The sequence below is a fragment of the Sturnus vulgaris genome, chromosome 12 (genome assembly GCF_052056855.1).
Source record: "Sturnus vulgaris isolate bStuVul1 chromosome 12, bStuVul1.hap1, whole genome shotgun sequence".
Lineage (NCBI taxonomy): Eukaryota > Metazoa > Chordata > Aves > Passeriformes > Sturnidae > Sturnus > Sturnus vulgaris.
Genome location: NC_142254.1, coordinates 18301076 through 18362023, shown reverse-complemented (window position 1 = coordinate 18362023; position 60948 = coordinate 18301076). Strand labels below are relative to the sequence as shown.

Below are 60948 nucleotides of genomic sequence, written 5' to 3'. Positions count from 1 at the left end.
CACATCTGGAGAGCCAAACTCCTCCTCAAAACACTTATCTGTGATTTATGTCACCTCGAGCTTTTAATCCTCCTCATAAATCAAAACACAGAGTTTTCTCTTTTTTTTTCAGAGTGCCCTAGGTAGTCACACAAAGTTCAGGACAAACGCTCAGACTCCCTGAATCCCAGCTGCTCTGAGATTGTCACTGTAAACTCAAAGCCAGGCTTGCTTCGTGCAAGTGTAAATCTCAAAGTTGTGGAGTCTTAGAAATCAGGGCTCAAACTTTCTTAAGCAATTTGCCATTCGAGGATGAATACAAAGAGAAGTGCTCATTTCGAGTGAGGTCTTATTTTGTTTGGAAATTAAATCTATTTACACAAGCTCTTTACAGCTTAACAGCAGTGGGTAAACCTCCTGTAACCCCACATGGCATTATCAGTTCTGTTTGAGAAGGTACTGAAAGCTGAAAATTCACATTTTCTAATTTCAGAGACTTGTTTGCTTTCTTATTTGATAGCATCCTATCTCTTCTGACGCTCCATTTCTTCCATTTCCAGTTTCAAATGGCTCTTCCATTACTCCAGCACTATCAAATATTGCAAAAGATGAATTACATAGAAATAGATGTTTGGTACTCTGTTAATGCTACTCAGCAGCGACAATCCAAAAAGCATTATAAAATCTCTAAAAGCCACTCAGAAAAAGAGATAACATTCATTTAATTTATTTTAGTGATGCTGTTAGTGTCATCCTCAAATGTCACACAGCATTTTCTCTTCTTTTAAAGGCAATTGAGGATCTGACTGCAATTCTGGTACCCATTCTGCCACAACTGTTGATTTAACTTGAAAGTGTGAGTGTTTTTATGGCACAGAAAATGTCACAGCAGAAACATCCAGAGTAGAAGGATCTGAAATCACAGCATGGCACTGCAAACTGGAACTGGGGTGGGGGTCAGATCTGCTCCAGAATTACACTGGGAGATGCCTTTGCTGAGACACTGAAGGGGTTTTGACATTTTTAAATAATTCAGCTGTCCCAGTTGAAGTAAAGAGCTTTTTTGAGCTAAGATACTGTGATGTTCATACATATGATGATTTTTTAATAGGAGGAAGAGGATGGAGAGTTTTTGCTGGCTGAATACACTTGGCCATGGAATGAGCTGTGAAATATCTGTGTGAACAAACTGAGATCAGGGAGAGCCTCTGCCTTGAAAGGTTAATTGACAATAAAGTGGAGACGGCAGCACTGGGTGCACGGCCACAACTCGGCTCTCCAGGTTGTTTTCCTGCCATTCTTGCTGGTGCAGCCACGCTGAGGTACCTGGGGCAGCATCTCTTTTCCTGATTAATGCCAGCTCAGGGCTTTGCCCTGCCTTTCCCTTTCCACTGACAGCCCCTGATTGAGATTTGTCCCTGCAGACAGAAACTGCATCTTCCACAGCAGAGAATGGCACAGACGAAAGGCAAAGGGCTAATTTATATTTTTTTATGGCATTCTCTCTAAATGTACACCCTGCTATTGATGTATGGCCATTTTTACCACTGAGTATCCACCTGGGAACAGAAGACACTGCACAGAGTCCTGTTGACTTCAGCTGGATGTGTGAACAGCTTAGGATAAAGGACTTTCTCCCAGAAATCTCCCCTATGTCAAAAGAAACATCTTTCAGTGGTAACCTGAAGAAGGACAGCCACTGTGTTAACACAACATCATTAAAAACTGCTTAGGATAAATTTCCACAGCAGCCCTTTCCCACAGAGCAGTCCCAGCTGAAATGAAAGGATTTGGTGCTTTGGCTGTGCACTGATGTTCCACAGCTGAGTGCTTCAAGCCCCTTCACCTTAAAACCTTTCTTCAGAGACACAAAGTCAGTACAAATGTAAAAGGAATTACTGGATGGGTTTGTAATTAGCCAAACGAAGCACTACAGGATTAGGGCACACACCCCCCTTCAGCTGCCGATGTAAACAAGCACTACATGATATTTAAAGCATTGTCAGAAAAAAAATCATGGTTTGCACAAAACAAGGGAAGAGCTCTTCAGAAAGAAAATAAAGTATTTATTTACTAATTCTCAGACACCTGCAGGTGGGAGGTGTCTGATTTACAGCATCCCAAGGAAGCAAACACACTGTGATGCCATGACAGAGACTTAATTATGTCCTTTTTCATCCACAATTAACCTTACAGATTAAGCAGGAAGGTATCTAGCACGCAAGTGCTGCTGAAAGACAAGGGTAAAACACAGCCAGAAAAGTCTCCTTTCATTGCAGTGCTCCTGTGAGCAAAGAGGGAAATCAGGAAACCAAATTTGAGCCTCTCTGTCTGCCTGACACATCAGGTGAGTGGGAAATGGGAAATTCAGTTTATACCAACAGGCAGGGATTTGGGCACACACTTATTAACACACACTGCAGTTTTAAAGCAAAGTTTTAGCAGCTTAGAGGAGAGGGGAATAAAAATAAGTGGAAAATATGTTGCTGTAGAAGCAGAGCATTTAGAGAACTTCTGTCGGAGGCAAAGAGTGGAAATAAACAAATTCTTGTAGACACTGCCCTCATGCTGCCTTTTAATTGAACTACATAGATCAAGGAGTGCCACGGGGAAGGGAAAAACAAACCAGTGAGGAATTTAAATGAGCTTTAGGAAGGAATTAGGAAAGTTCCCCATCAAGGCAGGCCCCAGCTGTAAATACCAGGGATCCATGATACTCTGGATTTTCACATCCCAGAGGCACTGGGGAGCCTCCAGTCCTTTCTGCTGTGCTGGGGGTGTTGTTGTGGGTCCCTCCTGCACAAGCCCCCACTGCTGTGTGTGTGGATACCCCTCCCATGGAGCTGCAGCCAGCCTTCCCCAGGATGCCTGGCTCCTGCAGCCACCCCTGAGTGCTTCTTGTTTGGGGCTGATAATCCTTCCAGACCCAAACACTCTGGCTTCAAAGGGGGCTGTGGGCCCCCAGGAAAAAAAAAAAAAAAAAAAAAAATCATTTGGTTATAGGCAGGCACTTGTCAGGATTTTATTCATGATGAATGACCTAAAACCCAAATAAACCTCTTTACTTGCCCAGTGCCATGAGGCCTGAGATTTAATTGGAGATCCCAGATGTTACCAGATAATATATAATTACAATGATCATCTTCTGATTAGACCAAAACCCAAAAAGCAACACTTGAGTGCCACTGAAGTCAGTGGGAGCTTTGCCAGCAGCTCCAAGCTGGCAGGATTTCACCCAACATTTCTTTCACAGTAGATTTAATTAGTGGTTGGTAATGAGGCACTCTTAAAATTCTCCACATCTGGGGAAAGAGAAACATGATTAGATTAGAGTGTACAGTTATAATTCACAAATAGGATTGTTAGAACTAGTTTTCCTCTGCTTTTTTTCTCCTTCTTTGCCAGGAATAACACAATTAAACTCGGCGTCCCCACACATAAGTGGGTGAGGAATGACTGAAGTGGTGAGGAAAGCTCCTGACATGGGGGCCTGATTTAGGGGTCCCATTTCAGATTTGAGGGAATCCTGATAAATTCACATATGGCATTTCAGAGAAGGTTGCAAATTAGTCACAAATCACCCCAGAACACGACATCAGATGGAAAACAAAGCAAGAGGAAATTAGGCAGAAGTGAAGCTCCTCTTGCAGCAGGTTAATGGACACAGACTCCTGGCCAGCAGTGTCCTCAGTGCCGTGTCCCTGGTGTGAATATTGGAGCTGTATATTCATTTATCACAGCTCTGAGTTCCCACTGGATTCCCTGGGCCAGCCAGAGCTCTCCTCTCTGAGCTCCTCCAGGCATTACAAACTGGGCAGGGAGCAGCATCACCCTTGTTTTCTGTCCCTGAGCTGCACTGAAAATGTGCAAACACACCCAGAGGAGCTGTCCCATGGCAGACACAGCAGGGGTTGTTCCAGGAAAAGGATTCTGGTGAGAATCCAGGAATGTCCAAGGGCTGGGGGATGGATAAATAACAGCAGAGTGAGGAGGCATGGCTGGTATGAAAATTGCTCGTGAGGGAAGCTCAACAAAAACGTTGCACACAAGGGATGATGAAAAGAGGTTCGGAGATCTGGCATGTAATTTTTATATTTCTTGGGGAAAAAAACCCCAGACAAACAGAATAAGTTTGGTCATATTTGAGAATTCCATAGGAAGGTGTTTCTTTGATTTCCTAAGCAAAACTTTTCTTGGACATCTCAAACTCCTCCAATATTCCATTCTCAGAAAAGAACAAAGGCTGGAAGCTGAGCTCAAGAAAATGCTGTGACATAAACCCAAAGTCAGACCCGAGCTGCAATAGTGGCTGTAAATATGGATTTTATTTCCATTTGCTTCCCTGAGTAAGTGCTCCCTGGTTTTCATTAACATTTGGAAGAAATCATGCTGACTCCAAACTGGTTAGGAGGGGAAGGCAGTGAATGTAACATGGATTATGGGATCACTGTCTGGATTTAGCTGGCCAGAGAACCTTCACTTTCACAAAGCACAAGGGTTTCCATTTGTGGATGCAGATGACTGGACAGCATGGTTACAGATATATTATTATCTCCAGGATGTTTTTTTTTCCTTTTCCCTTCCCAGAGGATTACTCCTTTTGCTTGGAATAACAAGCAATAAAAATGAGCAGGCTGTAAAACCCAATGATCTGGATGGAATTACCTCCAGCCTGCTCCAAACAGCAGATGTCCATGATCCTGGTCAGACCATGGCCAGAAGTTTGCTGCAGTCCCAGGAAGGACAGACACAGATTTCCACACTCACAGAGTGAAGAAGGGTGATTGCAGATCAGATTAGTTCAAATCCACATTTTAATGTTGTTCCTGCCCTTCAAACCTCCTTTGAGTGGAAAGGTGGAGTTTGTTTCACTACACAGCCTGGAAGTATTGAGTTTCTGACCTGCCTGTGCTCACTTAGCACCAAAATGAGCTATTACATTCAGCAGAACTGTAAGATCAAATGTCATAAATAGTCTGGTGCCTTCCTACTGCCCTGGAGAGATCCCATTTTCATCCTCATCAAGGTATAATTGTGCATACCTACCAATGTCACCTCCACAGAGAAAAAGTCAACCTTGCACTTTACACACGAGCTGAGATGCTGAAGAAAACTCTTGTCACTGTTGGCTGTTTAACACAACCAGGCTCCCACAAAATTTACTTGAATCTGTTATTGGCATCAGCTGCAATCTCATAAAACCTCAGACCAGTGATTGACTTTGCATAAGCCTTTCCCTGCTTAGGAATTACCCATCAAGAGTAAGTTTGCAATGAATAGATTCACCTGACTTCTCCAAAATGCTTGTGGAAATGTGTGACCTTCAGGAAACAAGGTGGTGCTTTGGGCTCCAAGGCTGAGGAGCAAATGTTATTCAAATATTTCATGTTGTCACTAGAAAGAGGCACTCTGGTACAGAGCATTCCTGGAATTCTCGGCTGCAATGGTAAATTTGGGGATTCAATCACATCAAATCATTCAGGGCTGAGAGAAGCTGACTTCTGAAACAGCTCCCCACCCATACACAAAGTTTATTCCTGGATAAAACCAATACATTTCCATAAAGCTGGAAGCTTTCACTGGGGGAATGCTGGATCTCTCACCTGGAGGTGTTTCAGCCTTTCCCAGAGCCTGGCTCACCCCGAGGAGCTGCACATGGAGCTGGAGGGATTTGATAACATTTTAGGATAGAACTGAGCTCAGTCCCTGCCTGGCCAGGATCACCCCGAGCGAGTGAAGCTCTGCAGAGGAGCAGAGCTGTAGAAATTGAGAGCTGCTGGGGTGCTGGCCTTTCCTCAGGCTCCAGGTCTGAGAACAAAGATGTTTCCCTCCAGCAGCAGGGCAGGGAGTCTGAAACTTGAACAATTGCTGCTTTTTTTTCCCTCAGGACTTTTCATTCCAGTGTAAGAGAGTGCCTCTCCTTCCAATTATTTTAACTCCTCGGAGAGCAGTCACCTCTTCTAATGGAAGTGGTGCCAAAACTCCTGGGAGCACCAGCATGGCCCTAAAGAATATAAATCCTTCTCCCACTTTCTCTTAATCTCCACTAAATCCCCTTACATTATGCTGAATTAGATAACAGGGAGGGCATTAATATTTCCTCAGATAAGAAATAAGCTGCCCTCAGTTAAACAACCCCTATTATTTATATCCATGTGAGCAAGCAACAACCAGGAATTAGAAACTGCTGGATTCCCTGGCTTTTTCTTTGTTTTTGTGGGGTTTTTTTAGAATTAATTTTAATTTTTTTTTAAAAATATGGTGGCACATTAAAAAAAAACCAAACAAACTTGTGAAGCTGGGGCCAGAAGTTATTAAAGTAATGGGAAAAGCCTGATGGAACAAAGCTGATCCAGAACATGGATTGAGGAATATTATGTAACTCTCAAATGTTTCCCAAAAGCAAGTGAATAGTGCCCTGAATCTGTGGACATGACATCACCACCTCCTAAGAACTTAATTCCCACAGATCCATTGTATCTTATGATTATTTACAGGGGAAGCACTGAGTGAGATTGTCTCCAGAGCACGGGCTGGCTGCAGCCATTAGGCTTAGGAAGTGCTGCTGCCTGTCAGGGCTTCAATAACTGGGTTTATGGGCTTCTCTTTTATTATCTGTGCTCCAGGATGTGAATCCCCATCGAATCCACCCACGTCTGCATGGGGGAATTGGCTGCTGGAGGTGCCTTGGCTTTTTTTTCAGCAATATTCCCCTCTCAGGAGAGAGTTTCTCAGCCAAAGTGGGAAAGGATCTTGAAATATTTTGTCCTAGCCACAGATGGGAACATTAAGAAGCTAATTAGGAAAGTACATTTACTTGGCCTGACAGGTTAATCTGAATGGTAACTATGGATGACACAGCCTCAGGTAAAACAAAATTGACATGGCAATTCAGCAGGAGCAGTGGATTAAAGAATTACCAAATAACCCCCATGAATCTGCATTTCTGAGGTCCAGCTCTAATTTCTCAGCAGTTAACTTAATGGCCAGCTGAAAGCACAGTGCTCAGATGATTCGACAGAATATCCATTCACCATCAGTAAATACATAAACCAGGAGTTAGGAGGAAATTGTGGTACCTGTTGGAATTAGCAGGATCTGGGCAAACTACCTGTAATCATTTCTTTGATGGATGAGACTTTCCCCCTTGGCAGACAGCACACCTTGTAATTCTTCTGAATGTGCTTATTATTTTAAATTGTTTGTTCTATCATTGTCTCAGCAAATGAAGGGAAATGGCTTGTCAGGAACACATACCTTTGGATATCCAAACTGCTTGTTTAGCCTCGAAAAGTGCAGATTTTTCTTGTCCCTGAACAGAAATCTATTCTTCTGCTGCGATATTTGCTATGTGTTTTCTTGCAGAACAGAACAATTCTGAAAATATGAATAAAGAGGAATTAGTAATGAGGAAAGCAAAGGTTTCCCTGACAGATTTTTGCACACTGTTATTTCTGTGGGGACTACAGTGGGGAGTCCTCTGACTTGTTTATTCTAAAATAAAATTATCAATTGCATCCACCACTCTCGGTCCATCCCACGTGTCCAGATTTCCTTCAAAAGAAACCAACCTGTAACTCCCTGCCCCCCTGCAATTTGCACCGACTGGATATAAATCCAGCTGCAAAATATAAATTCACAGCATCAGGCAGGGAGATCACGTTAATCATTTACATCTCCAGTGTTTAAGCCACACAAATCCCTGCAGGTCTGGCTGTGAGCTCAGCTCCAAGCACCACCAGCACCAGAGGAGCAGAGGGAAGGTGTCTGCCCTCTCCCCTCCCAAATTCCCCCTCTCCATCAATCCCTGCTTGCACCAGCCCTGCAGGAGGCTTTTGTGTGCTCAAGTGAAGAAATAGCCTGACAGACTGCTGCCCGTGTCTAATCCTGCAAATCAGCACCAATAATCATCTTAGCTGTCCAGCAGATCTATTTTTGATGAGTGCCACCCCCCAGCAGCCTTTGGGCTCCCAGTTCCAGATGTGAAGCCATTGGCTGCTGGCTAATACTGGACTTTCAGTGGGACTCTGTAATCCCTCGGGATTATTCACTGAGATGCTTCCCTCTTCTTTTTACATAACCAAGGGGACCTTTCTTATTTATCACCAGAACGGAGTGGTTTCTAAATTCAGGCCACAAAAGCTGTTCTCTAAACTGGCCCTCTGTACACTGATATTTATCCTTTTATAAATACAATATACTGAACTTGGATAAATAGGCTCCTAATTCTAGGGCTTCCAGCTTTTCAGTTATTGTTACAATCAAATCTCGAATAATTTTATTTTTTTTTTTTCACTAGATTCAAATTTTCTCTTGGGGGAAAATAAAACCCAGCTTTTGCTCATAGCCCAAACCTTATATAACTCTTCAGGATATGATTCATACTACAACTGCATTGGGTGACAACTGCATTTTGGAAGACACACACACAGACATTGATGTTGTCTGCCAGCATCTCAATTCTCTTTGAAACACATAAACTCTCACTGCCTTCCTTTGGCAGCAGGAAGAAATCTGTCAATGTTTTTAAAGTTCAGTGTGAAATACCTCCCTTGCCACAAGAACTGAGTGGGAAGATTTTTCCTGTTCCCTGAAGAGCTGTAAGATTTTGGAAGTGTTTCATGTTGTGCATCAGGACAATCCATCAACACTTGGAAACTCCTCGAGGAAGAGAAATTCTGATTTCTTGCCGTCGGTTCCCTGCGGCCGAAAAGTTCCATTCCTGAATTTGAAAACATTTTGTTCCTATGTGAAGCATCTCATTTTTGAGATGGAGATACCTGAAATATGGAAATGAAAACATGACCACTTTCTAAAATCCCACCAATTTTCTTATTCTGATAATTGTTTAAAAGGTAATTTTAAAATTCCTTTAAAAATGTATCATTTATTAAAGGCAAAATCCGATTAATTTCAGGTAAGACTTTCTCAGGGTGACTATTTCTGTGGGAATCAGTAGGATTGTGCACTCAGTTACCTGGATTAGAGTGTCCAAATTAAAATGGACCATTGAGCAGGAGCCAGGGAGAATTCCTAGACCTTGGTGTGGTGTTAGCAGGGCAGGGAGCAGTGAAGGGTGGCTGGCTGATATCTGCTCACTGAAACACACACATTTCTGCCCAGAAATCTAAAAAATATTAACTATTTCTGATGGTTTGATCAAGGGAAATGCTGCTGCATTATTTTATTTTAAGGAATTTTGAAGTTTACAGAGACAAAAGTTGTCTTGCTTTTGACTGAAATGTTTTTGGCTCATCCTGATACTCTTTAAAATTCCAATCCAAATAAAATGGGATCTTTGCTTTACAACCATTCTAGAAAGAAAACATGTTCTTAAAACACCCACTCAGTGGATGGTCAGAGGTGTAAACTCAGGGGTTTCAAACCAGAGCATTAATGAAATATGAGTGTGTTTGACTCCTGAAAAGAAAAGCATTTCTGTGATTTTTTCACTGCACCTGCACTACACCTTCCCATCACTAATTCCTGTCAATTCTATCCTGACCATCACAAATTCCTGCCCATCCTGTCCTGCCCAGTGTCCCTGCAGTGACCCTCACTTTGCTGCTGCCAGCCCCAGAGAAGAGCCTGACCCTGCCCTGCCCCTCCAGGGTTGCTGTGAAAGCTTCAGAGCTCAACCCACAGCAGTTGGAGCACGTGGAAAAATGGGGACTGAAAAAGTAGGTTTCCAAGGAAACCAGAAAATCCAAGAAATGTCATATTGCTTGATGGAAATATTTAATTAGGCAATTTAACAACTTTCCATAGATTTAATTTGGTATAAATAACAATTTTTTTTAAGAAATACTGACTCTTTGAATAGAAAAAACCCTTTTATCTCCAGTTTTAAAACTGCATCACAGATAGTTCACAGGACTTGGGCAAAAATACAGCAAAGGTTGCTGGAGATGGACCCTTGATGTCTTGACCTTCCAGACCAACACTTCATCTGTTTAGATAATAAATTTAAATTTTTTTTTAATATAAATTCTGTGGTTCAGTTTAAGGGTTCAGATTTTGTCATTAACATGTTTTAATGACTGTCAAGGGGTTTCAGACTTGTGGCTTGGATGTACCAGGCACCACAAAGCTAAATCCAGTTAAACTCCTCTCTGGGCTTTGTCTTTGTTCATCTCCTTGTGACAGAGTTGGAGTTTTTAGGTGTTTAAAGAAAACTAATTTGGTTAATTTTGGAAAGCCAAGTAAAACATTCTCCTGTGATTTACATTCTGTGTTATTTGACCAAAGGCTGGAATAAACAATTAGGAGGTGCAGCCAGGGGTGGTGGTGTGCAGGCAGGGGAGGGCTGGAAGCACACAGAACCTGTGAGGAGCTGTCTGAAGCAGCCACCACACACAGCATCCTTTGCTGCTGCAGCACAGCCCCTAATGCATGAGCAGCTACATTGCTGTAATGTGATTTAAAATGAGAAACAGCCATAAACATCTGCTCCATCAGCACCCAGCTTGGCTTTGCTGAACTCCTGGGTGGGTTGAATGAAGGAGCCTCCATCTGGTGCTGAGCTCTTGCCCTTCCCATCTTCTGTGCTCCTCCAAAACCCAAGAAATTCCCTGGAATGGCTGGGAGGTGGAGCAGGACTGAGCAGAGCTCCGTGCAAGCTGTGCCATGGTGACACCCAGGAGTCACTCACAGCCTCCCACCCACTCCCACCTGAATTAATGAATGTTTTTGGAGAGGCTGTGCCCGCGGAGCCAGCCCACAAACATCTGTGCATGGGCCACGTTTCCCCCTCCAAAGGATGCTGGTGATGTGGGCCAGGTTGAGAGAGAGCTGCTGCACTCACGGAGCCAAAAGGGGCTGAGGGAGCTCTCACTGGGAATCCCTACCAGGAAATAGGAACAAACACAGCCCTAGTTGTTGGAGATATTGGTGTGTTTATGTCAACTTGCAGATTTTTAAATCATGAGAAACGGCAAGAGATCAGCTTTTTCTGGCTATGCTGTTATAAATGCCATGGCTTTGGAGAATACATAATATTTCCTGACCTTCCCAGTCAGGCTCCAACCCTGAAACTCATGGGTGAGAGCAGCAAAGAGCAACACAGACCAGTCTGGGGGCTATGGAAGACCTTTGTCCTGACTGGCCAAATATCCCCCCAGTGTTTTTGTTCAGCCTCAAATATTCATTCTGGATCCTGGTATTTTTTTTAACATCAACTTTTGTCAGTTGTAGACCTCAGAATATAATCAGGGGCATCCTGTTGTAACAAAAGAAAATCAATAAAGAGGAAATCCTTGGCTAATGGCCTTTTAAAACCACCCTGTTATCTATGTACTGAATTATATTTATTATGAAAAATATTTACATGATGGAAGTAGAAAGGAATTGTTTGCTTGCCTTTGCAGTTTGGCTTCCATATATTGGCTGGGTTGTGCAGAATATTATTATTATTATTCAGTCCCTCCCCCAGTATTTCACTCTCACAGACCCAAGGGCCTCAGGATTTCAGCAGCCAGTTCTCATACACTCATTTCAGCATTAAAATCTCTCAGCTAAGTCAATGTACATAATCCAGTGACAGATTGGGCTCTTACTGTGGAGACAGAAGAAATAATCAAGTGCAGGGCAGAAAATCCCAGACACACATCTGACTTTACTGCCAGGGAAAGCAGACAGTCCTTAAATTACAGAGAGCATGTCAACAAACAGCAATAATGCAGTGAACTCTGGCCCAGAATGGCCTGATCCCTGTGCCAACACAGGGCTTGGCTGGCCCAGCTCAGCTCCCATCTTCCAGCTCTGTGGCCAGGGAGTGAGGAAATGCAGAGCTGGCACAAGTCTTGCAGGAAAGGTTTTTGAGCTGCAGGGATGTGTTCCATCTCTGTTCCATCTCTGTTCCATCTATCTCTCACTGTGTTTGTGGTAGCTAAGTGGGATCAGTGGTGGAAGGAGCTTTTCCCTTCTCGTTTTTCAGGGGCTGGTTCTGTTTGGATCAGCCTGGTTACAGCTCCCTGAGCTGGGGCACACCCAGGACAGCAGCTCCGTGCTGGAAGGGCTGCAGTGCCTTCACACCCAGCTCCTCCTCCCCACCAAGGGGGTCGTGGAGGTGGCACTCTGCTCCCTGCCACAAACCTTTAATTAAATTCTTAATTAATTAATATAACACTGAAACCTGCTGCAATAGAAACAGACAGCACTCAAGTTCTTCATGCAGAAAAGCCAATCCCTTATTCACACAGCTCATATTTATAGGAAGTATCAGAAGGCACCTTGTGAAACCCAGCTGGTTAACAACCCACTGAAACTCAGATTATTGGTTGGTAAGTGGCTTTTGTGCTGCCCATCAAACCCTCTATTCCTGGATAGTTTACATCTCTTCTTCACTGATTCTCATGGGATAGATTTGTCGGTTTTGCTGATGCAACTTTTCTTCCTCACAAGAACAGATTGTTATGCAAACTGACTTTTATTCCTTTGATTCTTTCACACGGGAACTTACAAGCTAGCTGCTAGCTTAGCCTAAACCATATTTTTACAAGGCCTTTCTTGTAAAGGGATTTAGACGTGGTCAATCTGTGGGGGAGAGGATCCTCAAGAAACACACGGTGAATGGAATTAGAAACACTGCTAAAAATTACACCCAGAGCAACTGAGGGGGCTGAGAGCGAAAATTCCCATTTTATTTTCATGCCTCCTGGACTCTTCCATCCTTTAAGATCTTTCAAATTGGGTTAAATCTCATGATCCCCAGCCAGGCATCATTCCCTGGGGCTGTTATTAAACATCCTGCTCTACACCTCCTGAAGATACACCAGGCCCTCTCTATTTATTCCAAACTCACACACCAGATGGACACACAGCTCTCCAGAGAGTCTCACTCCAACACCCACCCTCCAGGTTGGGTTTCTTGGGGTTTTTTTTTTTGAGGCAACCCCAGTAATGAAAATAAATGCCTGGGGCCTGACAGAAAGCAGGCGTTTGATTACATTAACAGCCAGTTTTCCAGCCAAAAGTGATAACAAATTAAATAGCCATCTGAAATGGGGAGTAATAAACCCAGGAATGCTGGCACAAATTGCCATCTGTGTGTTGCTCACCGAGGATTCAGTCTCCAAAGGAACCTGGATGCAGCAAAGCGTGTGACTGAGTGAGGGGCTGGTTCCCAACCCACAGCAAAGCCCCCCAAAAAAACATAAAATGAGCACTAAGCCTTGCATTTAACTGCTTTGCTACAATAAAGGCAGAAAATCCACTTCAGAATTTAAAACATATATGAACACTTAATATATATGTGAACAAACACATCCTTGAGTAAAGCAAGTGATGAATCACTTCCAGTTTGCTCTGTTAGGAATAATGTCCTGCAGTAGATACAGACAGCCTGTATTACCTCACAACACTTAATATTTAATCCTGGAGCAATCAAATGATGGTAAATCAGAGAAAAGATTGGACATACATTTCTGACATGATGGCTTTAGCAGCCCTCACAATCAATGCTTCCCCTAAAAGGTGAATTTGTGTCTCTGAGGTTCACAAGCTCCCGTGTAAAAGTTTGCACAGCAGAGCAGGTGAAGAAATTCCAGTTCTGACACATAAAATCCCACTGTTTGAGGTCTCATAGCTCGCTGTCCAGGTGTTCAAGATCTTTACACGACAGGTAGATGTGTGTGAAAATATTTCACCTGAAAGCATTTGCTGCTAAATAAAGGAAAAAAACAGAGCTTGCCAGGTCCACAGGTGCAGAGCACCTGCCCAGGCTGTGAGCAGCATTTTCCTTGAACAGAATATTTGCCTTTAGGTTTCACAGCAGCAATACACAATTTAAGCCAAGCAGCCACTATTTTCAATTTCATTCCCCACTCTTTGGTGCTTTCCTGTCTTCCTTTAAATTGCAGGTCCAGCAAGTTGGTGGCTCCAGGACTTTTAGCCCATAGCAAATAAAAAATAATATTAAACAATAAATCCAACATTAAGACTTCATCATTACCACGAAAAGATTAAACATGGAATCTAAACATACCTTTCAGAACCAAGCAGAAGCTACAAGTGAGAGAACATCTTCATTTCTTTATAAACAAAATTTGCAAAGATTAATTTGTGATTTAGCTGCAGGTGTTGGCAGAACTGTTGTTAAGCACCTGCTCCATCCAGATGAAATCCTGTTGGCGTGTTTGACTTAGATTTAAGTACATGAAAAACCATGTTCCTAAACAAGAGCTGCTGGGAGGAAACTTCACAGCAAAGCTGAATTTTTAAATTAATTGATCTCCAAACTTCTCCATCAAAATTCCCTGCTCTGACACAAACACCCTGTCAGGAAATACTGGCACAAATTCTGTATCAGAAAGAAAAGCAATTCTAGAACACTTGATTGTTTCAGGCACTAAAGCAAGAATTGCAAAAATCTCCTGATAATTTCAATACTGAAAAAAAAAATTAGTTATATTGTTAGAATGTCAATTTTTATTTTGAAACAAAGGGTTTTCTTTTAGGAAAAATGCTTTGGGAGAGCAGAAATGTGAGGTGGCACAGCTCTGGCAGCTGGGACAGGGACTGAGCTGATCCCTCACTGCCTGGGTGAACACCACGCTGTGTTCATTGAGGCTGCAATTAATGCAGAGTTATTAATCATGCCCTGCTCTCCCCACTCCTCCTTCTGACTCTGCACTTGCCCCAAAAGCACCTTGTCCAAGGGTCCTGTCCCTGCTGGGGGTGAGGCATCAGCTCCATGGCTCTTGAGGTGCCCCTCAGCAGGATCCTGCTGCTCCTGCTCTCCTCTCCAGGGAGCAGCTTCCCCTCTTCCCTGCCAGCAGCTATTCCCATATTTTCCAACATCTGTGTCTGTGCCAGCTGAGGGACAGCTGATCCCAGGGCTGGCAGCTGAATTATCCCATCACACGACACAGGAAATGTTCCTTTGGTTCCAAAGGGCCCTTGGCTCACTGACAAACCCACCTGGGGTACAGGACTGTCAGATGCACCTTTGGGATTGCCCTGTACCAATTAACACTGTGTGCTAAAACATAATTGCAGCACTTCCATTCTAAAGGCTTAGCCAATGTGCCCCATTTGTCTGTACATAACTGAGTTCATCCACTTTGATTTTACCACCTTTCTGCTCTCCTGACTGTCTTCGTTTACTTCCCCATGTGCTTTATGGTGTCATTAAGAAAACAAACGAGTTAAACCTTCTAAGGATGTCATCCCCTCTGGCTTTATTACATTTTCTTGAGTAGATTTAGGTGAGGTATCAGGAAAAAAAATCCTCCCTGTGAGGGTGGGGAGGCATGGGTGCCCAGAGCAGCATGGGAATGATTTCCAGAGCAGGATTAAAACACTTTTATCCCATCCCTAACACGTGCTTGCTAAGTTACTCCCCTTGCTGCCCATTCCCTCTCTCTGCCACAAGGGATCATTGAGAGCATCCCACAAATGGATCCATTCCTGTGCTGCCAGTGCTGAACTCTCTTTAGCAAGGGAGTAATGAGAAATTCAGGCTTTTTCCAGTTTTCAAACTCCCTTCTGCCATTCTTCACCCTTGTCCAGTGCCTATGGAGAGCTGCAAGGAGCAGAGCAGTTGGGAAAACCATACCATGTAATTACAGCTCAATAACTGCTTTCAGTGTCTAGAAAACATCATCTAAGTGATGTTTTCCAGCTCTCCCACCACCTTTATTACTCCCTGCATTTTTCCAAAGACTCTATGACATTCTTTACACCCTTGGGCTACCAAAGTAATTCAGATGGCCAAGATGGGAACCCATGGGGCTATACACACCCCTTGCAGATTGGGGCCAAAAAAACAGAGCTCAGTCAGGGCTAATGGAAATTTTGGTGTCAGCTGAGGGAAGGATCAGTCCCTCCAGGAATTTGCAACAGTTCAGGCACCCCAGAATTCTGCTGAGCCTGCAGAGCAGGGGCTGCCTGGCACAGTGTTCTCCTGTGGTTGGCACTGGAGGTAATAATTCCAGTAATTCCTGACCACAGAACACTGGCAGGAAGATGCCAGGACTGAAAATGATCTTTTATCAAATTAGCTGGGAATGTGCCTTGTGGCTGTATCTGGAAGCACTCTCAGGGGTGCTCTTAGCTCTCACTCTCCCAGCCTCAGAGGCATGGTCCTGCACACTGCTGCCAGTGTTATGTACAGGGAACAGCATCAAGCACCATTCATATGCCAGTGCCAGCTTAGTGTGAGCAAGATTTAGGCTCCTCCTGGCTGGAATTTTAGCAAAGGAACTTAACTTCTAAAGCTTTGCATTTCAAGGGTACAATTTTTTGGAGTGAATGGGTTAAAATCAGGAGGAGGCTTCAGAAATCAGGAGCCAGAGTTTGTGCAAATAACTCGTGTAGACATCACTAAGCCTCAAGGGGAACCAGCACGTTTTACTCTGTTAGATTATTAAAGGAAATTGGGCTAACATGCCAGAGAGGAATGTTTAGAATATGCAAATTATCCAAATGTGTGTGCTTCGAGTAATATATCAGAGAATGGAGAACTCTGCTGGAAACAGAGACATTTTTACTTAATCATGGAATAAACCAGTGCAGCCACGATTTTAGGCTTTCTTTCTGCAGAGATGTTGAAAGGTTTTGTGAAAAACCTGCTATGGGTCAAAGGTGCTAAATCACAAAGCTAAGGCAGGGCTGAATTTATTTTCCTGTTATTTTTACTTCAGTGAAATAATGGTTAATTTCAATTTGGAGAAAATGTGGCTGTATCTAATGAGAGGAACCAAGGCACTAAAACCTTGACAACTGATTGCCTATCTAGATATTTTTTCTTTTTTGTGTAAATCTATCTGCAACTTTTCATCTCCACATTTAGATGCAAGAAGTCCATAATACCTCTTTATATATTTATTATCATTCATTTCTACTTGCATAATCCCACTCCTTTGTACAGAATTGCTGTAATAATTGGTTATTTTGCCACAGAGCAGAAAGTTTCCACTGATAGCAGGTGCTGATAGAAGTGTCCTTCAATACTAAATTAAAAATATGTGATTCTATCATCATCTGTCTAGACCAGGGACTTTCATCCTCCTGCTGTCTGCTGCATCATGACAGTTTCCAGGTCTTTCCACAACTTCATCTCCAGTTTAGGTATGAGCAGCAGCACACATGGCAACCAGAAATAGCCTGGCTTCCAGCAAGATGTCACTCACCCCATAAAGTTAATAAAAAGTCCAATACCTTATTTTTCCTGCCCTGCAGTTTCCATCTCACACGTCAGGAGAACGTGCATCCGAGGCTGTGGGAATGGCCATCTGTTCTGCCTGCACAGTGCTGCTGCTTGGGAGTGCTGAATTACTCAGATGCTCTCATTTTTAGAGACATCTGGAACTGGTGGCCATCTATTTAAAAAAAAAAAAAAAAATACAGCAGAATAGAAAAAATTAAATTGGGCTGAGCGCCTTCTCCACGGGATCATGAGAAATTTCAGGGCCAATGTTTGTAGAATCATGGAATGGTTTGGGTTGGAGAGGACTTTAAAGCCCATCCAGTCCCACCCCATGTCATGGGCAGGGACACCTCCCACTGTCCCAGGGTGCTCCAAGCCCCAGGGTCCAACCTGGCCTTGGGCACTGCCAGGGATCCAGGGGAAACCATTCCCATCCCTATTTTTTACTGCTCTGTGTTGAATGCAGCTGGGAGGTTCTGTGCCTGCTCAAAGGCAGCAGAGTTTCTCCCAAGGAGAGCCTCCCCCAGCCACAGGGGATAGATGGTTTGTGTCAGCCATTCCCATGTTCCTCAAGCAAATAATTAATGTAAAGTCAAGCTCTAAGTGCCTCCTCCCTCAGTTCCATAAAAATATTGGTGATAAACTGTCGGGTACCCAGAGCTCTGTGGGACAGTCTAAAACCAAAATGCTTTATAATCAGACTTTTCTCCTACTTACAACAACCCACAGATAATTTTCAGTCCCACTGCTGTTTATAAACCCCCACAGTCACGCTGTGCTCCATCCTCATGAAAACAACCACAACACATGCACATGTTTCCCAGCACATGCATTTTTTTTTTTTTTTTTTTGCCAGTGTGTAGCTTATGATGGGGCTACTTGCCAGGCTGCTGGCATTTCAAAATTCATCCCATTCCCCTTGTTCTGTCCCTCTGAGGCTGAAATGAAACTCTGGGTATTTTCATTTTGCTCCATTATGTCATTTATTTTAGAAGGATGTATGAAGGAGGGGAACAAAAGAAATTCTTATTTTTTAAAATTTGGACCACATCACTGAAGCAAACAATGTACTCCTGATCTACCTGCCATTTTGTTGGTTTTTTTAATTATTATTTTTATTTTACAATCCCATTACTTAATGTGGATAGACACAACAAAATCCAGTGAGAGCTTTAGAACAGTGAGAAAATTCATCACTGAGCAAACTCACAGTGAGCAGAGTGAATGCTTGGGGTGGCCACAAGCCACAAGGCTGCTGAAATCAGGTTTGTAACCCCTTAGATCAGAATAGGTGCTGTAGAGCTCTTGGCTTATAAAAGATTCTGGTATTTATTTTTGTTTATATACACAGTGAGGACTGGAGAAGGTAACAGGACAAGCTGAAGTTTCTCAGCTGCTCTTTCAGAATGGAGAGTTTTTAAGGACAGAGCAGCATGGATGGATAAAAGACTCCTAAACCTGGGCTATACCCCTAGAGTTTGCTCTACTGCAGTTTGCTGTAAGAGCAGCACATGTCTGAGAGGAAATTGTTGCTCAGTGCTCTCTGAGAAGAGTTGAGAGGTAAGAGAGTGGCATGACCAGGGACCAGATGCAATTATTCTTCTCAGAGTAGCTGGAGCCACACAGCTCGTTCAAACCCCACAGCAAGCATTGCCTGGGGATAAACTGAAGTGCACAGGGGTGCCTGGGCACCTTTATCACCCCTTGGCACAGGAACAAATGTTCTGCCATTTAATGATGGCAGGGAGCTGTCAGGTGGACGTGTCAGACAGGGGAAAGGAAGGATCAGTTTCCTTCTGAGCGCTGTGTTCTGGTGTCAGGTGTGCAGGGAGCCCAGCTGGAGATCAGCCCCACACACAGCTGGGGCAGCAGGAGCCACAGGGAACCTGAGACACCTCCCTGCCCTGCAAACACCTGAGCAGGATTAGTGTAAACAGTGCATTTCTTGTTCCCTTCTTCCTTTGCTGAGGTAATCTGCTTTTCCCTTTTCCTTTACAGAAGTTTTATAAGTGAGCAGTAATGGTTCCAAATAGCCCTTCCCCTGCTTTCAAACAAAAGCTAGCACTGAGAAATAAAATATGTTTTAAAGGCTGGGTGTAATAGCTACCATATAAATGTATTGCAATGCTGCTCAGAGCTCTCCATTCAGAGCAGAAACTGGGTTTCATTATGGCACTTTTTGTAAAAGGGACACGACAGTGGTACCAGCTTGCTGAGCTTGTCAAAGAGATTATTTTGATTAATTTACTTCTGCCTTGCTCACTGTTCTCACAAGAGCTGGAGGAAACGGCCTCAGGTAGAGCCAGAGGAGGTTTAGATTTGAAAATATTTGAAATATTTGAAAAAAGATTCTTCCTAGAAAGGGTTATCAAATGAAAATATTCGAAACACGTGTGGATGTGGCACCTGAGGACAGGGTCCAGTGGTGAGCACAGTGCTGGTGCTGGGCTTGGTGAACCAAGGTCTTTCCCAGCCTCACCAATCCTATGATTGTGCAATTCTGCTGCTCCTGAGACTGCCAGCAGCATTAGAAACCTCTGCCTTCTATCAGGATTTATTCTATAAATCAGAATAAGTGCACCAGGACAGTTTTCTTCTTCTCTGGAGCCTTGGGAAATTCCAGAGGGTGGCATCTTGACTGATATCTGTACTTAGAATAACAACCTGTGTCTCATTTACTGCAGTCCTGCTTGGGTTGGGCAAAACCTTCAGATGAGCAGAGGTTTTTTAGTGGACTACACAGCAATTAACTTTATTCTTGCTTTTCAATGATAATGTACAGGTGACCTTTTAAAAACGTTATTATTAAATAAAGAAGTTGCTGGATGTGTTATAAATTTAAAGCCTGTGAACAATTTGCCCTGAATCTTAAGGAGAGACAGCTGCAAAAGCTACATAATAAAAAAAGCACTGAGAATGTTTAAAAATTCCTAAAAAAAACCCAAAACAAAACAAAACAAAAAAAAACAAAAAAAAAGTTTTGTTTGGTTCAGTGCTGGATCATGCAGGGTGCAACGAGCTCAGGGCTCTCCAGAGAGGTCCCTGACAAGGATGGAGCAGGAGCAGCAAAGCCAAAAACCTTCCTTCATCCTGGTGAAGTGGCTGCTGCCAGCTGGGAGTGGATGGTTTTTCCAAATATTTTGAGCAAAACCAAAAGTACAGAGTGAGGCTGAGCCCTGGCCAAGAAAATCCATCCAAGCAGCACCACAAAGTCACCTCCTGTTTCTCAGTGGGCCTGAAGTCAATAAAATTTCCCATTGGTTTTACTGGGGAACTTGGTTTTTACACTTTAAAAAAAAATACAAATACACCTTCACAAATGTGACACAAACTTTGTCACATTGTCTTAAAACCTCCTGCCCCTTAAACAAACACTACCCAACAGTATAATCTCAAAAATGTGACTGTTTTGCTCAGCAAATCTGTGGCTGCTGGGCCCAGGCTGCAGGCAGTGTGAGAGATGGACAGAAGTACATGTTCCTTTTCTCTCCTTTCAGGCACAAATATAATCCTGAAGATAATAAAATATTCATGATACTAAATATTTAAATTCTTCCACCCTGCTGGCCTGGATTCTACATTCATTAAAAAAAAAAAAAAAAAAATTCTAACAAACTGAAAATACAAACACAATGAAACAAAAAAAAGTGAAAATGTGTGTTCAGCAAGCACAGGTGAGTGTTTAGGAAATTACAGCTTTAGTCAAAGCATTACCACTGAAACTGATGAATTTACTGCAAAGGAATGACAATAAGAAATCACAAGTAACTCACAGTCTCAGGTAAGGGAGCACTTGCTTAAGGAGGGAAGTGCAAGTTTCTCAAAAAAACCCCCAACTTCTCAAATCTTTTCATGCTGGCCTTTTAACAGGAAACACTTTATGAAATGTGTTTTAAGAATCACTAGATTGAGTTGAAAATCACCTCTTCTCTATAGATATTTATTTATGTTTTATTTATTATGCCTGCCCATATGAGACATCCAGATCTCCTCTCACACTTGATTTTTACCAGTTGGCATTTATGTTTTCCATACAGAACCAGAATTATCCACAAATCTGTGAAAAATCCATGAAAAAATGTTGATATTGATATACTGAATACAGAAAACACGTGAGCAAACATCTTCCAGATCTGCTATTAAACTAAAGTGATAACGTTCATCCAGCTCTGCAAAAAACCCAACAAATAACACGCCTGTAGAGCCTTGGCAATTTTACTTTTAAATGCAAAGCCAAAGCATTCAGAACAAATGGAGCATTTCTTTCATTTCCAGCCACATGAGTGATGCTGAATTAATATATGGGGCACATTGGAGGGACTTTGCTCCAGTGTTAGGCCTTTAAATACAAAGTTTTGTTCCTTTTTCTTCCTCCCATTCTCTTTTCCCCAATCCTGGGTATGTGAGGGACTTTAACCCTTTAGCTCTTCAAGGTTTTATTTCCCTTAATACAGCTGCAACCACAGCACCAGGCCACTTTACTGCAATCCCCAAAATTTGTGTGGTTACTCATTGTGCTGTGATCAGCAGCAAAAATTCAGAGCTCAGAGGGAGGAATCAATCAAGAGTAAATTATTCTCCAGCATGGCTGAAAAATACAATTCTTGGAATCCGAACTCACCAGGAGCAAGTTACCCCAAGCTGTGAAATTCCTGAAAGAATTCCCTTTTTTTAGGATTTTGTAGGAAGGTGATCTGTGGAAAGCCAAAGGGGTGAGGAGCTGTGTTACACAACTCTCCTTGCTCACGTTTCCTCGGGCAAAAATGCTCCATGAGAGCCCAATCTGGCAGTGTCACCCACAGCACAGAGCTCTGCATCTGCCTGCCCATGTGAGAGCTTAATCTGCCTCTTCCATATGATAATTAATTACTGCAGGAGTCACTAATATTGGCCATAATCACTGGGCTTTGGTTAACACCTCTAAACCAGTCCAGTTCACTCACCAGTTTGCACGGAATGTGGAGCTCTGCATGGAAGGAAGGACAAAAATTAGGATTGAGCCTGAAATTTGCTGCTTGTGAGCTCCGAGCCCACATCCAGAACAACCCTGTGAATAATCCAGCAGTGAAAAAGCTGCCCCTTGAAAGAGCAGGAATTCTCTCAAAATAACTGTATTGAAACAGGAAATAATGTGGAGCACGTGGCATCCCTCTAAAGGAAATTCTAATTTCACTGAAATGTGATGCAGAAAATTATTTCTGCAGTTTGCAAATCAATGTTAAAGGGAAAACTCCCCTTTCCTGCCTAGTGAGAGCCCAAATATTTCTTAAAGGAAGCAGAGCAGTGATTTTGTCCCCCTCATACTTCTCAAAATCATTCCTCATTCACCATTTGTGGCATATCTATATCCTAGAGTAGGTGTGCACAAATGTATTTATTTACACACACAGAGATGTCCAATACAAGCAATAAGAATGAAGAAAACAAAGCTGTACAGTGTTAAATAGTAGAGGCAAAGAAAACTTCTTATCAAACATGCATGAAAATGATCCACACAGAAATGGCAGCGAGGAAATATTCTTTATATATCACCCTCTGTATATACACTGCATGAAAAGACATAAATGCAGATATTTGTCAAATTCCTCACTCAGTATATAAAAATGACCTTTGCCAGTGCAGGAAAACAACTTCAATTCCTAACAAGATGCTTATTTCAGTGTTTTCTTGAGCTCTGCTTTTTGGCTCTCATGGCCCAGTGCTGTTGTCCTGCAGAGGAGAAGGAGAAGGAGAAGGAGAAGGAGAAGGAGAAGGAGAAGGAGAAGGAGAAGGAGAAGGAGAAGGAGAAGGAGAAGGAGAAGGAGAAGGAGAAGGAGAAGGAGAAGGAGAAGGAGAAGGAGAAGGAGAAGAAGGAAAGGAAAGGAAGGGCAGGCAGCCCCGGGCTCGGGTTTCAGCTTTGCCAGGGGCACAGAGCAGGCAGGAGGGATGCCAGGGGAGGAAGGGAAGGACCATCTGGAGGCAAACAACACCTGCCAGGTGACTCCAAACACGACACCACCGAGCAGATGAGCTGCTTGATGACAGACTCTGCAGCTCCTCTCCTGCCATGTCCCTTTCCATGCCTCTGCCTCTGGTTTTAATGATGCTCTCTCGCTGCTCGTGACCCAGGAGAAGACATTAATCAAAGCACTGCTGCTTGATTAAAGCATTAATAATATATTTTACAGCAGCAGGGCTGCATGTTAGAGGGAGGCTAAACCGTCTCTGGGATGAGAGGTGTTTTCCTTCATTAAATGTCCAAGGAGAAAAGTTCCAAAAACTGAGCAAAACCAAGATTTGCCAATGAGTAAAACTATCCTTGCCACGATAATTCTGCTGACTCCAAAGAAAAGTGGGAAATGCACTAAATAGGAGGGATTTTAACAGGGATTTGAGGTGACCTCACATTTCTGACCCCTTTTTTTGTGGTTTTCCAAAGAGAGGAGGGGTCTCTCCTGCCAGAGGAGGTGCCAGCCATGGGTGACCCAAGTGGGGAGGAGTGCTGTGGCTCAGTGCTGATTGCTTCCCTGTCCCTTTGGAAATATTCCCACTCGGTTCCTGTGGCATAACTCACTGGATTAGGTCATTTTGGCAGCCAACTTTCCTCCTCTGAAACAGTGGGGTATCTGTCATGGGTTAAAATTGCCCAGAATCAACTTTAATAACAGATAAATTAGAAACAACTTTTCCTTAAAAAGAAGAAAATTAGCAACAGTGGGACAAGACTGAAAAAGGATGAAGCAATGAGGAATATTAAGATTGACAGCAGTGCCCTCTTCCATTCATAAATGTGATGATTCCATTTGTTTTGCAATACTGATATTTTGCACAAGCAAATGGTTTAAAAAAAAAGAACATTAAATTAAAACGTGGCAGTGCAATAGAAACGTTTCCAAATCCCTGGCCTGATTTTCTACTCACTTCAATCTCTTTTTGTTGGTGTAGTCCCATGGAAAATAATAGCTTTGTTCTTCAGGGGATAAAATCAGATGCAGAAATGAAGCTACAAACGAAAATTATTTCAAAAAGTCACAGCTTACTCTTCTGTGCAGTGTGTCAGAGTCAGAAACTGCCAGAAATCATATTTTTGTCTAGGTAAAAAGACAAATGAATAGAGAAAAATTAAAGATCAGTTATTAATGAGTATTAAACAACACCAGCTGAAAATATTCCCAGGTAGATGTGACATCTGAAAACCAGAAATACCCAAACAAAAACTCACAGAAGCCTGGGCATCCTTTAATATGTGTCTTCATTTCACCTCCAGCATGGACCAGACATTCCAAACTCTGCAACTTCACACACTCAACTGGACTTATTCCTCACTGATACAGCTACTAAAAAACTTCTGTCCCTTGAAATACTAAATTCGAAATGCCAGGGTATCAGAAATACAGGAAAAAATGAACAGCACAGCACGGAACTGCTGTAAGAAAATGGAACTATGGGAATAGTCTCATGTCTTTTCAAAGCAAATCTATCCACAAATTAATTGAGATTTTTTTTTCTCTTGTCTTTATCTGAAACAGATGCTACAAGGAATAGTGATAAAATCACTTTGCTGACAATTATGCATTGAACAGTGAGGCAGATAACAGAGGTGGCTATGGCTTCTGCACAAAAATGATCAAAAAATAATTTAAAAATGCTAATCATAAACCAACTGGAACTTTTTAGGGCTTCCTCATGATTTCAGCATCTTTAGAGGGTCAGTCATGAAGCTGTGTTTTTGAAGAATCCAAAGAAGATAACCCTTAGTAAAACCAAAGATGTGGATAAGGTCTATTTTCGTCTTTAAGTCAGCCTAAAAAACTAAACCATAGCTGAATATATCCAGAGAAAAGAATATTTGCTGATGTTGTGACACGTCCTAAGCAGGGTGTGACAAAGGACAGTCTCGAGTTTGGGACATGGGTGGGGCTGGGTGAGCTGCTCACAAACACTTTGTCACTTTGCTTGTGCCAACATCACAAAAGGACCAGTAGAAAATCAGCATTCTGCACGCCTGGGATCAGCTGGTAGAAATTGATACTAAAAAACTTGAATTTAATGGAAATAAAAAGATATGGGAGTGCTTTATGTCCAGATTGCATCTCCACCTAGAAGAGCTCAACCCTCATAACAAATTCACTCCAGGTTCTATTGACTGGCACAGAAAATCAGAACACTTATTGAACAAACAGTAAGTGTTGCACCCAGCTTTTTATTAGAGCTGTGAACGTAATGAAATTAAAATCTTTTTAAAACAAGGTATTTTGAATCATTTATAAAGGTGTGTGGCTTCTGACTACAAATCAGCAGCCTGCTCTAACTCTGAAGGCATCCCAGGAGAGACACACGGTGTGAATCTGGCAAAAACAAAGCTTCAGGAAAGCAAGGAATTAGCACTGGAATTTATTAGGAAAGGATGAAGTTCAAACATAGAACCATTAGCCAGCTAAGTCCATTGCAAATAGCTTCTGGAAGGAATTACAATTCAAAGGACTCATTAGCCTAAGATGTGTTAATATCAGCCAAAGTTTCAGTGCCTGGAGAGAATTGGGAATTGAGGATATGACTGATGCTGACACTTCCCCTTGCAGACTTTTCTGCACATGATCTGCAGCTCAGCATCGCTTCCCTGGAGCCTGGAACATCCCTCCTTGGTGCCCTGAAAGCACAGGGCCCTTTTCCTTTTCCCCTTTCCTTTCCTTTCCTTTCCTTTCCTTTCCTTTCCTTTCCTTTCCTTTCCTTTCCTTTCCTTTCCTTTCCTTTCCTTTCCTTTCCTTTCCTTTCCTTTCCTTTCCTTTCCTTTCCTTTCCTTTCCTTTCCTTTCCTTTCCTTTCCTTTCCTTTCCTTTCCTTTCCTTTCCTTTCCTTTCCTTTCCTTTCCTTTCCTTTCCTTTCCTTTCCTTTCCTTTCCTTTCCTTTCCTTTCCTTTCCTTTCCTTTCCTTCTTGCTTTGCTCATACCAGCATTTCCTGCTCACACTTACAGGACACCATCCAGGGGACTGGAATGAACAGAATACCCCTGGGATGGAGGCAAACAGGATTTGCACTCCCATCATACATGTCAGGCAAGTTACCAATTAGTGACAATTATAGGGATTCACTCCAGAGCCTCTCAGTGAAAGCAGACACCAAGTTTTGCCTTGAAAATGGGAAATATTTGCTGGTTTTGCTGGCAATCATAATCAAAAGCATCTCAGAAAGTCCCCAGCAAGGTAGATGTGCTGCAGAGGTGGTTGTATCCCCATGTCCTGAAACACTTCTTCCTCTGATCTGTAATATAAGTTATGAGCTAATATCAGCTCACATGAAAACATTAACACTTCTGTAACAGGATGTTAATTAGGAGCACAGCCACAATGTGAATCTGGAGTGCACCAGTCCTTCCAAAGCCCAGCAAAAAACGTGTTGGGACTCAAAGCTTCACAAAGCCTTTTCTAAAAATTAAGATCTCATCCTAAACCCAGGAAAACATTATAGCACTTCTTATTTTTCTAATCAGCTTTAGCTCTTTCCTTCTTCTATCACCAGTAATGAAGAATTTACAGTCCAAGCTACGCCCTCCTTGCCCTTGGGTCCCTCAGCTCTTGCTTGTCACTGAACTCTGCATGAACTTTTTGATCAGTTCTGTTGACAAGGCAGAAATAGATGATTTAGCTGCTTTCTGCTTTTTCTGCTTCCCCAAAGCTGGAGGAGAGCAGCACCACAGGAGCAGGAGCAGGAGCAGTTCTGCCTCTGAGTCCAAGCAGGGAGGTGCTGAGTGAAGCAGCACAGCTCATTTTCCTGAGTCATTGTTCAGAGTGGGCTGAGGACCCACTGATACCCTCTGCTAACCTTGTGTATAAATCACATCACCTCAAGCACTCTCCTTCTTTTCACCTGCTGAGGTGTTTACAGGTGAGAGAAGGAAGCATCTGCATTGACTTTACAAGGTTTTGCAGGAAAAGAGGAGAGTACAAGCAATAGCACCCCGTGCTGGCACCTAACAAAGAAAAATATTCACTTTATTGCTGGTTCCATCCCCATGGTCCAGTACACTGAGATGACTCCTGGGGGGGGAAACAGGCTGGGGAAAGTTCCTCTGAAAAGCACACTTTTGCTGCAGAAATAGTGCAAAACCATTCCAACAAAGCCCAGCAGCCATCAGAGTGTGGAGGGTTGTGGAGACTCATCCATGGTTAGAAACCAGGGTTGTCTTGAAGGACTCCACCAAGAATGGCACCAGGGAAAGCTCACTGGTACTTCTGCTGCCTGCATTACTTTAGGAGCTTAGGGCAATTTGGGTGATTTCATTCTAATCAAAATCTTTTCCTATTTCTAATCCCTTCAGCAGATTAAATATTACTAGAAGGAAAATCGACACCCACACACAAAGCCTGGGCTGGGCCACTGAGTGCAGTTATTTATTGGAGGTCATTAGGGTTGCAGGACTGGCCCTTTTGGCCAGCTAAATACCCAGAAGGGAAGGACAAGCAACAGGAGAGATCTCTATCACCCTCTAAGTAGTTTCTCATTCTCTGCTATCGAAATAAATAGTCTGGAATGAATAAAATTCAAATTAGTCTCTGTTCAGTGAGATGGAGCTGGGCCAAGTGCTGCCATTTACTGAAGTCCTTCCACATCACTGCTAAAAAGGAAAGTTCTAAACAGTGACATCTTGGAGACAGAATTTGTTCTGAGCACAGACTGCGAGCAAAATGTATGCACTAATGCAAAATTCCCTGGGACTTGGAGTTTGTGCAGCCTGTGTCTAAACATTACAGAGGGTAAAAAACAAATAGCATGATAATTTCTGCTTGCTTTAAGCAAAGGGCTTCTTGGACACGTTTTTTTTTTGTGTTTTTCCATGCAAAATGGTTAAAAGGAACTGCGAAAATTCTGGCTTGAATGCACGAAGAAATATTGCAGACACAATTTCTCCCTCTCTTGCTGCCACACATTTCTATCTAAGGCACTGCCTGGATATTTCCCAGGCAGGCAATAAGAGACCAAGTGGTAATGAAGTTATTTCCCTCCAATGTCAGGAGCGTTTGAAGCCATGGTCATATCTCAGCATCTCCTGCACCTTTCGTGTCTTGTTGTTTATCAAAGGAGCAATGAAAAGGAGCCTGGGAATGAGGTGTAGATGAATATGAATTATTGAAAGGCACCAGGAAGAAAGCGCTGCAGAAACAGGAGGATCTGTCATTTAAGCTCCAGGTAAGGGGTTTTAAAGGCCAAATGAGAGAAGTGAGTGTGGAAATGCTCTGAGTGCTGTCTGTGCTGTTAATGGAGAGTAGGGGGTGTTGTTTCTGCAGTGTGCAGCAGTGGGTCTTGTCCTCACTCGAGCCAAGGGGGAAAAACCATCCTCTCATCAAACCCCATCCTCTCCTGCTCACTCATCCAAACCAGCACTGGATGAGGACAGAACTTTTGGGGACAGGAGCAACTTTGAGGAAAAACTCCTCTTCTTTCAGGAGCCTACATATCATTTTATTGAAGATATTTTCTGTTGTCTAGTCCAGGTATTCAGCATGAAATTTTGGGTCTTCCCTGAATCATTCAGAGAAGGATTTTCTCTCACTTCATGCTAGCAGCCACTCTGTGGATGGGTGGTGTCACTCATAATCTTCCAAGTTCTTTTACCTTTCCTTCATAAGACAAAGCTTTCATGTTTTTAAATGATTTTGTCAACCCCATTCATTTCAGATTCTGCAAAACTCTTTCAAACAATGAAATCCAAAGCCACAGGAGGTGAGAATTTAGCAATACTCCCATTTTATCCATAAGCCATAGCATCTTTGCAAAAATCTCTACAAGCATCTTTTGATTAGTTTGGTGGATAAACTTAACAAATGGAGTCATTTTATGTTTTGCTGTATGCTAGCCTAACATGTTATAAAACCAAGCAGCATTTCTGCTTTCCAGACTCTTGCTTTTCATTGCATTCATCCCTCTTCCTACTTCATGCCTGGTTTGCTTTAGATTAATCCCCCATAGTGAACACACAGTAATTTCCTCAGGTTCAGCCCTATTTTACGAGTGCCTTCCATTTTCTCTAATCTCTCTAGTTCTATCTCTCTATCTATCCTGCCAGGCATTTCCTTGATTTTATCGTTAATTAATGCAGCTTTGTAGTGTTTACAACAAAAGCTGGGTTATAAACCTGACTCACAGATCCATTCCTTGCCCAGTCCCACCTTTGCTGACTCAGTGCCATCACAATTTTTAGATTATAGTGAATGAAGCATTTGCTGATTATTTTTCCTCTCTGGACTTTTAACAGTCTCAGCTGATAAGCCCTCATGACTTTGTAGGATAAGAGGAGGTGGAGAATACAGATGGAGAGAGCAGAATGATCACTTTACAGGAGGTAATGCCAGCTTTGGGCAGGGAAGCTCACAAGGACCACTTAGACCTTCCTAAAATTCCTAATCCTTGTGCCAAGCCAGCTCTAGAGTGCCTTCAATCCGTCCAAAATCTCCTCTGCATGAAGGGGTGATGAAGCAGCCAGAGAAAAGTGGAATTATTGGCAGTGGGACTTGAGCAGCCCTTTGGGGTTTGCAGTACTGCAGGGTTTTGGCAGCCCTGTGTGCTGGGAGGGTCTGTCCCGGGCTGGGGAATGGCAACTTCCAAACAAACAGGCAAAGATTCTGGAGGGAGGAACCACAAACCAAGGGCTCTGAATTAATTTTTGAATTCACAAAGCTGCAAATCACCCGGGCTGTCAGATGGGCTGAAGGTCTGACGAGGGGGATGAGGGAAGGGCTTGCTTTCCCTCCTGGTGATGGGATTTTCAAAGATGTTCAGTGCCAGCCTCATAAATCCATCCCCAGAGCAGATGCAGGGACTCACACCAGGAGGAAAAGCTCTGTCCTTCCCTCTCCAAGGGAAAAGTGCAGCATCCTCACTCATGGGCACCTCTGCATGCCCTGCAAGCACAGGGTCTCCTTCCAACAGTTCCACACTGACATGATCAAATAATTCCTTTATATCTTAGCTTCAACAAGGCTAATATTTCATGGATTAAATTGCAGATCCCAAGGAGGAACCAGCCACGTTATTAAGAAGAGCTCAAGGGTGCTTTTTAACAACTGTGTGGTGCTAAATACACAACAATGAGTTTTATGTATATTGGTTTTAACACAAGGTCTCAAGGCTTGGGAAGAAACATAATTGGAATTTTTTTTTTTTTTACATTTAATGCATCATAAATGGAGAAGTGGATTTGTATGGTAATTTGAACAGTATGGTATTAAGGAAAACAAGAGGAAGAAATCAATGTCACCAGTAAAAACTAAAAAAAAAATAATGCATTCTCAGACCTTCCTTCACTAATTTTAAATGATTTGAGAAATAATTTATATCAGGAGTGGGGAAAAAGTCAACAGCATTCAGTATTCAAACTCACCTCACCTGCTTAGCAATTCATGTTTTAATCTGGCAGTTTGTCACAGTAGCTAATGGAATTTTAACACTATTTCTCTTTGTGTTTGAAAACTGAAAGCACTTCTGTGTTTTATTCTTGAGCCACATAACTTTAAATAATCGGTCCTTCTAGCAACTTACCCACCTGTTAAAAAGCTGTCTTCTCCAGGAAAATTAGTTGAAGATCAACATTTTAATACCACCTGTCCTTCTCCCAGAATGGGAGGCTGTTGTCATGTCTCAGTATTACATACACAGTCCTTAGAAAGCCACACTAATTATATTTATTTGCTTTATGACTGGGAAAGCGAGGCACAGAGATACTAAGTGATATGGCTGGGATGACAAAGAGAGAATTTTACAATGGTGACTCGATTGTGACCACAATCTTACCTTTTCCCTTTTAATACTGCACCAGCCAATGACAGGTGCTTCAGTGTGCACTGAACTGGCAACATCTGGTTCAAATCTTCTTCGGATTTTCTTCCTAGAAAATCAACACCTTCTTCTGTCCTCTACAGATCCTGAAATGGGTGTGATTTTCTCTAACTCATGGTGGCACAGACACAATTCCTCTGTCACCTGGCCCTGTGCAGACACCCTTCAGACAGCTTCTCTTTGATCCAAACCTTTTTCTGTCTTAATCATGCCTGCTGTTCCTGGCTGTAGAAATGCATGAAAATGGTAAAAAACCCAATCTTGGCACTCAAAGCAGTCAAGTACCAGGCTTTATAGGGTCACCAGAAAGAGAAGGAGTTATTATTTCTGTGGCTGTATCCTGTATTTTATATTGGATATTTGTGGTATTTCAGTGATCCTGAGCTGCACCACTGAAATGACTCTCTTGATATCAGCCATGAAAATGATGTGATTCAGAAATGCTCTGGAACTGAAATAAAAAGCACTTGGTAAGAAAAGCATTTATGTAGTTCCCAGTTTTTACCTCACAGTTTAGGTTGTCAAGATGTTTTCAGCTCTGAGAGAAACATCAAAAAGCACAGTCCAAATGTGCCTGCAGAGTCTGAGAGAAAATGGAGGGAAAATTTCATTTATCAGCCCCAGCCTCCTGCTGATTATCACCAGGCCTCTCTTTCAAACCCTTTGGTTGCTAAGCTCTCAGCGAGGTCAGAAATGCTGGCCAAATTTGTTTCCTGATGTGCATGTGCTCAGACAGATGTGCCCTTTGGTTTGGAGCTCCTGGTGCTCAGGGATGGCAGAAAACCTTCCCCAAACACGCAGCTGGTGTGGTGCTCAGGGTGAGACTGATCTCCAGAGCTGGGATCAGGACAGGTTTGTTCTGTCATGACACACCTGGGGATGCCCCTGTGTAAATCCTGACTCCCACAGCACCTGGGCATTCCCTCCTGATCCATGTCCCACTGTGTGCAGGGGAAACAGCACTGAGCCCCAAACCACGGCATCCAGCTCCTCCTCTGCCCATTCCACACAACATTATCATCCCTTTTAAACCTCAGTGATTCATCCCTTATGCAAAATTCATCGGGGTCCATGTAGGAATGAGTATCCCTTTGGGATTCCCTTCCTTTTTTAACAGGCATAATTTTCTAGATAGCCCAGAGGAAAAGGGCACAGAAAACTTCAGGAAACTTCAGAAAAGTTGGTTCAGGTTCAGTCTTCATGCACGGAGAGGAAACAGCACAGAAATGTGTGTGTTACAGGGCATGAACATTATTTTACATTTACATAGCAAAGGAATGCCCCAAGTGGTTCATTTGCTTCAGTGGTCATTCAGATGTGACCTCTTCCAGCTTTCATCAGAATTGACAGAGAAAAAAGAAACTTTTACAAAGGCAAGGAAGGAAATAAGGAATAAAACACTGCCAGTGATATGTGACTCAGTCTTCCAAGACAATTTGTGGCACAACAGGACCGTGGATCATGGCTGGGGTTTCCAAGGGCACGGATGAACCAGCAATATTTTATAAAATGATCAACAAATCCTGGCTACCCATGGCCTGATTTACCACATATTCCTGGGCCATTGCAGCATCATTCTACTGGAATCAATAATGCTGCAACTTGGTAAGGCTTGAATAATGAAGAGGTGGATCGAGTGCTTTACTGTCAATTTAATTATTCATACAAACGAGGCATTTGGCAAGAGAGGGGATTTCTATTGCTTCATAAAGACAAATTATGGGGGAATAAACAGGAACATGAACCAAACATTGCTGGACTGAATAAAATGTTGGCATCAATCCTTAAAGTTTACCTTGCAATGTGTAATGTCATAATTAAATGGAGAAAAGGAGGCCAAGCTATTCTTTATGGCCAGTGAGTAAAACAGGGATCTGAAAGGAGGCTGAATTTCCATGTAATAAGGCTATCTAAATCCAATTAATTCCAGAAGTGCTAACCACCAGTAAACACAATGGAAGCATTTAAATGAATTTTTGGGTGTTTAAATGCTCTTTTCAATCACATGTAATTTCTTTTTTTTTTTCCCAAATAACCGAAAAATTGTTTATCACCAGCATTCACATGGCACAAACATAAAGAACCTGAGAAAGGCCAGGCCTTGGCTGAGGCCTGAAGGAGAAGCAGAGCTCACAGACAACAGGCTGTGTACTCAATCAATAAAAGAAACAGCATCAAAGAATTTTGTGATGAAATTGCACCCACTGAAGATGCAGCACTGGGCTGATTTCTAAGCCAATGAATGAGGACAGTGCAGGATTTGAAAATTAATTTCTTTTCCTCTTTTTTTTTTCCCTCTCCCCTTTTCCAGTGCATTCATATTTCCTTAAATAATTATTTTGATTTACACTTTTGTTTTCCCCCTGACTTTAAAAGCCTGAAATGCATCTTGTGTTAGAGATGCCAGGCAAAGCAATTATCTTGGTATTATATTTAAGCATCACAAAAAGCCTGTTTGGGGAGGGAGGAGGACTGAAAAAAGTGCTTTTATTAAATTACAAGCTGCTCCCTGCAGAATGATGGGGAGGCTGGAAGCACAGAGTGAGATTGCCCATTATATACAGACATCATTAGTCTGGAGTACCTATACATTCACATATGGATATAAGCAGATAATTCAGATCTTTTGGGCTCTTCTGACAGAGAAATATTGCCAGGTATATTTTGCATGATCAACCCAAAGGTGCAACACCAACCTAAGAGAGAGCTCAGGCCACCCTCAGGTGTCTCAGCACAAACACATCCCCACACCAGCAGCCCCCATGGACATCGTCTATCAAGAATCTTGGAGAAAAAAGAACAGGAAAAGCATCCACGTCGTGCTAAAACATCTCCCTGGTGCCCAGGAATAGGTGGGTTGCTGACTTTCTGTGCCAGACATTGCATCTGCCTGGGGAACCTTCACGGAATAAATTTCTCAGTTCTTTTCTAAATACGTTACACTTTTGGCCACTGCAACAGAATGTGCCCATAAATTCTACTGCTCTTTAATGTGCTCTGTGGAAAAAAGAAAATTATCTGTGTTTTCTGTATGTATCTGCTCTTTATACAGGGTGCTGGCTTAGCTGCAGAGAACAAAACAGGAGAGATGAACTCACAGGTGAGCACCACCAGCTTTCCCATCTCCTACAGCACCGACCCTTACCAATCCCTGAATAAGAGCCCTGTGAAGGCTTTCATTACTGAAATCTGCAGGGAAAATATTCTCACTTCAAAGGATGGCCCTGCCAGGTTCTGCTGTGTTGTCACAGGGACAGGGTTTGAACTGCACCACCACAGCCACGAGGATTCCACCCAGCTGGGCAAGCACCTCCTCCTGCCCTTCCTCAGCAGCAGCAGCAGCACCTTGTCCTTGCTGTACAGCAGGGGGGAGACAGGAATTAAATCATCAAATAAACCAAATCACAGGAGAATGGCTACACTACCACAGGAGGAGGAGAGAGGAATGTCATCCATGCCAACAAACCAGTGAAGCATATGGAAACTGCACTTAAGGCATAAAGGGTGTTTGAGGAGTTGATATAACCAGATGGCTAAAGAGCAAGGAGAGAGCAATTCCAGAAATTGTGAGGGAAACAGGGAACTGAGAAAGAAATTAAGGATTATGAACTTCATACTGAAAAGGGCATGGAGAATTGAAGAGGAAAACTATAGCAGTAGTGATGAAATTTTTGTAAAAAGTGAAAAAAACACATCAGCAGATGTTAGAACTGAGCCAGAATTTGCCTTTCTCACCTGCAGAGAGGTATCAGTGCTGAGGAGGATCTCCCACATGTGCCAGAAGGATCCAGGAGGGCAGAAGCAGAGCCTGGCCAGGACAGAAGGACAGCTCTGGGCTGAGGTACATGTTTAAGTCCTTCAGAGCTGGGTTCAGGGCCTGGCTTTCTCAGACACCAAATTAATTATTTGTCTTTTGTATGCATTCATCTCTCAATAATAAAATTCAGATAGAAATATTTCTATCCATTCTCTGCCTCTGACAGGTATTTTGCATGATCCTAGCCAGCAATGAGGTCCTGATCTAGCCACAGACACAGCTGCAGGTCCCAATAAAACAACTGTTAGAGTACCCAGGCTTAGAAAAGAAAATTTAAAATTAAAGTACATGTATTTCTTGAAAAATAAATCTACCACTTAAATCATTAAATTGCAGACAGCATTTACTCCTTGCTTTGGATTTATTCACCTTCTTGTCAGCTGGCTTCAGAAAAATAACCTTTAACAACACCACACAAGGGCTTCACAAGGTAGGAAGGAAATGCTAATTGGTTTTATCCTTTTGTGAAACAATCCATCCAAAGTTAATTAGAATAGGTTTACTTTTTCTTCACAGAAATAATCCATAAGAAAGACTGATGGGCAGAGCAAGCTGTGTCCTGCACAAAGGTGGTAGGATTTAAGAGATTCTGAGCTGTGCTCCCAGAACTCTGCAGCCTTCAGGCATCTCTCTGGTCTTTCTCTGTGGATGGCATAATTAGGGTTTGAGTGGAAACCCCAGTGGTGAAGCCTGATAAGAAGTTAATCTTGTGGGCACCACGTGGGCCCAGAGAGATGTGCCCCAAAAGCCCAATTAGCAAAGGCTTCCTGCCCTAGGCTGTGCCGGAGCTTTTCTCAGTGCTGATCAAGAGCTGAGGAGCAGCAGCTCAGGGCTGAGGAGCACTGCACTCTGTCCCCATCTCACTTCTCACGGCCACCTTCACACTGCCAGTGTGACATTTACATCCCACAGATTCACACACACCTCTCTGGAAGCAGGATTCACCTCTGAGCCATCAGCCACGCTGGCTGCAGACACGAGCCAAGGCTTTTCCCCCTGCCTGGGGAGCCCCACAGAGGGTACTCATCCACAGACCCTGGCCCCAGGTTCCTTGGACCCTCTGGCTGAGGGCAAGCAAACAGAATTTGTGTGAAATCTGTGCCATCCCAAGTGCAGAACCCAACAGCATTACAGCAAGCCCAGCCCCTGACAACCATGCATGAGCAAAGTGAGAAAATGATAAGGTTTGATTTCCCATCATCTGTAAAGAGAAAAGGAAAAAGTTCTTGATTGATGGAAAAGCACTGCAGAACTGGAAAAAAGAGGCAGAGGTCCTTTCTTTTGTAGAGGGAAAACACTTCCCTAACATCCCAAGGAAAGCTGAGGCACACCATCCATGGACCCTTCAAATTCCCTTTTCCATCTAGGAATATTAAAGAGCAAATCCCAGTTTCAAGAGGGATGCAGGTCATGGAAACTGCTGCTGGGAAATTGTGGTTTCTCCAGACCAAGCGACTGTAGCATGACTATGATAGAAGGAGTTAATAGAGACTGGAATTGTTTTATTAAGTAGATTTGCCGGAATTTACTGATTATTAAACCTCATTAGCCAGGAACTTGTACTCCATGTTCTTACCCAGTTGCTGCCTGCTGCCTGCTGGATACACGGAGGGATGCTGGAGAGATTATTGCTAAGCCCTTCCCCTTTCCCTCTCCCCTCCTCTTCTAGGACAACATTGACAGTCCCGGGGGAAAGAGAGGAGAGACAGGGAGAGGGCAGGATCCACCAGCTCTCCTTCAGCATCTTCCACCAGGAATCCCCAGGACAGGAGCTGCCCCCGCCCAGGACACCTTCACCGAGCATCCCTTAGCACAAACATATGTTACATCAACACCCACGGCTGCTTTCCCCTTCCAGGAAAGACGAGAAGGAGGAAGAGGGAAGGGACAGGCAGCTGCAGAGTGCTCCAGGGATTTTCCATGACATCGCTGCTGGCCGATCCCCCCGGGAGCTGCAGCCGGCCGCTGCTCGGTGTGCGGGATGTGAGCATCACCTGCGGGGCAGCCTGCCTCCCGGAGCTGCCCCTGCTCCCATGGTAAGTCACTCCGGGAAACTTTCCTTGCGGCGTTCGCACCTCGCTGGCTTGGGTTTAAAAAGTGCTTTTTAATCTCTAGGCAAAACCAGGGGTTTGTCCCTGGGAGGAGACGGGGAGGGTTTCACTCGCTGCCCCGCTCCGGGCTCAGCAAACACTTGGTGCCGGCTTAAGAAAGTTTTCCCCGCGGTGGGCAAAGCTTTCCCCTCCAACTTCTCAGTAATCGGCAGTGGCAGGAGGCCGGGTTGATAGAATAGCCGTCATTTAGACAGAACTTTCCCACTCGAGGAATTCTGTAAACCTCTCTCGGCTAATCCTGGCAATCCCCCCGAGAGGCAGCACGGGCTCCCAGAGGAGCCACAGTCTGAGCAGTCCAGTTAAAGCAATTAGGAACTTCGCATCCAGTCCATGGCAGGTAATTAACCACTCTGTCTCTAATAACTATTAAGCAGCTTAGTTGAGTTAGCGCGTGGTTAAGGGTTTATAGAAATAAGAAAGCGAAGCGACAAGGACCGGAAAATGACAACCTAGGGGTGGCCAGACGTGCTCGGAGGAGAGCCCGAGGTGTTCCCGTGTGGGCTCGCAGGCACCGAGCCTGTGATAATTATGAATGAGGCTGAAGCTCCGTGCCTGTGTTGCCAGACAACCAATGAGGCTGCAAAGCAAAGCTCATTCACGGGCTGCAGCTTTCAGGAGGAAACACAGAGGTGACTCTTACTTACAAAACAGGCACTCGCTAATTCCGTGACTGAGGAAAGTGGCTGGAAGCACCTTTTCTGTCTTGCAGTAACCTCTGCTATGTTTTCTCCTCCTCCCTGTATCTGCTGGCTGACAGATCCCCCTGCTCTGATGCCGTTCTGGATGTCCTGGTGAGAACTCTTAGAGATGCCTATTCTCTCCAGAGGCAGTGACCAAGACTATAGCAACATTAGCTACAACTCCTGCAATTCCTTGAGCCACCTCCTTCCCATCTGCGTGGAAACCCCTTCTGTCAAGGGGGTCCATTACCAGAGAGCCAGGAGGATTTACCACCCTGACCAAGTGTCTGCAGTGGATCTAAAGACAGAGATCATGATCAACGTTGGAGGCATCAAGTACCTGCTGCCTTGGAGTACTCTGGACGAGTTTCCCCTGACCAGACTGAGCAAACTAAAGCTTTGCAGCAGCTACGAGGAAATCATCCAGCTGTGTGACGATTATGATGAAGACACCCACGAGTTCTTCTTTGACAGGAACCCCAACGCTTTCGGGATGATTGTCAGCTTCCTCGCCGCGGGGAAGCTGATGCTCTTGAGAGACATGTGTGCCTTGTCTTTCCAGGAGGAGCTGAGGTACTGGGGCATTGAGGAATCCAACCTGGAGAACTGCTGCTTTCGGAAACTGTTCCAGAAACTGCAGGAGCTGGCCGAGATCCGCAAGGAAGAGGAGCTCCGGAGGAGCAAGGAGGCTTCGTGTGTCTTGGATGAGAAAACCAGATTTGGGCAGTTCATGAACAGACTCAGAGATATGGTGGAGAATCCCCAGTCAGGACTGCCAGGCAAAGTCTTTGCTTGTCTCTCCATCCTCTTTGTGGCCACCACAGCTATCAGCCTTTGTGTGAGCACAATGCCAGACTTAAGAGCTGAAGAAGACAGGGTAAGTCAGTCCTTAACTGGTCTAAGCACAGCTTAATGGCACAGACTGTGACAGGAAACACAGCAAGGGCTCCAATTAGCTCTATCGTTTTCAAGTGATATCATGTTAAGAGTAATGGGAACAAATATTCTGATTTTTAGCTAAAATGCAAGAAAGCTTTTGGACAGAGCAGATATTTCAGGTGTCCAGTATAGGACAGCTTTTTCTTCTTGAGAAGCAGCTGCCAGTGTAAGATTAACTTGTTAGCACTGAGACTCTCACACTGACATTGTGGAGTTCTCAAGATGCTTCACTCTCTAGCTACAGGCAACCTCTCCTTTGGACACAACAGCTACAGAAATATTTTCCTCTGACATCTTTATTTTAAAACAGCTGAGTATCTTCCCTTGTGATAAAGCTTTCAGATGCTTAAAGAGGGAGAAATATTCATTAATTTTTAGATGTTACATTTCAGTAGTTGCATAAAGATTGAAGGATGAGGCAGATGAAGTATTTTTGCACGTACTGATACATAAAAGCTGTGCCTCCAAAAATCACAATTCCATGCTAAGAGAATTCTGTATTTGCCCCATATATATGTATATATTGTAGGAGCAATACCAAATTCTATCTGAACTGCTAACTGCATTTAAACCCTTCCCAAAGAACTCATCCACATTAATTCAGGGCAAATAAATCAAGCCTGTATCACACACGAAGGATCTTCTCTATAGCATTGCTGTAAATATTTCAGCAGTTAAAAGATTTATTTTTGTAATAATAGACCAGAGGAAAAGTAAGAATCCAAAGTTATTTCAGATGTGGCAACGTCCAAATTCATCACATAACCTTGACTAATCTCTCTAATGAATCCTGCACTTCATCTTCAAATTGCCCTTCCAAAAGTGCTGAGGAAATCTGTGTCAAATAAACTCCCTGCCCCAACCCCTGCTGTAACACAAGACACTCCTCAGAGTGTCATATATTGATGAATAAAGTCATTTTTATATTTATAGCACAGCCTGGTATGCACACTACAAAAATCTGTATCTATTTTACTGCTCAAGCCATTGGTCAAAGCAGCCTTGTCATGGTTAAAATATGTCCTGATATTTGATGACTTTGGATAAAACTGAGGAGTGCACAGGAGGCTGAAATCTAAGATCGTCCCCTATTCCATTTTAACCCCTTGAATATTAATTCCATTTGCTCAAGAAGGCTCTAACCTGTCAGGAATAATCCTGCTGCACTTGTAGCCTTCCTCAGCTATTACTTTTTGGCTGAAAAAAGGAAAATCCGTGTTCACGGGAAAAGCTGTTAACACTATTCCAGTGCTTCTTCCAAGGAAGTACTTTAAATATAGAACATCTTTCTTCCAGCCCGATGTACAAACATCACAAACTCTGCTCCAGCAGGAGCTTCCTACTAACTTTGTTAATGGAAGTGGCTCCATACCTTTTATCTTCATTTCCCAACCACTGCAGGAAAAACTTTGATAAATTAGTCCCATTCAAAAGAACCAGCACATGAGCAAAGCTGGATGTAAGGGGCTGTGTGTTTTAAAAATAATTTACTGAGTTAGAAAGAAAAGCATGCTGAGGGTTATAAGTGTGTCTGGGAGCTGCAGTGAAGCTGCTGTTGCTGAATTTCCTATAAAACAAGGATGACATTACTACTTACAGATTTGCATATATATCAGTATTTTAAAAACAAGCAAACTGCATTGAAATGAGCTCAAAAGATGGATTGTTTCAAGTGCAGGGGAGAGGATGAAGGATGAACTTGAGGAAAGGACCACATTTGTCCAAATACTTGGAAATATTCCATAATTTACACTTACAGCACCAGCCTAATGCACTTTGTCATTGTGGCCTGGAATACAGAGTATTAAAAGTCCTGTTCTTTGAATTATGTGATGTTCTGCCACAGGAAGCACAGGGGAATATATGAGACAAAATACTCATGCCTTGTGGAAAAGCAGAGAATCTGAACTACTAGCAAGCAGTTTTGGTATCCCTAAATTTCCATCACCAAATTCTTATCCTGCAACAACTAAGATTTCCCTACTGGGATCTCAAAAGAGCATTTTAACTAGAGCTGGACAAATAACTCCATGAAGTTAATTGACTAAAATTAGGACTTCTTGGCTGCAGCTGAGTCATACTTAACAAAATCAACTCTCTGCTGATTTGTAACTCAGAACTGTTCACTGACCTCAGAAAGTGATTCCAAAGTGGGGCCACATTTACCAGCACCTGAGACAGGCATGCAGGACCTGAAATTTTTGCTTTTTGGGCTGGACACAAAGATGATTCGATAGCTGTTTACTCAGTGACAGAAAACAGCCAAATTCCTTCACAAAGTTTCTGAATAACCTGAAATTCCACACCTGAATTCAAAGATGCCCTCTCCTGAGGTTTATTCAATTCTGAGTTAAAGTTTGGCAAAAGCTCCGAGGTAAATGTCCTTAAAAGTACTGCAAGGACCCATTTTCCAATGTCACTAACACTGGAAATTGAATTTATCCATAGTACCCATTCTGAAAAACAGACAGGAAAGTCTTTACCTCTGCTGTCACTCTAGGGTCCTGTTCCTCCCCATCACAGCCACGCTGAGAGAGTGAAAACTGGCTGGACTCCAGCTCAAGAAGGATCAGAGTGAAAAAAAAAGAAAGTAATAAAACAATGAATAATAATGCAAGGTGACTTGCACTCGACTCACTTGGCTCAGAGGCTGCTGATCCCAGCCTGCAGGCACAGCAGATCCCTTTTCCCCTCAGCAGCTGCTGAGCCAGGTCTGCTCAGAAGGGAGCAAAGCTGCCCGGGCAGGCAGGAGAGCACCCCGGAGTCCTCCCTGCGCGAGGGAAAGTGAAAAGTGGGCTCTGTCTGCGGGAGAGGGGTGGCAGGGAGCCAAGAGGGAGCATCTGCATCAGGGAAACCCTGGCAGTCACCCTGGCAACCAGAGGGGAGGGAAGGACCATCGCCAGGGGCAGCAGAGGCGATGGGAGCTGAGAGTCAGGAATGCAGCTGAAAGCGAAATAAAGGAGGAGTTGTTATAACCAGCACCATGCACACAATCCAGATTATGCCAAATGCCATTTAGGAACCTTCCCCATGGAAGAAAAACGCAGAGATTTGGGCAAACATTTCTGTAAATTTGTATCATATATGCACATGCTGTGAATCCCAGCCCAGAGAGAACAGTCCCGGGTGAAGGGTGAGCAAAAAGTTCAGCAAAAATCTAAAGTAGCAGAGGAACAGCTCTGGGAAGCTCAGGTTTGAGTCTGACCATGAAATAAATATACAAAAGGTTTTATCATTTATGAGGCTAAGGAAAGAGGAGTCATCAGTAACAAGGTTGTGTTCTTTAGGAATAAAGCAACAGAATTATCACATTCTCCAGGTGAAATATATCCTTGTCCACGATATTTGCATCAGTTCTGTATGGAGCTCAGATTGTCTTTGGTAAAAAAGCAGATTTATATCATCAAAGTGCAGAAATCAAGGCATGTAGAGATAGAAAAAAAAAGCGTATTTAGAGGTGAGGAAATCTGTTATTGATCTGAACAGACAGCTTGAGAGAACTGAAAATCTGGAGATCAAGCATACAGGATAGGAAAACTGAAGTGACAAAATTCACCAGAATTACCCTCAAATGAAGAAATTCAGATCATCCCACTAGAAACAGGACAGACCCATCAAAGCCCCCTGAAAGTCCCAGTCCCACATAAGAGTTACAGCCAGGATCTAAGGGGGGTCACTGAAACAGCCACTGCTCAGCACATCCAACCCAAAGAAAAAAACATCATTACACCAGAAAGTTATGGGATAAAAACACTGCAGAAGGGCCTGGAGAGGGAGAACACTTTAAAGGACTCTTGGGACTTTCCTTAGGACGAGATACTTCATTTAATGGGTCCCTAAAATTGGCATCCTCTAGAGAAATGACTCAGCAGAAAGGCTACAGCAAGGTCTGTACTTGAGGAAGGCAGCAAATTAAGGTCAGGGGAAAGAAAACCCCCCAGATATTTCCATTCCCTGACCTTCTCACTACTAATTTTTGTGTTTGCTCTTAACTGACCTTGAGGAGCTTGGAATTGCTTTAGGTATTTTATATGAACTAATGAAATCATCATAAGCTGCAACCACTGTTGTTTCATGTGAAGGTTTTTTCCTGAAACACAGAATACTCATTTTTTTAAAAAGCTTCTTTTCTTGGGATGGCTTGATGATGTGAAAATCAAGTTCCTTTTAAAAGAGTAAATTTCTAGTCTCTGGTTGCACTTAGAATCCAGAAAACATGAACAGATGAGGAGAACCTGGTAGTTAACGTATAGAACCACTTTTACATTTTTTTTTTAAGTTCTACATCATTATTCTGGAGGCCTTGATTAGTTTTTCAATGCTTGATATTGCTGAAGTTTTCTTTATGACTCTAAATAATATTTGGCTTGCACACTGGGGGAAACTGCCAAGAAACGGATTTTCTTTAAAACTGGAATAATTTTACTTTACAGGGGGGAAAAACCCAATTTATTTGCCTTACTGTGAAGAGAAAGAAAATGTAATGCTCCTTTAGAGTGCAAGACTATAAAGACACATGTGTACATGCCTAGATATAAATATACAACGATATACATATGATTTAGAATTGCTTGGAACAAAATAAAGCTGGATGTGCTTTGGCTTTATTGCATCTGCTCAAGCACTTTATTCTGGGCTCTTATCAAGTCCCTTTCTGCAGACAATCCCTCTCTTAAATTGTCCAAGCACCCAATGCAATTCTGATTTTTTTCTGACCATTTTGATCAGCAAGGAAAGTAAGAAAAATGTGTTTAACTGGAGCACCAAAAACCTCCTGGTCTAGGTGTACCCAGCATAATAGAACCTAGCTAATTTGTGTGCTTATGGACTGAATTAGTTAAATTAATAATGATTGAAGAAAGGTTAAATAAGAAGCCATTAAACAACAGAAATCAGAATATTCAAGCCTGTAACTTTGATACATATTTGTAAATTATTGTTTTATGGGATCTGCCTGTTTTTCAGATCAGAAACACCGAGAGCTTTGACCTTGAAATTGCACTGGTGCATTAAGACCCTGATTTCAGAGTTCCACATTATCCGTGCCCATTTCCCAGCCATCCACACCCAGAACTGCCCAATTCAGCACTGAGTCCTTGATGCACAACACTGATAAATTCATATCACTCGAGCCAAAAGGGCACTGTGGGGGTGGTCAGTGCTGACCATCTGTGCCCTGCATCTCCCCCCTTGCCACGCAAAATGAATGTCTGCACAAACTGCTGACCCTCAGGGAGGGAATGGATCCTGCCTGGCTCTCCAAAGCCAGTGTCCAGGCTTCAGAAAGCACAATTAGACATTTTTAATTTGCCCTTTTGGCTGTGTCCCAGCAGCGCCAAGGCTGCGAGCTTTGCACGCCATCCTGGGGGACACCCAGCTGTTCCAGCTGTTCCAGCTGTTCTGCACTGGGCAGGGCACCCACAGCTGTGCAGTGGTGAGTGTCATGCACGTGTCCCTCACCGGGAATCAGGATTTCTTTCTTCTCTTGTTGCTTTCAGAGCTGTAATAGTTACAAAAGCCTGTTCACTCCCCTCACCTGACTCTCCTCAAGGGGCTCAGCACAGGTGGGTGTTTAATAAATGCCTTTTTTGGGGAAGATTTGTGTTCCCTTTCAGGGAGGCACTCCATCTCTGGAAAACTCTGCTCGAAACTAATTTATCCTGCAAGTTCCTTCCCACAGTGTCAGCACCTCTCAATAGCACCAGCATCTTCCCTTAAAACAGATTCAACCATATTTGGGACCCCCTGTACTCCAGAGTTACAATAAGAAGCAATTTCTGCTCTGAAGAATTTATAACGCTGTGAGAAAAGAAACAAAGAAACAGTAACAGGCAAAATGCTTTGACCAGCAGCAAAACTGTCAGTTGAAGGTTATCATCCCAAGTCCAGATGAATTCCTTGTCATTTTGACTATACTACTCTTTGCAGTTCCAAAATTGTCTGTAAGACTCCTTACTAGAAAAACAAGAAAAAAAGTTTACTCTTTCACATCTTGCTAATACCAACATTTTGGAGTCACCAACTGGTTCAAATCAAATTCAAATTCTTCAGACTGATTCTCACAGTGTTAGCAGACTAAGGACCCAAGTTTAAAAGTTAATTGTAACATTTTATTTTAGGTACACTTCTGCCTCAGAGGGGATAATTATTTGTTGGACACAGAGCATTCATTTCTTTCTCTGTTCTTTCTAATGCCCACATTAATACAATATCAATATTAGTTTAGTTTCCTCAAATGTTGAAGTTGTAGTAATTGCTATCCTAAGTCCAGGCTTCTTTCCCATCAAGTAGAACAAGCTCACTGTGTTCTCAGAATACGCAGCACTGCTTTAACAAGCTCATCATTCCCTAAATCAGGTTAGAGCCTCTTTCTCAGCAGGCTGTAACCTTCTGATTTTATTGCATCGGGCTGAAACCATAAATCCGGGTGCTGATGTGATCCATAACACAGGGTTTTCACGCTCTCCCTCCCCATCATTTGATTCAGCAGAGCTTGATTTAATTATTCAAATACCAGCGTCAATGCGGCCGCAGTGATTCAGCAGTACCTGCAGCACTGCAGCTCAGGTATGCAGGCAACGAGGATTGGCATCACATTTCCTAACCGAGCCATCACTTCACAGCCAAAAGGGATTTCTGCCCTGGATCTGCTCATTTCCTGCTGCCAATGGGATAAGAACAGCTTGGAGCCAGCTGGGCAGCTCAGCTCCCTCCACCCAGGTCTTGCCCTTTCTCTGCTCCCTCCTAAACCTTCTCTGGACTTGCAGCCTCCCCTGTATTCCCACTGCCTTGGGTCTGTGGGCAGGCAAAGGCAAGAACCAAAGCTTGTTTTTTCACCATCCCATTAGTTTGTGTTTTTCACCCAGAGGGAGTTGCTCAGGGAGAAGCTCTAGACCAGGATGCACTGCCCGGGTATGGCTGAGCAGTGCAAAAGGCTGGAAAACAGCCCCCCACCCAGGAAATGGCAACCTTGGGCTCAGAGAGGGAAATTCCTGCCAGTTTTACATCTCAATCCTGCACCTAGAGGTCTGGCTGGTTTTGGCCAAAGGGCCAGGCTGCAGGAAGAGCAGTCTTGCTGGGATAAGTGCTGGACAGCACAGGCTGGCAGAAGGCAGGTCAGGCACCACAGGACAGGCTGATCCCATCTGCTCCACTCTGCTGGACACTGGCCTCTGTCCACAGAGCAGGGTGTGCATCACAGGAAGGATCTGAGCAGCAACCTGGCCGTGCCAAACAAAACCTGCACCTGCCAGGACAAATTTAGCAGCTGTGAACCTTGACCTTGCACCAGCCACAGAGCCAAACAAAACCTGCTGTGAACGGTGACATTCTGGCAGCCTGTCCTTCCACTGCAGAGGGATAAGAAGGAGCAGGTCCTGTGCTCAGGGAAACTCCCTCGACTCCAATAGGATGGAGCATGTGCTGTCCGAGCTCCTTCCCTGCCCGGTTCTGGCTCCATCAGGTGTGGGAGCACCAGGACAGCCTTTCCTCGGGAGCAATCACTGCTGCAGCTCGGGCAGAGCTGGCTGGGAGCAGGGCTCAGATCACTTCAGCCCACTGCTCATTTGTTTGATGATGATGATGAGCCAGCTGGTTCCCTTAAACATGCCCTGGGAATAACAGGGTTTGCACACAGAGGTTCAGTCATGATTTCGAGCTGGGTTCAAGGACTTTTATCAGCTTGGCTTTATAAATAACATGAGATTTCTTTCTCACAAGTGTGCTGTGTAAGCAGCATACATACCTTGTGCTGAGGTTGAAATATTGATTTCCACTCTAAGGCTCTGGAAATAAGACATTATTCTGAAATATTCCAGATTCTGATCAAGGTGTGCTTATTAGCAAAGTGTTCTACAAGCATTGGAGGAACTTTTGCTATTTAACTTGGGAATAGATCATTTGACACAAAAAAACCACTTGGAATCACTGACACCATCCTGAGCAGAGTTCCCTGGCAAGCATAGGAAGGAGATCATGGGAAATGCTGTAGTTTTGCTTGTTTTACCTCCCAGACTCCACCCTGTTTATAGATTGTGGGAAATCCCAAATTACACACCACAGAAAATGGGCTCAGATTGCTGCCAATAAAATTCCACTTAGAGTCAGTCACACCCAGGGCAGAAAATTGGTACCTAACCAATTTTATCCTCACACAGCTGCAGCAATGCACACCCGACAGAACAGTAATAACAGGATTTCTTTCCTCACTGTACTTCAGATTAACAGGGAATAAAGGGTAAATACCTTACTGCAAAAGGTACTGGGGTAAATCTCTGGCAGTAGGAAACTCGTTGGTGGATCAGGTAATGATTCAGAACAAGTTTTCCAAAGCATATTTTAATTGTCAGTTTTGTTAAAGTGCAGACAGGTGGGACACAAATGATCAGCACAGAGCAGACCCTGAAGCAACAAGAGTAGTTCCTTGGTGGTGCCATACAGTTATTCAATAATGATAAAGCTTTTCCTTGTCTAGAACACATTTTAAAAAGTGAGCAGCATCTGGAAACCAGCATGGATAGATGAGAGATATATTCTTCAGGGGAAATTCTGATTGAGTCTCCCTGGGCATTACTAAAATTATTGATGCATGTAAAGATATTATTTTCACTACATGAGATTTATACCTGTTGTAAGTTAAGCTATTGCTGCACTACTCTGGGATCCGATTTTGTTTGTTATCCTAGAAATCATTACACTTTAATTAATGTTTCCTGGCAAACCAAGAGGCCAGGAAATTTACCTCCTTTTACCTTGTGAGTAGCACAGATCTCAAGCACATTTAGCTGGAATTCACAATTAGAGACTAAATTTCTTTTTTGCTGCCCCATCCCTGGAAGTATCCAAGGCCAGGTTGGACAGGGCTTGGAGCAACCTGGTCTTTAAGGTCCCTTCTACCCAAACCATTCTGGGATTCTGTGAGTGGAAAACAGAAGCCAGGAGTTTCCTTGAGCACCTGATTCCTCTGGCTGTTGAGGGAATTGGGTTAACTGGAATCAGTACTGCTGTTCTTCTATTTTATTATGAACCTAGATTTTTCCTATTTAAAGAGCATTTAAAAGAAATATCCTAAAATGAGCAATCTCATAGTAACACCATAAACTCCAGCACATAAAAGAATAGAGAAAATAAGCCATTCTTATACACCAGAGAGGGGATAATCAAAAGGAAGTTTGAATTTTTGACTATCTCTGGTGATAGAGGAGTTTGAAACAACTCCTTTGCTTCTTTGAGGTGGTTTATAAATCTAAGAAACCACTCAATATTTCAGGCACCAGGCTCAGTAAATATCTTTTTACACTCAAAATATTGTTTCATTCATTGCTGAGCCAAATGCCCATTTGGTACAGAAGATCAATACCAGGCACTCATTTTATTACATTTATATCATAGATTGTAGAATTTCTGCTGGAGGCAAGTTCCATAAATCCTGATAAATTCTTGCATTGCTGAAAAGTAAATCTGCAGGATGAATAAAGTATAAAGAGTTACATACTCACTGCTGGGCCTGTCATAACTGTTCTCCCATCAAAGTCAGTGACAGGCTGAGTACAGATTGATGTCAGATGGTTTTGTTGAAAAAGCCCTCCTAAAACATGCTGTGGTCAGTTATAAACAAAAAAATTAATAAATATAATAACAAAGAATAGAATAGAATAGAATAGAATAGAATAGAATAGAATAGAATAGAATAGAATAGAATAGAATAGAATAGAATAGAATAGAATCTCCTCCTCTTGCTCACAGTCAGCACCACACCAGCCTGGAGCTTTTAGAGCTCCAACTCCACCATGAACAAATCTGCAGGAGGAGGAGAAAGAGCTCAGTGAAAGTTTGACTCAAAGATCTGGAAATAAAACCCCAGAATTCTGCTCTAGTTAATGGTGAGGTCAAGGGAGGGAGTTTGTTGTGGTTTGTGCTGGAAGGTGCTGAACACCAGAATATCCAAAGGTGTCTGGTTTGTTCAGAAAGAAGAATTGTAGAGAAGTTGTTGTGCTGTAAAGAGATTTCTTTATCGGATATTTAGGCAAAGAAAGCCTTTCATGAATCAGGGTATTTGAGTAACTAATGGGAATGTGGTGGCAAAAAAAAAAAAATTCGACATCTCTCACTGACACAGGGTCATCAGTGTTTTGGTGAGAACAGAGATTCGAAGTCAGTGTGTTCTGCCTGTTCTTTGGACAGCAGTTCTGAGAGCAACATAAAACACTGAGGTGTAAAAATCCTCAAAACTACTGGGAGAAACAGAAATTGGCTTTGGTGCTTGGTATTTCCTTTCCCCCCCTTATTTCCATATTTGCTGCTTTTGAACAGGATATTCAAAAGGATGAAGGATGTTTGAAGAGACTGACATTAGAGAGGGCTATTCTATATAAATCAAGTCAGGTGCATTCCATAATATATACAAATGTTCCTAATATATAAAACATTCACATACAAACTCTTGGGATGAAATCCATCTCCCAAAGTAAAGTCAATGAGCATGTTCTCATTATGCTGACAGAATAAATTGCTTTCACTAAGTAAATATAAATTTCCATGGGGAAAACTGAGGTCACTGAGGATGGCAAGAATTAAAAATCTCCCAAACAGCCTCTACATTGCTATACCTTGAAATTTCACACTCAGCTCAAAAGACATCCTACATCTTAATGGTTAAACCTTCCAGCAAACAAAATTTCTTTTCTTCTATTTTCTAAGGAAGGAATAGGGAAAACCCCATGATGATCTCAGAGCAATGTCACCTGCAAATGTCTAAAGGCAAACAAATAACAGATGTACTGGAAATTCAGCCCAGCTAACAAAAAATTAAGTAAACCTTGATGGGAGCAATGAATAATTCAGAGGCCACATCAGCGGTGTGAGGTCTGTGCAGAGTCCAGGCTGCACTGTACAAGGAATTCAGGGCTCAGAAAGAGTGAGCACTGCACAACACAAGTGCTGATTGCAGGCAATCTCATCAAGCCCAGTCAGCAGCTCTGCAAACATCAATGCACTCCAGCACTGACTGCAAATGCAGCCACAGCCTGACCCTGCCAGGCCTTCATTAGCTTTTGTGGTGGTTCATTTTAGGGGTAAAATATAGACTCGACAGCTTAGTGTGCAGAAAGGAAAAATGCCCAAACGGTGCTACAGAGCTGAATTGTTCTGAGGGTTGGGCAGGGTAAAACATACCCCTGAAGGGGAACCTCTGCTGGCCAATTCTATAGCACAAAAAAACTTGTTATTCCCAAGTGCAGCAGAAAGTGGGAATTATTCAGGACTTCTGGCCTGGATGCCAGGCTTTATACAGAGATGGGTTTCATTCAAGTAGGTTGGAAGAAGCAGCACAGTAAAACGAGGCAGGTTGGTAGATCTGTTTGTTCGGCTATTTCATGTGCTCAGTATTCTCTGTACACAACCCAAGGACAGCTGCCACACTACCTGTGAGCTGGGGTTTGTTTATCTCGGCTACCAGTGACTCAGGCAGATCCATATTGCTTCTCCCTCGGTGTTTTTGGATGCTGGTTGACAGACTGTTCTTTTTCTTTTGTTTATTTCCCTCCCTGTTCTGTGCCAGGGTGAGTGTTCCCAGAAGTGCTATTACATCTTTGTCATCGAGACCATCTGCGTGGCTTGGTTCTCCCTGGAGTTCTGCCTCCGCTTCATCCAGGCCAGGAGCAAGTGTCAGTTCTTCAAAGGCCCCCTGAACATCATTGACTTCGTGGCCATCTCCCCTTACTACGCCTCCCTCATCTTCTCGGAGGACGACGCCGGCGAGGAGGAGGACCGGCCGAGCAGCAGCAGCACGTACCTGGAGAAGGTGGGGCTGGTGCTGCGGGTTCTACGTGCCTTGAGGATCCTGTACGTGATGCGGCTGGCGCGGCACTCGCTGGGGCTGCAGACGCTGGGGCTCACCGTGCGCAAGTGCACCAGGGAGTTCGGGCTGCTGCTGCTCTTCCTCTGCGTGGCTGTCACCCTCTTCTCGCCGCTGGTGTACCTGGCTGAGAACGAGTCGGGCAGGGTGCTGGAGTTCACCAGCATCCCCGCCTCTTACTGGTGGGCCATCATCTCCATGACCACCGTGGGTTACGGGGACATGGTGCCACGCAGCGTGCCGGGGCAGATGGTGGCTCTGAGCAGCATCCTCAGCGGGATCCTCATCATGTCTTTCCCTGCAACCTCCATTTTCCACACCTTCTCCCACTCCTACTCCGAGCTGCGCAAGGAGCAGGAGCGGCTGCAGTCGCGGCTGAGCCGAGCCAAGAGCGGCAACCGCGCCGGGGAAAGCGACACCTTCAATGAGACTGACAGCCTGGTCCTGGAGGGACAGACATCCCCCATCAAATACATCTACACAGGCAACTGACACTTGTGTTCCCATCAAGTACATCTACACAGGGAGCTGAGCCTGGAGTCCCCTATCAAAAATACCTACATAGGGAACTGAGCCTGGAGTCCCCCCACCAGATAAATCCACACAGGGAGCTGAGCCTGGAGTCCCCTATCAAAAATATCTACATAGGGAGCTGAGCCTGGCATCCCCCATCAGACACATCCACGCAGGGAACTGAGCCTGGCATCCCCCATCAGACACATTCACAAAGGGAGCTAAGCCTGGAGTCCCTTATCAGATAAATCCACACAGGGAACTGAGCCTGGCCTGGGGCATTCCCAAAAACCCTGACAGGAACGTGCACATGTGTGTGCCAGCAAAATACACAAAACAAAGCAGCACCATAGGTTACAGTGCTATCCTCTCTCCTGGCATAGGTATAAGCAGCAGCCAACCCAACAGAGCCAGCTCCAAAAAATCCGCATGGAGATGGAGGTTGGGAGAATGTAAAAAGTCAGAGTTTATTCAGTGATAAATGCTCATTCTTGTCTATGACTATTAAGAATAAACTTTGTCTCTACCCCTCATGCATCTTGCTGAACACCTAACACTGAATGAGTAACAAACAAACCAGCTTCTGTTGGCACAAGCACACTTGTTATTTTATTTGCCTTTGAGTTTCCAGTGTTCTTGCAATGAATATCCTGAGCCAGGCGTTAGGACACATTCTTTCAGGGCTACACACCAGTGTGGTTATCCACAGCTCATCCACCAGGCATACAGATACAAATCTGAGTTCTGTATTTAAAGCCAGTAACAAGCTTAAAATAAAACTGCTGTATGTGACAGCTTTCAAAGTTTGCCTGTAGCCAGACGATCAATCTGTACCTAATAAATTGCACTGCTTTGTATAAAACACGTACTGTTTGCAAGAGCATTTGCTTGAAATGCAGTTGTGGTCTGCAGACTGTAAACATATCATACTAGACAGCAAAAATCTTCAAATTTCTTTTTCATATAATTATTTAAAATAAAAACAAGGAATAAAAAAAGCCCAAGCTTACTGACCATATCAAAAAGCCTTGGTGTTATATTTTTTGTTGAATGGTGATGATTTCTCTGAAAGAAAGATAAAAAATAGACTTGAAAATGTGATGATAGCTCAGAAGTATCCAAAGATATAAATAATAAAGAATAGAGGGGAATGATTGCCAGAGAGGAGTGGGACCGATTTCCTGATGGGAATGGAAGATGTCCCTCTTGGGATGCCCATGTACAGCCAGAAGGAAGCAACAGGGCTTTGCAGAGGTCAGCAGTGATCCTTTAAGGATAGGCTGGATGGTTTTATACAATTTGCTTTGCAGAGGTCAGCAACGCTCCTTTGAGGATAGACTGCATGGTTTTGTACAATTTGACCCTTTAGATGGGGTGAACGTGGTCAGTGAATTCCAGACAGGTCACAAAGGCCAGGTGTGCACAGACACCTGTGTGTTCAGGGCCCGTGTGTGAGAGCCCCCTTGATCCCCACAGGGCTCTGACACTCTGAATTTCGGGTATACATTTCAGCACCGAGATTAATCAAGCTCTGCATTAGTTTTTAATCAGATTTTCAGCTTTCATTACCCAATTTCTTAAACGTTGCCAAGGTCCCAATGTCCCTGTGAATAGGGCAAAGCTGAGTGAATGACCATTCACCAGGGCCAGCTCTTGGCAGGCACCACTCCTGTGCCATTGGGAGCCTGGGGACACTTCCAGGACTGCCCCATCTCCCACCTGGAGATCCAAACCCAGATTCCTGCAGGCATTTGGGAGCCTTGGTGCTGGGCTGCTCCCCTCCCTCCTGCCCAGCTGGAGTACACAAAAGCACAGTTGAACATCCCAGGCACAACTGGGGTGACGTGACTGGGATTAATCTCTTGGGCTTATCTTGCTACTGACCTTATGATTCAAACCAGAGAAACTGCAGCAGATTATTCATGGGGATGTTCTAACACAAGAGGAACAAGTTGATTTTAGATGACAGGCATTTACATTTGCTCCATTAAATGTGCAATTTCTGCTAGTTTATGCACAGGTCCATCAGATTTTTTATTTTCCACAACTAGCTTTTTATATTTTTGGCTGGCAATAAATCAGACAAAATCCTGGTCTGGGCTATGAACCAGACCTCTCCAGGGTCCTGTGTGTGGTGATGCCACCTGGAGATTCTGCCCCTCTGGTTTGGCAGTGCCAAATCAATGTTTGCTCCTGCTCACCGGTGGCTTCTGGGACACAAATCCTGAGCAGAATTGCTGCAGCTTCTGAAAAACACTTCTCCCTTTGATTCACACTTTGCAGGTACGATCAGGTAGGGAGCTGATTTGTTTTTCTTCAAGTAACAATTTCCTTATTGGACCAGGAGTTAGTTCAGCACGGTTGCACACAAAATGAGCCCAGCAGAATGGTTCTAAAGATTTATCTGGTGAAATATTGAGGTTTTACTGCTCAAGTGCTTGTAACAGCTCCATGCCCAACAGGTTCTGTCGCTTGTGCACAGTGACAGAAATCCAAACGCTGACTCAGTCAAGTGTTTAACCCCGTGTAAGCTCCCAAACACAACCCAAAATGTGCCGAACCACGGAGTTCAAACAAACAAAGCACCAGCGCTTGACAAGGGAGTGAGTGTTTGCACTTCCAGCAGATTTTGGACCACCACTCGTATTTCTGATTTTAACTTCAATCTCCTCTAATAGCTGGGTCTGCACCAGCTCTCACTGAAAAAAAAAAAAAAAAATCCTGCATGATTCACTGTGTTACAGGGGAGGGAAAAAATATGTTGGGAGGAACATTTAGTGCCCGTGTAACTCAACTGAGTAACAAATTCAGAACAAGCAGTTACAATTAGCAGATACTGTTGTTGCCAAGATGGTATCATTTCCTCACCAGATTTAATTAAAAGAGCAGTTGAGCTGCCTGGCACCCAGCTCCTCTGACTTCAAAGCCTTTTCCCTGGGTCTAAATCCCAGCAGCAGCAGAGGAACAGCACCCATCACCCAGGGGAGCCACAATGTGCAGCCCTCACCAATGCTTTGCATCTCTTTGGAAGCTTCTAGAAGCTTCTCTGACACAGCAACACCTCCTGGTGTTGTAGGAACCCCAAAATCCCCATGGTGGTGCTGAGACCTTTGCTCTGACTCTCAATTCCTCATGGGTTCTGCAGATTGTTCCAGGTTTCTCTGCAGCCCTGGTACCTCCCAGGTGTTCTCCAGCTGTTTCTCCTCTGTCACTCTCATCAGTTCCTCTGGTAGAGAAGCCTTGCATAAGATGGACATGTTAGCATCTCAGTAATTAACTCCCTTTAATTTCATATGTTCATATTTTATTATTTCAGCCTACTGTTAGAAATCATGAAATTTGCTTTTCACCTGTCTTTGCATCCAGCCACTAACATTCATAACACAAAGTTACCAGGCTGATTAAGTCACAAGTTCATTGAGGGAACCGTGTTTTGTTTTAGGAGCAAACTGCAAAAGAATTCAGGAAGTGGACTACATATGCTATGCATTAATTATAGCAGAACTATTTAAAACTTGCACTGGTCAACAATTTTATTTCAAACACACCCAAACACTGTTGTGCAGTTATTTTGATCAATTAAGCACATCTGCTGACAGAAATTACACTCAGCATGTCCCTTCTGGCTTTTTTCCCTCCTGAAAGATTTTCTCCCTCTTTTTTTGGTTCAGAAAATTATTTTAATACATTGCAGTAATCTATAAATAATGATGAAAGCCTAGAAGGTCAAGGAGAGGGAGAAGTATAGCACATTCCCAGTTTTTATTTCTACAAGTAATAAATTATTAGCCACACGTGGAAGTTAAAACTGATAAAAGGCTGATATAAAAGTCATGTTTTCTAAATGCAGTTTAGGGTTTCTGCACGGTAAAATGAAGATATTCCAGCACATTTTACTGAAAGTATTGAATTCCTTGCTGTGAACTTTTCGTTTTGGCATCAGTGGGGCTTTCACCCCTTCCCTGAGTCCCACATGCCACAACACCCAGCAAAGCCCTGAGGAACGGGCTCCAGGTCTGCTGGGCAAGCTCCAGTTCTAAATTTGCAATATTAGGATGAAACCTGATGCTCTGGGTTATTCTGTTCCTGGGTGACTGAAGTGATGCTCACAACAAAAAGTTGAAGAGAAAGAGCCAAGGTTCTTCCCCTCCCCCTGTGATCCTGTCTTTATCATTTCATTTCTGATAGAAGACAGCTCTCAAAAAACTGATTTCCCCCAAAGTTTAGTGTTCCTGTAGCTCCTTTATGCCAGGGAGATGCTCGCAGAGGGGGGAAGAGCCCAACCCAAAGCCTGTGCACTGTAAGAGAGATCTGCAATCAGAACAGCATCACAGGAACTCACACAAAAATCCAAACCTGGATTATCAGCACTAAGCAAAAGTGCTAAAGGAGTATTTGAGCAGATTATTACAGCAGATTCAGCAAGAGGGCTAAAAATCCAATTCAGATTTCATTATTTTCATACTCAATTCCTGAATAACTGCAGCAGCTGTAAAAATCAAGCACATATCTAAAAGGGAAGGGCTGTAAAAGACCCTTCAGGTGTTTCTCCTCTGCAAGTTACAGCCTGTTATACCATCAGTAATAAAACATAATCATCACAAAACATAATCACCATAAACAACACTTCGGATTTTAATGAAAAGCTCTATTGCTTCATACCTGACAAATTTTGTTTTAAAATAAACATTTAGGACTTAATGTATTAGCACAGAACTCCAGACATGCATATAATTAAGTCCTAATCTCTTCCAAAATTTCTTTCTTTCCAGTTCTAATGTTCAGCCAGATATTAACCAGTCAGATGAGCCAACAGGTTTTGTTTCAGCTTCTTCAAAATAATTTCATCAGCTTTCAAGAGACTGTTCTCAGTCAGAACAAATGGGCCAATACAGAATTTTCCTGCTGCCTGAAGCTCAAGCAGACGAGGAACAATTAATGCTGAACTTGCAGGGCACTCTCTGGGAATCCAAGGATGTTTCACTTTATTTCAGACAAACTGCAGGAGCATTTGCTGATGTTCCACCACTGGGCTTTAACTCAGCATCCAGGCCCACACCCCTCCCCAGACAGGCAGGACATTGGTGAAGTCCTTCCCTAATTCCCTGGCTTCTCTTGTTTCCTCCTGCCCACATCGGGAATTGTTCCTTTGCTCCACAAAGTTAAAGGAATTTCTTATTAAAATTCATCACCTTAAAGGTACTGTGTGAGAAATGCTAAAGATAATTGGGCTGCACTCATGAATAAAGAATATTAATAAAACAAAGAAAGTGCTTTTATGTTCTTCCACCAGCAGCTTTTGTACTACCCTTTGTGTTAGACCCTCCTTTAAGAAAATAGCCATTAACATTTTCTAATTAAAGTTTCATTTGCAAATCCCTGCTTTTGAACTTTTCACCAGAGCAACAAAGCAGGAATATCAAAAGTTTATGCCTTGAGGATGTGATTTTCCAAATCATTTGTGTTTTCATTGGTCTGATGTTATACTTACACCTGACTCTCCCGAAGCTTTCTGAGCTGTCTTGTTCCACCAGATTAGTCAGAGCTCTTCTACCTCTGAGAGACTCTCATATAAGAATTTCACAAAAATCAGCTCAGCTCAAAGATAACAAACTCCAGGAAATTTCAAAGCTTCTGAGAGACAAAAAGCCATGAGCTCGTGATTAAAAAAAAAACAACCTACTACACAGTTCAGCAAAGATTCATGAATACATTCCTCCAGCACAATTACTTTGATTTTTAGAAGATATTTTTAGGAAAAAGAGGGTGAAACCAAACATTTCATCTGTAATTCCAAGCTGGATCCAAGGGTTCATACCTTGAATGAGGCTGGCAGGATTTAGAACAATCATTTCCAGAGCTGATCAAGATAACACTATCAGCTCATTAGGGTGTGAGTATGCATGCTTAAACAAATTAAACTCATTTCATTCTGATAAAAAGATATCTGAGGAAAATTGAAGGTCAAAGAGATTTATCCCATAAGGGGTTCAGAGTTTGAGAAATGTTCTAACAGAATTTAAAACTCCCAAAACGACGCATTTCTGAATAAAACTGTAACAAGGGTCCATTTCTCTGTGTTATTACACAAGTGGCATTAAAAAAAACTCCAACCCAAAACAACAATGAAAATACACAGAAATGAATCTTTAGAGCAAGGATACTGTAGAGAACACGACACAGAAGAAAAATAAGTTTCAAATTATCTCCCAAAAGAGCAAAATTATGTCAGTAGATAAATTTGCTGGGCTTTAATCCTATTTATTGAAATAACAGCAAATTAAAGGCCCATTTCTGTAGCTTCTGGGATAATTCCTGTCCTAATTTCAAAGTGCTTCCAGCTTTTGAAAGCCTACAGAGCTTCAATCACCCAGCACACTGAAATCTCTAAAAAGTACAACTAAATATTATGATAAGGTAGTTAAATTTTATGCTCGACTGTACTTCATTTTACTGAAAAAACACAGATTCTGACAGATGTTTCTCCCTGCCTGCCTCTCTCTCAGTGTGGGATAGCAGAGGCAGAAAGAAAAGCAGCCCAGGTGTGGTGTAAATCTGTGTCCCCCTAAAATCCAGAGCTCAGTCCAGCTGGGCACAGTGCAGCAGGAGCTGGCTGGGAGCACTTGGACATCTCTGCTCTGTGTCCACTGCTGCCCTCATCCTCCCCTGAGGGATTCTGAAATGTGAAAAAGTCCATCAGGAAGCTGAAGAGAAAGATCGACCTTTCTTTTGCCACCAAGGTCAACACTCCAGGCTCACAAGTTTTGTTGGACTGTGGCTCCTGCAAACTGCTCACAAGATTTTCAAACCCAGACACAATCTCAAGCCTTTGTATTCTGTTTTTATCTTTATTCCTACCACTGCACAGTGCAGTTTTACAAAACATACTGACTCTATATATCTAATGATTTATACAGAGCACTCCAAAGCACTTGCATTTCCAAAAGGGAGGGAATTTCACAAAGTCCTCAAAGATTTCAGGATGGCTGATTCTGGTGGGAAAGAGGAATAAAAAACCCCATGGAATTTTTTATTTGTTCTGTTTCCAACAAAGAGAAAAAGAGTCCACCAAAGGGCCACCAACAGCAAAGAATATCCCAGCCTGTAAACTATCAGGCAATAGCTGTGTCCCTGTGTATGAGACAGAATATATTCCATTTATAACTACAAGGAGGTGCTGACAAGGGCACGTTCATTTGGAGAGAGAAATTGGCACAGACAGAGCTGTTTGCTGGCTCAGCTCTGGCTAAAAGGCACCACCAAGGACTGCCAATATTTATGTGATCTTCCTGTTTTATTCAGAGAGCAAGAAAACACAGCCAAAAAGTCCTGGAGCAGCACACTGAACAAGGCAGATACAGCACTCATTTCTCATAACTGCTTTTCTGCTGAATAATCAAGCTTATAATAGTTTGGGAAGTTTCCCTGGTGCAAAATGTGGTGGGGAAGGCAAATGGCTTCTAAGCTGAGCACTCTGGACAGGGCTTAGCTCTGCCAAAATCTATCCAAGGGAATTGTCCCAAGGTGCTGTGTTTGCATGCAGGGAAGCAGGTCTGGAGGGACGTGCACTAATGGGGCTTTTCCCCCCTGAAATCTGTGGGTTTGTCCATAAGAAATTACAGTAATTTCCAAGTCATGGGCTTTCACTGATATTATTTCCTTCCTTCCTTCCTTCCTTCCTTCCTTCCTTCCTTCCTTCCTTCCTTCCTTCCTTCCTTCCTTCCTTCCTTCCTTCCTTCCTTCCTTCCTTCCTTCCTTCCTTCCTTTTCCTTTTCCTTTTCCTTTTCCTTTTCCTTTTCCTTTTCCTTTTCCTTTTCCTTTTCCTTTTCCTTTTCCTTTTCCTTTTCCTTTTCCTTTTCCTTTTTCCTCTCTAACTCTCCTGCTGCACAGGGCCATCCATTTTTCCTTCTCTGGCTGTAGGAGGATCAGCAATTCCAGAGTTCAGGCACTTTCCAAGCTGGCACATCCCCAGCTGTGACCTGCAGTTGCACTTCTGGAAACCTCTGTGCCCTCTCCTTGGCCCCCCTCCAGCCCAGCCACTCAGTGACTTTTACTGACTGAAGGAAATGGCTGAGGAAATGTCTGATCACCAGATGCTCCAAATGTCCCCAAGCACAGCTCAAGCTGCAGAACAGTGCTTTGGGGCTCAGCCAATATTGAGACAGCAGTGCTGAGGATTTTCTCCCACTCCTCCAGCCTCTCAAGGAAGTGAAGCACACGTGGATGGATGATGTGCTCACTCTCCAGGGGTTGTTCCAGCTCTCTTACAGAGCTGAGCCCAAAACCGGGGCCAGACAGGACTCCCAGTCAGGTCACTGTGAGCTTTGAGGGTCCCCTTCTCCTGTTCTATTCTATTCTATTCTATTCTATTCTATTCTATTCTATTCTATTCTATTCTATTCTATTCTATTCTATTCTATTCTATTCCATTCCATTCCATTCCATTCCATTCCATTCCCTTCCATTCTTATATTCTTATTTCTTGCCTTTTCTATTTTGTTAACATTTGAACTGCCAAATCAGAGTTCACTTAAGCTGACAGAAAGATGTCTCTGGCCTATGAAACCCCACAGCAGACTGTGAGCACCCAGACTGGTTTGGGTTGGAAGGGATCTTAAAAACCATCCAGTGCCACTCCTGCCAGGCAGGGACACCTTCCACTGTCCCAGGCTGCTCCAAGCCCCAGTGTCCAGCCTGGCCTTGGGCACTGCCAGGGATCCAGGGGCAGCCACAGCTGCTCTGGGAATCTGTGCCAGGGCCTCAGCACCCTCACAGGGCAGAATTTATTCCTTAAGTCTAATCTAAATCTCCCCTCTCTCAGTTTAAAGCCATTCCTCCTTGTCCTATCATTACATGTTGCTTTCCAACAACATTTCCAACAAATGCAACTTGAGCTTTTCCAGTTTCCTCCTCAGTCACCAACTGGAATCCCCATATAAACTAAATGCTCAGGTTTACCCCAGAATCACCTCGAGATCTTTGTTGTGCCTTTATCTTCAGTTCTCCACTCCTGTAATCTCCTTTCACCTGAGCTTTGCTCTGCACGGTCCCCAGCAGGAGCCAGAACAAATCTCTGAGCTCCTTTGCATGACAAAGTCACATAGACCTGAACACATTTCCAAGCTCAGCAGAGCATTGCACTCATTCCTAACTGGAGAAATCGTTCACCAGGCTCGAGATTTTCCAGGTGCTGAGGCTCTGAGAGCTGTGAAATGAGCAATAAAAGACTCTGGGTAGCCTAGCATGAAGGCAAGATTGCAAATTAACATTAAGTTTTATTCAGGTTTAGCCAGAGGGCAGGAATGGATCCTGCTGTTAAGGGACGAAAAATTAAAATGTTTAAAATTCAAATCACAGGGACCTGCAAGGAGTCCAGCTCTGATGTGAACAGGGATCAAACCCACACCCTTGGCATTATTAGCACCACTCTGCAACAAACTGAGCTAATCTCAGAGCCAGGTATGTTGTAAATGTGGTAACTGTACTATTTAATTAGTGGCTTGTTTTTATTTGTTTTTATTTAGAATTAGGATTAAAAACATGAAGGAGATTAATTTTCTCGTGTTTGAGCTTGGTTGTTTATTAAATCTTATCTAAAGTACAGAGAGTTCTGCAATACTTCTAGCTACCAGCTAAAAGTGAGCAAAATGGAGCTGAATTTAGCTAGCTACAAGATCTTTTAAGCTAAATAGTCCAATAGAGAATTAACACCTATATTATTTATACTTTTGACCCAATAACCAAACTCCTGTCTAACTATCCAACCAAAAATTACTGCCTGAAACCATGGAGAAGGAAGAAGACAGAAAGAGACAACACCCCAAAATCTCCATCTTGTCCCATACCTATTACTATATTATAAAAACCTCAAATTTAAAACCCTTCACCATGTAAAATCACACACTTCTATTCCAACCACACACCTGTAACTTTAACTCCATCATTCCAATTTAGAAGCCTTCTCCAAGGCCTCAAGTCAAAAACAATATTCTCCTAAAAATCAATATCAAAACCCACAAAACCCTCAAAACTCCCAAGTTTCTAAATTCCAGCAGTGTGTTTATTCCATTTATTACCCACAGAACACCAGCTGC

The 60948-nt window shown here is 43.2% G+C and overlaps 1 protein-coding gene and 1 long non-coding RNA gene across 5 annotated transcripts; one reads left to right on the top strand and one right to left on the bottom strand.

Annotated features, from left to right (window-relative positions):
- Positions 1-2151: 2151 nt before the first annotated feature.
- Positions 2152-41273, bottom strand: LOC148222417 (uncharacterized). 3 transcript variants are annotated; one of them, XR_015806360.1, is made up of 5 exons: positions 41126-41273; positions 17140-17300; positions 8527-8759; positions 7237-7356; positions 2152-3281 (listed from the first exon to the last, which is right to left on the bottom strand). It is a non-coding gene; the product is annotated as an uncharacterized LOC148222417 (long non-coding RNA). The 3 variants fall into 3 exon arrangements; XR_015806358.1 differs by having other exon boundaries at positions 7237-8759; XR_015806359.1 differs by lacking the exon at positions 41126-41273 and adding an exon at positions 24029-24110 and having other exon boundaries at positions 7237-8759.
- KCNG4 (potassium voltage-gated channel modifier subfamily G member 4) lies at positions 35993-51879 on the top strand. 2 transcript variants are annotated; one of them, XM_088172080.1, is made up of 3 exons: positions 35993-36793; positions 37626-38425; positions 50045-51879. In XM_088172080.1, the coding sequence occupies exons 2-3, from the start codon at positions 37676-37678 to the stop codon at positions 50831-50833; spliced, it is 1539 nt and encodes a 512-aa protein (XP_088028206.1). In that variant the 5' UTR covers positions 35993-36793; positions 37626-37675; the 3' UTR covers positions 50834-51879. The 2 variants fall into 2 exon arrangements, with proteins under 2 accessions (XP_088028206.1, XP_014729928.1); XM_014874442.2 differs by lacking the exon at positions 35993-36793 and having other exon boundaries at positions 37435-38425.
- The last annotated feature ends 9069 nt before the right edge of the window (positions 51880-60948 follow it).

Excerpts from the sequence above, each read along its gene's own strand:
- KCNG4 (XM_088172080.1), top strand. The coding sequence starts at position 37,676 with ATGCCTATTCTCTCCAGAGGCAGTGACCAAGACTATAGCAACATTAGC. Across the intron at positions 38,426-50,044 it reads TAAGAGCTGAAGAAGACAGG|GGTGAGTGTTCCCAGAAGTG; the intron begins GTAAGTCAGTCC and ends GTTCTGTGCCAG.